The following is a 72089-nucleotide window of genomic DNA, read 5'->3' as shown; positions in this document are numbered from 1 at the left end:
AAATAAAAGCACACATAAATTTTGTACAAATAGAACTTATATATGTTTTAAATATGACTACTAACTTTGAACAATGTTTTTTTTTTATACCAGCATTCTGAAATTTTACCCTGTGCCAAATTATAGTTAAATGTCCTTCCGTTACCTTATTTTGTTGTCCTTCCGTTATCATTAAAAACCATATAAATTAAATATATTTTAAAACTATGAATGTGAGTCCTTGACAAGAGACATAATTCTACTTTGCATGAAAAACATTAGTTTCTATACTCAATGGGTTCTTGATGAACTAACTTAGATGTAGCATTTTGGTAACGGAAGGACATCAAATTATCACCTTAATAATAGAACTATTTCATGGTTGAAAAAAAAAAAAATTAAATTATTTGCCAAAAAGTTTAACTAGACATTCAAAAGATAAAAATTAACCTAAATATTATATGCTGATAACAAGCTTATTAAAATTACTGTATGTAACAAAACAGTGATTTTTTTGCTCTGTAAAAACACAGAGAGAAAACTTGATTTTACACTTGATTTTTTGAAAATCATCAAACTATTTGGAAAAATTAGGTTACGATTCAAGAAATTCGTTTATTTCTAAAGAGAATGGTATATGACAAGTGACATAATACTAATTTTTAAAATTCAAGTGTCATGCCCCCCTTTTTCCTGGAATTCATCAATTACAGAAGTAACTTTTACCAGTTATGCTTCATTTTAAAAGTGAACCAAGAAAGTAACAAAATAATAAATGATTGCACTTAAAACTATTTTTTGATATTTATATTTGAATACTATCTTACCTTTGTTCAAATACATTTAGCGATATGTACGCCTAAAATAACTGACAGAAATTTGTTACTTTTTGAATTAGAGACCATGGTCTGCTTCCGCTTTGTTTGAGATTTTTTTTGAAACCAAAGTTAATCCTTTTTTTAAGATAGCGTAGCTCCTTTTCGTTCTTCAATTAAAAAAAAAAAAAAAAAGATATTACTTCATACTGTTGATACTGCGTGCAATTCTCTTCAGTTCTTTAAGCATTTCACCATCAAATAGCTCCGTTCGATCAAAATTTTTAGAGATATAAAATTGTTAATTATCAGTTTTTGAATTAATAGTCTTTAGAATCACAAACTTAGTTTTGGACTTTATATTGGAATGAGGGGTTCAGTTTGGACGTTCTAACGGATGTTAAAACAACATTATATCTATGGATGTGCAAGCGGGACTTCATGCATTCGTCGTTGTAACCGAAGAATTGCAGTAATGAGAGGTCTTTCTGAAGACCTTTGACTGCATATTATACATATAATCTAGCGCAGCATAGCCTATCAAGGCTCTTACGCCAAAAAAACAAATAGAATGAACGAACGAATATATTGTATATAAATAATGCATAAATATAAATATATCAAGCAATAAACTTAAAACTTGTTTCAATGATTATTCATTTCCATTTCATTATTATTTTCTTTCTTAGTCAAAATTTATAAAAATGATGTTTTTATTTATTTTATTATTTATTTATTTATTTATTTATTTTTGAGGCATTTATTAAGACATAAAGCTGCTGAGTCTTCAATGGGATCACAATGCATTTCTCTGCTCCCCTCCTTGTTAATTAGTGTCCTCGTGCCCAGATAACGCCCTCTGGAGATATCTTCCGGGGGTGTCGGCCCAGATCTATTAAAATAAATAACTGCGCGCTAGCGGTACTTTTTGGATAACAAGTTTTAATGAGCATATCGCGTGACTGTCATTTTCATCGGGACAAATTGAGTTAGCGATTAATGCAAAGAAAGGAGCCAAGTGAAATGTCGTATGATGAAATGAGAGTGATGAGTAGGCTCAGAATTAAAAGAGACAAGCGCAAGATCTCCTTTCACCTCATCAAAACATCATTTATTTTCCTGTGTTATCAATAAACCTTCTTAACCAACTATTACCATAATTGAAAAACTCAGGACTTGTAAAGAATCGTATATTAAAAAGATCCAGTTTCTAGTGGTTCTGTAGAAGTTCTGTGTCACGTAATGTATTCTGATGGGAATAATGAAAACCTCTGATAGTATTGATGGAGGATCCTAGAAATATTTTTTTCATAAAGAGGAAACACTCGTTAGTACTACAGTAAACTTCCGATTATCCGCAGTTCGGTTTATCTGCATGTTATTGTCCGAACTGTAAATGAACAAATTTCGAGGTGATCCTACTCCCTACTCGTGAGCATGCAACGTATAATTGGCCGTGTGCAAAGCATGGTTCCTTTAAGTCAACGCTACAGATTTGAAATGTTTGACCCTGTGCTTTGTTGATAGTCAAGCTATAAGCCAGCTTTACTGGGAATTGTTAGCGTTTAAAAGCAAAAGGCAATCCATTCGATATTAAAGGTATCCGTGGTATAAATAGTCCTTTGTCTTTACCAGTCATTATACTGGCTTCGATGATGTTATTTTGTAGCTGTTTGATGCAAAATCTCGTACCATTACACAACTTTGGTGAATTCAGATTTCGTAATAAAATAATTGGTGAACCAACTTTTAACTTAAGGCAGTGTAATGGCATTCCTGGAACATTTAATGAATTTAAAAATTCAGTAGGGAAATTAACGCTTTCTTGTTTATCAGTCATTGTATCAATTGACGTGTAAATTTTCTCTTCTCCCGGAATCATTTCCTGGATAATGTTGATAATGCCATTAACCCCTTCAGACCTGGTGTCCGGTATACTGGACATACACTTTAAACAGCTGCTAATCATTTAATAATTGATTTAATTAGTTGATTTTTTTTGTAGTTGACTCTTCTCATTCTACTTATTATAATCTGCGAAATAATTTTTCGTTTTGGGATTGACAACACTTACATGTAAGGATTGAGAGATAGAGAGTGGCTCATTCTTCCAACCATGGATTTTCATCTGAAAAGCGATGTTTTTTTCCTGATTTTTTAAAAAATATATAATCTTTAACTAATCGTTTCAAACGCTTATATTATGTTTTATAATTGTCTGTAGAACATTTTATAATGAAGTTTGTTCGGTATTTTATCGTTTTTGTATATGAAATATTGATTTCAAAAATATGTCCGGAATATTGGACGTGCCATAACTCTTTTTTTTTTCTCCTACAAACTCAAAATTTTGTCTATAAGATACCGTTTAACATAGTACACTGTGTCCCAAATATCAACATTTTTGGCCCAATATTTCATAATTCCGACTGAAGGGGTTAACAATGTCGTTCTTCTTTGCTAAAATTATTCGTTTGCGTAACCATTCTGAATTGGTAAAATTCTCAGCAATATTTGGATATACTTCATTTATAAGTTGTTCCGGTGTTTCAACAACATTACATAACTCATTAGTTAATGTAATTTGGCCAGCACTTTTGTCTATTGGATAGGTGCCCTCTCCTATTTGTAAAAGTTTTTCAGAAAATTCTTGTGCCTTTTCATCTCCTGAAATTCGTGCTTTCATATTTGTCGTTAATTTAATTATTTTCACTTGTTCCCATATGATTGACTTCTTTAAGCAAGCGTTAATTTCATCTGCCGGTGTCGATTTCGGAATTACAGGTAACGTTTACCGAAAATCGCCTGATAGTATTAACAATACACCTCCCATTATATTCGTGTTGTCACGTAAATCTTGAAGTGTTCTATTGAATGCTTCTAGTGATTTTCTATGGGCCATTGTGCTTTCGTCCCATATAATGGCTTTACACTGTTTCAATATTTGTCCACGTGCTGATGATTTTGTGATGTCACATACCGAAAATTCATAGTCAGCTGCATTTAAAGGTAATTTTAAACCAGAATGCGCTGTTCGTCCACCATCCATAAGTGTTGCCGCTATCCCGGATGATGCTAAGGCGAGAACAATTTCTTTATTTGCACGGATTTCAGCTAGAATTAAATTGATTAAAAATGTTTTTCCAGTGCCACCAGGCTTCCTTCATTATATGAGATAGGGCTAATTCCGTTCCTGACAAAAGCGGTCGACATAGATAGGTGGTCAACTTATAAGAGTGGTCAACTTTACTGGTTTTACTGTAATCAAGTTATGTTTAGGAACATAAAACAAGGTGCCAATCTTATGTACAATGTTAAAACCAGGAGTGCCACAGGGGTAAAGAATTTCACCCTAGGGTGAAAAAACGGTGCCTCTGGATGAAACGGAGGCTATTAAGTGTCGTTAAGGTGCTTTTGGTTCCTCAGTGGGTGAACGCAGTTAACAAAAGTGCTGAAAGACCATTCAATAGAAGAGCGACTCCTTGCGCAAGCGCTCTGACTTATCGTCCAACCAACGATAACTTCAGTTTGAATTGCGAACAAAGGAAGTTGCAAAGAAATTTACTTTCACATTGAATAAAGAACAAAACTGAAAATTTCGTGGGTTAATCTTCGAAATCTCGCATAAGTAAAGGCATTTGATCATATTGTAACTCTTAGAGCTTTCGAACATATTTAAAATGATTAAAGTATTGTAACGGATCCGGCGAGACTTCCACTTTCTTGAAATGAGAACACAGTTCTTGATAAAAACACAGGAAATTTATTTACACTATGTACAGGAAAGATCTTCAACAACTGCTAAATTATTCATCAGCAATTAAGCAATTATCACACAACACCGTAAACTCAACGTTTACACACGTATTTACTTCCAAATACGAAAACAACACAGCGAAATGCCTCGCTATAAACAGAGCAAAAATCTTCTCAGTTCGAAATATCAAACGAAAACTAACTGTTTATCCATCGCTAACGGCTTAAATACACCGAAAAGAATTTTCTCAAATATTCCACACGCTTCTCGAAATGCGTTGACCGTTATCAATGAAAAGAAAGAAAATAGGGGTCGTATACTTTAGCCGAATGAAAAAGGGGTTGTATATTCATTACGGGAAACTATTTACAGGTTACGTTCCTACAATATTTACTATTTAAAGGATTTGTAACATTGCCCCCTTCCTAAGGACTGCACGTCCCGGGCAGTACAATCCCCAGAAAGGGTGCCAAACTTCTATCACAAGTTTACAAATATACACATTAATTAATAACTAACAGATACAGAAAACACAATAATAACAAGAAATATTACTAAACATTAAAAGCAAAAATTATCTACAACTTTTATGTTATCAACCATGGTTGTTTACGTAATACTCATGAACTATGGCCATAGTATGGGGCTAACCGATCATAATGTACAACCCTAGGTTTTGCATTAGGTGATTTTTGGATCCTCACTACGACGTCATTCAGTCGGTTAACGACTTTGTAGGGTCCATCCCAATGCGACTGCAATTTGGGTGAAAGACCTTTCCGTCGGATGGGATTCCATAACCAAACCTTGTCGCCTTCGTTGAATTCATGTCCAGTAGACCTTGTGTCGTATCGGGTCTTCATCTTCTCCGCCGCGATGTTGATTCGCTCTCGTGCGAAGTTATGAACGTCTTCCAACCGGGCCTGGAGATCCTGGATGTACTCCTCAGGCGATGAAGGCGCATCCGGAGGACGACCGAAGACGAGATCACAAGGTAGCCGAAGCTCTCGTCCGAAGAGCATCTGAGATGGGGCATATCCGGTAGTCTCGTGGACAGCACTGCGGTAGGCCAGCAGGAACAAAGGTAGCTTCTTGTCCCAATCCTGTTGATTTCTGGATACCATAAGTGAGAGATTATTCAGGATTGTGCGGTTAAATCTCTCCACCATGCCGTCCGATTGTGGGTGTAGTGGTGTTGTCCTAGTTTTCTCAATTCCGAAAATTTGACATAGGCCCTTAAACACAGCAGAGATGAAATTCCTCCCTTGATCGGAATGAATCTGCAAAGGTGTTCCGTATCTCGAGATCCAATGTTGGACTAGAGTCTCTGCTACGGTAGTAGCCTCTTGATCGGGAATGGGATATGCTTCCGGCCATTTGGTGAAGTAGTCGATGGAAACAAGAATGTATTTGTTCCCATCAGCAGTTCTTGGTAGAGGACCCAGGATGTCGATCCCAATTCGTTCGAAAGGAGCTCCAACGTTGTACAGATGTAGCTTCCCTCTGCTTCTCTTCTTCGGTCCTTTACGAGCAGCACAGGCGTCACAAGAATGGCACCACTTCTCCACGTCATCCTTCGCCTTGCTCCAGAAGAAGCGCTCCCGAACTTTATTGAGGGTTTTCAAGACACCAAAATGTCCTCCAGTCGCACTACTATGTATTTCTTTCAAAACATCTGAAATCCTTGATCGGGGAAGTAGTAACTGCCACCTAGATGTTTTACCGTCGTCAGATTCCCATTTCCGGTGTAGCACGCCGTTCCGTAAATGGAGTGAGTTCCATAAAGCCCAGTATCTTTTTGTTGCAGGACTGAAGATGGAAACGTCCTGCCAGCTAGGGCGTCGACTGTCACTTTCCATGAACTCCAAAATTGGTTTTATGTCGGGGTCTTCAAGTTGATCTTTTCGAACTTGGTCATCACTCCATGGATCAGGTTCTGATGATATTGGAGTCACTGTCACCTGATAGGCGGTAGGGCTAGTCGTTCCATACTGTTTCTCGATTCGGGAACAATAGTGGCAGTTCTCAGGACAGGGTCTCCTTGATAAAGCGTCAGCATTCCCGTGAGATAACCCTTTTCGATGCTTGATCTCCATGTCATATTCCTGGAGCCGCTGTATCCATCTGGCTATCTGGCCTTCTGGATTCTTGAAGTTCAAAAGCCAAGTTAACGAGGCATGATCTGTCCGAAGCAGAAATTTTCGGCCGTAGAGGTAATGATGGAAGTGTTCTACAGCTTTCACTATGGCCAGTAACTCCTTTCTGGTGACGCAGTAATTTCGCTCCGACTTTGATAAGCATTTGCTCCAGTAAGCGATGACATGTTCATTTCCGTCAATTTCTTGGGATAAAACAGCTCCAATTCCCTCGTTGCTCGCATCAGTGTCCAGGATGAAGGATTTTTCAGGCTGAGGATAGGCGAGGATAGGCGTTGATGTTAAAGCCTCCTTCAGTCGTAGAAATGCATCTTCGCATTCTTTTGACCATTCAAACTTTTGCTTGCTCTCCGTCAGCTTATGCAAAGGTCGTGCAATGTTGGAAAAACCCTTCACAAACTTCCTGTAGTACGTGCAGAGCCCCATGAAACTTCGCAACTGATGGATGTTTTCGGGACGACTCCAACTCCTGACCGCAGATACCTTCTCTGGATCGGTTTGTACACCCTCAGAAGAGATGATGTGACCAAGGTAGTTCACTTCCCGGCGGAACAAATTACATTTGGACGGGCTTAACTTCAGATTGGCTTCCTTAAGCTTTTGCAGCACCTTCCTAAGATTTGCCAGATGTTCTTCGAAGCTGCGTCCCACGATGATGATATCGTCTAAGTAGACCAGACAGGATTCGTAGGAAAGTCCTCTTAACACTGTCTCCATAAGACGCTCGAACGTAGCTGGTGCATTGCAGAGGCCGAAGGGCATCACTTTAAACTGCCATAAGCCTTGTCCAGTTGTAAACACTGTCTTCTCTCGGTCATCAGGGTGTATCTCAACCTGCCAGTAGCCGCTCTTCAAGTCCAGGGTCGAAAACCACTTGTGTCCGGAAAGAGTGTCTAAGGTGTCGTCTATCCGTGGAAGAGGGTAACTGTCTTTCTTGGTGATTTCATTCAGTCGTCGGTAATCGACACAAAATCTGGTGGAGCCATCTTTCTTTCGGACCAAGACGATGGGAGAGGCCCAAGGACTGGATGAAGGTTCGATTACATCATTCTCCTTCATTTCTTTCAGGAGGGTCTCAACCTCTTCCTTCTTGGCGAACGGTAGTCGTCTTGGATGCTGTTTAATAGGGGGGTGTTCTCCAGTGTAGATCCTATGCTGCGTTAAATTCGTCCGGCCCACATCCTCCGATGTAGATGAAAACAGATGCTTGAAGTCGTCCACCAATTGTTCCGCAGCAGTTCTTTGATCCTTCGATAAGGGTGCACTCCCAATTAATTTCGATGTCAAGGACTCAGAAGACACAGTCTCGGGGGAATTGATTCTTCTAATGATGCAGTTTACGGGAGTACAAGTTGCTAACACTTCGCCTTTCCGGATATTCCTTGGCCTTTCACTCACGTTGGCGACTCTCACAGGAATTACATCCTTGGAAAGGTCCACAAGCGTAGATGCCACCAGCACTCCTTTTGGGTTATTGCTTAAGTTGGGGTATTCAATGAGTCCAAATCTAAAACTATTGCTTTCTTCAATGGAGCCGGGTATTAATGATTCTGACCTTGAGGGAATTGATACATCTGTTTGGGCAATTATTTGATGAGCGGATTTTACATCACTTTCTGCGGGAAAGACTGCTATGTCTTCTCTCGTCGAGTGCAGCTCGTTAGTCTTGAAGTCGAGGTTGAAGTCATACTTCTTTAAAAAGTCCAATCCGAGAATGAAGGGGTCTATGATAGCAGCAACGAATGCGGTATGATGGTAAATGGCATTTCCAAACACAATTTCTAAGTTCACTTTACCTTCAATCTCGATCTTGTCACCTGTCACAGTTTGGAGGGTAACGCAGGGCGGCGTCCACAGAATGTTAAGTCCAAATTGACGAGCCACATCTGTTCTAATGATCGTAACATTGGCTCCAGTGTCAATAATCAGTTCGCAGGGAAACCCGTTTACATATGCGTAAACAAACAGTCCATTACTGCCGCCACTCGTCGATGAAATCTGGAAAACTTTAAGATGGGGCTCATTCCAATTTGGCGACCTCCGCCCCGCGAGATTGCCATGGCTTAGTTTTCCTGGACCTGCGAGGGAGAGGTGCTCTTCCCTCTGGTTTCTTGACGAGCTTCACAGTTTCTTCGTAAGTGACCCTCGCCACCACATTTCCAGCACTTAAGTGATTGTCCATTATGGTCCTTGGGAGCCGAATTCCTTTTGAGGATTCCTGCAATTTCTTTTATTTGCTTTTCCAGATCAGCAAAACGTGACGAAACCGGATCAGGCTCATCAGTTTTCACGCCGCGGATTGAATGGCGATCCTTGCGGGTTGCTTGCTGGGCGGCCTCCAACTTCATTGCATACACAACAGCAGAACTCAGGTCTTTGACATCCGCCATCCGTAGAGCTTTCTGGATTTCCGGATCTCGAACCCCGTCGATGTAGTAGTTGAGTGCCAGGTTGTCTCGAACATCCGCAGGACAGTCACAAAAAGCAAGATGAGACAATCTCTCGACGTCCGCCGCTAGCTCTTGCAGGGTTTCCCCGGTTTTCTGGAAACGGGATTTCAACTGGAGTCGGCTGAAATCTTTCTGGCACTTCTCACCGAAGCGAAGCTCCAACGCAGATGTGAGGGCGGCGAAATCCAGGCGCTGGCTGTCCGGAAGGGTCTGGAGAATGTCCGCTGCGTCACCTCTCAGGGATGCTGCAAGATGACAGGCCTTGGTAGCAGAGTCCCATCCGTTCGCTTCCGCCACTATCATGAATTGAGTTTTGTAAACCTGCCACGAAGTTTTCCCATCAAATGTGGCAAGTTTAATGGACGGTCGAGCAACCGATGTGGGAGCGCCAAACTGTACAGAGCTGCTTTCCGCGGTAGCCAATCTCCTTTCCACGTCCTTAAAGATCTCTTCTTTAAGTAGATGAAATCTTCTATCTTCATCTTCAAATTTATTTTCTACAGCATTGAATCGGCTTTCAACGGTATCAAATTTTTCTTCAATTGCATCAACTCGATGCTCTATGTCATTAAATTTATTTTCCATCACAGTCTTTACCGAAATAAGGTCGTTTTTAATTTCTTCTTGGTTAGACGTTAAGTCCTTTTTCAGCACCGTTAAATCGCTTTTTAACTGGTCTTGATTTGCCAACATACTTGCAGTCAGATCACTTTTTAATTGTTCTTGATTAGCCGCCATATCATTTTTTAATTGTTCTTGATTTGCAGTAAAACTTGCAGTCAAATCACTTTTTAATTGGTCTTGATTAGCCGCCAAACTTTCGGTCAAGTCACTTTTCACAGCATTAATTGCTTCCAGAAGTTGTTTTAATTGGTCATCCATTGCGCGAGTAATCACCATAAAAACAAAGTCTATAAATTCAAACAGTCTTTATGAAAAAAATGTCCAAAGTCACACTTACTCCAAGAAAGTCCAGAAGAAGCCCCACGTTGGGCGCCAAATTGTAACGGATCCGGCGAGACTTCCACTTTCTTGAAATGAGAACACAGTTCTTGATAAAAACACAGGAAATTTATTTACACTATGTACAGGAAAGATCTTCAACAACTGCTAAATTATTCATCAGCAATTAAGCAATTATCACACAACACCGTAAACTCAACGTTTACACACGTATTTACTTCCAAATACGAAAACAACACAGCGAAATGCCTCGCTATAAACAGAGCAAAAATCTTCTCAGTTCGAAATATCAAACGAAAACTAACTGTTTATCCATCGCTAACGGCTTAAATACACCGAAAAGAATTTTCTCAAATATTCCACACGCTTCTCGAAATGCGTTGACCGTTATCAATGAAAAGAAAGAAAATAGGGGTCGTATACTTTAGCCGAATGAAAAAGGGGTTGTATATTCATTACGGGAAACTATTTACAGGTTACGTTCCTACAATATTTACTATTTACAGGATTTGTAACAGTATGTTGACAACTGCTTATTGTTCCAGTTACCTTATTAAATATTTAATATCTTGCTATTTATATCCTGCAAAACTGTTACCTAAAACTATCTATCAGTACTATCTTGAACAACAACAACATTAAAAATAAAAACGTTTAAATCAGCTGATAATTGAATTGCTAATTCCGGAATAAAAATGCATCGACGTGAGCAGCCTATATACCAATGTCTATTTCTTCTCAATGAAATAACTACGTAGTGGAAACGAATAGGCGGAGGAAAAAAAAACGCGTGAAAAGAAATCTCTCTCACTTAGTGTTTGACTCATGAGTTTCACATCGTGTTTTGGTTAACGTATCTTTCTTAGACGTTATTGCATGAAGCGAATGTAGTTATCTATTCATTTTTATTTTTAATCTGACGGAAAACTTGACATTGGAAAGAAGGACTTTTAAATTAGTATTTATCTTGTACGCATAAGGATACTCAAATATCGAATCTTATAATAAGTATTGATATGTTACGCTCGATTAAAATTTTAAACGTTTATGAAACGCTTTTATTTTCCTATGATTCTAATCTGATGTTACCTAATATTTCTGGTTGTTCCGGCAAATGATTGATAAATACCTTCCCTGTTCATTTTCGGTACGGATTATGCAGTAAAAGTTGTCAACAACATATTAATTACTGAGCAATCCAAGTGTGAATATAAGAAAGTTAGTGCACGAACAGACAAATTAAAGTCATGTACACTTCTAAACTATGTTCGAAAGTTGAAATGTGATTAAATGCCTTCGTATATATAAATTAAAATAAATAAAACACAATTGTATTCAGAAACGCACACAACACGGGGAGGGGGGGGGAATCTCTATAGGATGCAATAAAGGTGCCATTTTTCTTACTAAGGGTACCATCTTTCACCTACGGTGCACGATGGGTGAAGGGAGCCAGTTTTTCACCCTTGCTAAGGGTGCAATTTCGGCTCTCTATCGGGTGCCGCTGGTGAACAAGCGTTTCACCCCTGACAGGTGCCAAACGCAACCTGTAGTTTTAACAGTGTAGTCTTTTAAACACATTTAATGTTAGATAATAATTCATAATTCACTAGTCATAATTAATAACTCATGATTTAATTCACTTCCATGGAAAAAAGTTTTTTTTTTTGTTTTTTGGTGCAAAATGTAGGATGTTGTACCTTGGGACAGCTTAGACTTTTACTTTAAAAGGCTGGCAGTATTTCATTTTCAAACTGTCTGAATTTTAAAATATATATTGCATAGGGCCGTGGTAGCCTGATCGGTAGGGCATTGGACTCGGGGCCGGAGGGGCTCGGGTTCGATCCCCGCTGGTCGAAGACCCACCGTCGTCATTAAAGGGGACTGGGCGACGTTAAATATGCTCGTGGTCTCAATGTCCTCCAAGTGAAACGATACCTCTGGGGGTGCTAGTACCAGGTAGCTATTAGCTCTTGGACTAGTTCTAAATTCTCATTAACTGTTCGATCCGGTGATGGTGCTGCCATCTATCGGTATATAAAATAATGGAGGCAAGGCACTTAGTATGCAGTCCTCGACATAAATACAGTTGAAGTCAGTTGTGACTCTTGAATAGAATAGAATATATTGCATAGAAGTATGTTGGGGTATTTTAATTTAACTTTTAGATTTTAAATTTGATTCAAATAATTGACGTTAAAAATTAAAATATGAAAAGTGTCCCAAGGTACAACACTCTCCCCTACATCTGGAGCAAATTTTACACAAAATTCGACGGTACAGCTTTGCACGAATAGCTTTTACCAGGGCCGTATCCAGAGGGGGGGGCCTAACGGGCCCGCCCCCCCCCCGAAACCCAAAATGTTTTGTACCGTAAAACAGAAGATTTTTTTTATTTATTTATTTATTTTTTTAAATTCCTAATGTCAGGAAAGAAAAATGACAAAGTTTTTTTTTATTCTTAATTTTGCTACTACTCAAAATTTATAATATTTTGAAGAAATACAGAAAAAGCAGTTCTAGTTCTCATTAAGCCGCAAGGCACAGGTTCGTTGTTTTTCACGTCTACCAAACTGACTTCTGTGCACTCCCTCCTCCAGGGGCGTGCACAGAAATTTTGGGGGTGTCACAGATGTCTTTTTTGGCCCCCCTCCATATTGTTTACCCATATTTTCAACCCTAGGTTTAAAAATATTAGGCCCCATTTAAGCTCGGGCCCGGGCCAACAGGTGTTCTTTCTCCCCTCTGTGCACGACCCTGCCCTCCTCCCCCTATAACTCTTAGAAAACTTATACTGTACTGATTTCAGCCAGGGACTCCCCAAAGGCTGGGCCCCTAGTCTCCGATTAGGCGAGTATCTTGTTACCAAGATGTGCCGAATTCAGCTCCTTGATACATCCTGAGTAAAAAATGCAAAAATCACGATTCTCGCGTTTTTGTAGCATAATTTTCCAGATCATTTTTGTGACTGATATGTTTCATGTCTTGCATTTATTTAATGCCGAATTCAGTATCATGGAAGATCTTTTGTTATTGCTTGTTTTTTTTTCTTACCTCTACTGCATACTGTGAATACCTTAAGTATGAGAAAAAAAATAACACTTACTCTACTCTCTTTCATTTTCTGCACTACTTGTGATTGAAAAAAAAACTTTATTTCAAGAAATATTTCGTTGCATTTATTTTTTTAATTTAAAACGGGTGTGTCTTACAAAGTTATAATCATTTTCTAAGACTGTACAATCAACTTCTGAAAAGTATAAATAAAGAGCTTCAAATAATTTCAACTGTTCGAGAGTCTTTGAAAATTATTTAAGTTTTTGAAATTCCTTGAAAAGTACTTCAATTTTGTATCTTATCAAGAAAATAAAGTATGAATTGTCCAAATGGCTAGAATATTACTCTTCTGTTATTTTCTGAATGTCTACCCCATTTCTTTCAAACTATTTTGTAGAATTTTCATACTGTAGGGCATTAAATGAAAAAAAAATGGGAGTAGGGTTAGTGATCAAAAACAAACTTCACTAAAAGCCGATATGAGCAGATGACTGGGTGCTTCTCTTTTCTCCTCTTTCGTTTTTCCTCTCTGTCCATTAATTTCCATGATTTGTCGAGCAAGCAATTTTTATTTTGTTTGATCTTGATTTGCAAAAGAATGTATAATTTTTGAAAGACTTTGTTTGCTTATTTTTTTTTTTCATATTTTTGTAGTCTCAATTACCTAATATAAGGCCTCAAAATACAGATTTTTTTTTTCAAAAATTTCTCGGGGGAAAAACTCCCGGACCCCCTGAAATTACGGATGTTCTACATCCGACTTAAAGGGACACTCTCCTGTTATCCTTACCACTACAAGGTGAATAAGAAAAATAATAAGAAATCAAAATAAAATAACAACGGTCCAAAATGTGGAATCATTAAAAATCGAGACAAAAAGTCTTCTATGTTAACATTTTTATGAGTTTGGTGTGTCTATGTGTACTATATGTGCGTGTGTTAGAGCAATGTGCTAATCCGGGCCCCTCCCGAAAAAAATTTCTGGATACGGCCTTGGCTTTTACTATACTTACATTTCTTGGCTCAATTTTTAATTTTAGTTTCATTGGCAGCCTTTGAATTAACCTTGGTAGGAAGATTTTAAGATTAACTGCAACTATTGAGTGTTATAACCAAATAATCATACTAATTTTATTTCGTACTTTTCAGTGAGAAACAAGCTTATAGTCTTTAGATTAAAAAGAAAACATTTATATTTTATCGGATCTTTTGGATTCGAGCTTTCATGCCAACCCTTATATGCATTTTCCAAGCACCTTCAGAAGTTTCCGTTCCAACGATACATACATTCCTTTTATTATTTTATAACTGAATCGAGGTAAAAAATGTATTATTATTTTTATTTGAAAGTGATTGCCTCGAAAATGTTAGGCAACAAAACTGTTTGCTGACAGTTACTGTCAGATAAATAAAGTTAAAAAACAAGCAAAGTAGGGGACGGCGTAAGTAGCTGTTACAGAAAACTTGATAAACAATCGAGAGCCACCTGGTTGCCACACTGACAGTCATTTTCTAATTAGTAGTCCTTTATACTGTTCATGTAATGAAACTAACTGGTAGTAAGTTTAAAAAAAAAATGCAAGGAGAGTCAAATTAAAGAAAAAAAAGAAACCCGGAGTCGGAGTCGGCACGTTTTCTAACGACTCCCACTCCTTTACCCCAAAATCAGTTCGACTCCGACTCCACAGCCCTGGTAAAAACACACAGCTGATCCAAAAGAAGGTTTTAACCTCTTTGAGAAGGCCAAAGAGAGTTCAAAATTGCATTTTATGCCCTTAATTTTATAAAATTTTCGAGTGAGATTCCCCAATCCCTTCCATCCATATCACTAAAGGTCTTCTAATTACATTTTCGGAATTTTGATTTCGAAAACTTACGGGAGGACACAGCTACCAATTACCCGCCCCTTATGCCGTCGTACTAAACATAATCGAAAATCATATTTCTTGGACTTCGATTACAAGCAATTTTCCTTAGGGAACCTCTTTCCCTTGTCTAATTTGCCAAAGAGAACTTTAGAGTGCATTTTACGAAGGGGAAGTTCCTAAATTTCCATCTCCTTTCCATAAACTCACCCAAAGCAAATATGTATTGGCGTTTTTAAAGTCTTATTGTCAAAAATTTGAGAACCCCCCAACAGAGCCGGCCTTAACGAAAGCGTAGCCCGATTGGAGAATCTTGGCGGGGCTCTTTATGAATAAATAGCAATAAATTTGAGACAAAAAATAAATAAATAAATAATAATCAGAATGAGAGCGAATTTTAAAAAAATTATAGACAAGTTTAACACAGAGAAATTCTTGATGCGCAATTTAGTGCTTTGACAGAAAAGTTATGTACCATTGCTGAAACTTAAAAATGAAATTCTAGACTGTCTTTGGGGACATCAGCAATAGGACAAAGGTGGGGAATCGGGCGACCTCCCCTGGAAAAGTTTATGAATTGAAGACTTAAAAACTCAGTTTTAGTCAGAAGAAGTTCTAGAAGGGAAAGGGGTTCTAATTCCACTCCCGGAAAACTTTGAAAACTAACCCCAAAATAGCAAATTTAGGCAAAGAGCAAATTAAGAGAAAGATAATAAAAATACTCGACTAAATTATTTCAAAACTGAAGTCAAATTTAAGTTAAGCTTGACAACGTTAGGGGGATCGGATGATCCTCTGGAATTTTTTCAATATTGAAGTATGAAAACACAATTTTAGTCTTTTGATAACGACAGTGAAAAAAGGAGATGGCAGCCTCAAGTATGTTTTTCGAAACTGACGTCATTTTAAGTCTATTTTAAGGAAAGTTGAGGAGAGCTGTTTCGTGGAATTATCTTAAAGCTAAATTTAAAGCTATCAGTGGTGATCGTAAAGAAAGGGATAAAAGGTTCGGGGCCGCTTCCCTGAAATTTATAGAAGTTGGAGTTTTAAAATCACAACTTGATACTATCTTTGGAGAGAGGACTCTCCCACGTTGGGAAAATCCCTTGAGAACGTTTTGAAATTGAAAACTTTTAGCATAGTTTGAGGCAATCTTCGGAGAATTGCTAACGATCATGTTAGAAGAAAGAGTAGAGTTTGGAGACGTCCCTTGACAATTTTTTGACATTGACGTTTTAAAAACCAAATTTCAGGCTAAATGTTGAGACTTTTCTTTCACACTTGCACAATAATAAGAGTTATGATGATATTTGGAGCAAATGATATTCAAGATTATATACATTGATGCAGTACATTGTTCTAAATTGTATGTGACATAAAATTTCATCGTTGTTGAATTTTTGCACTTTTTCCGCCAAAATAAATAAAACAAATATACACACTGATTTTAAAAAACAGCTTTGAGGCCCCCAAAATTTGGGTGCTTCGGGACACTTTTCGATTTGCTCATGCGATAGTTTTAGGACCTGAGATGAGGCCTTAATTTTATTACTCACCGTACTAATAGATAATAATCATTGAAAAATTGTTCTTTGAGGCCCCAGCCACATGATCTATTACATAGTTCCCTTTCTCCTGACCGGTTAGTATAGGGATAAGGTATAGTCGGTATGGCCATTGATTTCAGATGATCAATTGAACTGTTAAACTTTTTTCCGGAAATTTATTTGACGCAAGTAGTTTTGGAAATATATATTGATAACTCTTGATGCGTTTAGTGAATTTAAAATTAGCTAAAAAGCTTCACACTGCCAGATTAAGCGTCATTTAAATATTAAATTTGGCCGGTTTTTTTCCAATTCATACATTTTTTTCTTTTGTTTAACTAAAAGAAAAAAAAATCTTTTAGCGGGGCCCCTGCTAACGCGGGTCCCAATTAGACTCTTTTGCTCTAATCGACTTAAAGCCGGCTCTGCCCCCCGAGCTCGAGTTAGAGCTACTACCTCCTCCCCTAAAATGTCAACATGAATCCCAAAATTGCGTTTTCAAAACTTCAATAACAAAATTTCCCGGGGCCAGTCCCAAATACGTTTTTCAGACTGCAAAAATTTCCACTGGAACGTCCGCTAAACTAAACTCTTTCCCTAGCGTTACTACCATAGCCTACAATTGCGTTTTTTAAAATAATGTTTTTTTGAAATTGCGTCTAAACTGAGATACCGAACCCAGTGTCAGTTGGCATATGCATTTCAAAATATTAAAGATACTCCTAGTTTTGCTCCTCCCTTACAAACAATTATTTGAGCGCTCCTGGACCTCAGGGCTCATGAAAAGTGATTGGTGGTACACATTACTATTTCATGTCCAACTTAAAGGTCAATTAAAGGCCTTCATATCATTGGTATCTTTCGCAACGCAATAGCGTCATTTAGGACACCACACACCTTCAAAACTTGTACATTATTGAATTTGATTAAATGATATTTTTATAATAAATTTAAATTATCTGAGAAAACATTTGCTCATCATTTGATAAATGTAACTTTAATTTTTGGTAATTCAGTAAAACTACTGTTCAAAAGAAAAAATTAAAACAACAAGTAGTATCGCCTGCACCCTCCCCCTGGTATTTTTTCCTGAATTGTTTCATTTTTTTCTGCTTTGCCCCCCCCCCCACCCCATGGGGTAAGTTCAGAAACTCGCCGCGGTCGCACCGCGGTGCCCGTTTGGAAACGCAATCAGTTGATTTTTGGTGCCACCGACCAGCGTTCGGAAACGCTTGCGTTTGCTCTCTAGCTGTCGATCAGGTTGCAACCGCGCCTACCGCGAGATCACGTGGTATGATCCGATCGTGTATCAGTCCAATCCGATCGTGTATCAAATTTTACACTCTTTGTGATTGGAGCGTCCATGGAAGCGTCGTCTGCTACTGAACTAGAACTACCGCGCTGTAACCACGAGCGTTCGGAAACACAGCTGTTTTACCGGGGTTGTGCTGTTTCTGAACTTAGTCCATATGTCTACCAATCTTCAAAAATCATTGCAACAGTTGACGTCTCGTCGAATATTTGTGAACCCCCCTCCCTCCCAAAAACAAAATCCTAGCTATAGCCTTCGAAAAAATATCGGGAGAGGCTATCCTGGACCTCCTCTCTTCATCTTCCCTTACTTAAAATATAGTCTAAAACTGCGTTTTTATGTCTCCAATTTCAATAAAATGCCAGGAGGTAACCCTCCGACACCCCCTATTTCTGTCTGAATATTATCCTTACGGTTAAATTTATATTTCTGGTACTAAGGTCTAGTCTATCCATGCTAAACCAAAGACAGCGGCGTAGTGTAGGTTTCTGCCGCCCGGGGCAGCCACCAAATTTGCCGCCCCTCTTACTTTGTCCTGCTATATGCTCCCCCCCCCACATACACACAGCAAAAAATCAACATGCTTAATATTTTACAGAACGAAAACAAGATTTTATTATCTAAAACATGTTTTACATTTTAATATAATCTTACTTCAACAGGAAATACTGTTGATCGAAAAAATTCAAATAAATATTTTTCAAAAATTATTGCATTATGAGATGTAATATTTTATTTAGATAAAAACATTGAAAACGTGATCTAAAACTTTATACTGATAGTATTTCTTAAATCTTTTATTGAAAAGAAGAAGAAGAAAAATCTATGATTATAAAGTACCTGATCGATACATTTTTTTTAATACTTGAAAAGATTTTTTCTTCTTAACCTAAAATTTCAATTTTCTACTTTTCATCAACAGAAATTCTTTAACTGATACAATCTATCAATATCGATTGTATCAGTCGTTTCTGTAAAATGTTGTATAAAATGTGGCTTTTTAAAATGACTCCTGAATCCAAATATGCAGTCCCGGATCTGCTTACCCGCAGACCCCGCAGTGTGTGTGATGGTGGGGGCACGGTCTTAAGGGGCCCGACGGCCCAAGAAACTGAAAAAAAAAAAAACTAGCACTGAGACTAACGTTGCAAATATACCCTGCAGGCCTCTGGGGAGAGGCCCTGCAGATTTAGTTGCAGGAGGGGGGGGGGGTCGAAAATTTATAGATCCGGACCTGCAAATATAACCACTATTCCTTTCTATTACCCGCCCCGTTTTGGAGTTCTGGAGATCAACCTCCTCCCCCTCCCAATTTTTTCTAAGCCAATATTTTTATTTGGAGTGGGAGGGAGCATTATATTAATCGTTAACATTCTTCTGGGGGACTAGAGAAAAGAAAAGTTTAAAACGATGAGCATTTGTAGCAAGGAGGGATCCTCAGAGTGGTACTTCCCCTAAAATATTGAAAATCATCGAAACGAACTGTTTTTTCTTTTTTTTCCACAGTTTGTTTTCGATTGTACTTTTCGATGCAAAATCCAAGTATCGGCTTTACTTCTATGCTCCTCATGTCCGAAAAAAAGTTCAGATTGAAAAAAATAAAATAAATAAATATAAATAAATAAATAACTAAAATAGAATAAATATAAAATTTAAAAAATAATAAATCTTGAAGCACCGTATGTTGCATATAATTCGCATCACAAATCTTCAGTCACAAACCTTCCCGGATTATGTATATTTATTGAAGTTACGATCACACTGAAGATTACGAATGAAATTTAGTGTGCCTATAAATTAGCTTTAATATTTTCTTTACATAAATAAAACACAAAATCCAAATGTATGTGTACGGGGTAGATTCGGAAAATACCGGATCGATTTCGTTAACATTTTCAGTTTATTTAGGTTAGTGCTGAGAAGGTTATAGACATTTTTAGAAAAAAAAATCGATGAATAGTTCTTTTTTCATACGAAATTTACGTTTTGGACCCAAAAATGGATCTTTCTACCAGGGCCACACTAGGTAACCTAAAAGGGTGCCAACCTTGACTCGCAAAGCCCCCCCCCCAAAAAAAGGCACAAAAGCGCATAAGTTCAAAGGGCCAAATAAAAATGTAAAAAAGTCGCACAGGTTTGAGGGAGCAAAAAGAAACATGCGCAAAGGTTAGAGGGGATGGCACAAAGAAAAGAAAACGAAGGCGCAAACATTCGAGGGCACGAATGAAATACAATGAAAAAAAAAAGGTTCAAGGGCGCAAAAAGAAAAAAAAAACCACAAGACCGCATAGGTTTGAGAACGCAAAAATAAATAAATAAATAAATAAAATAAAATAAACCGAAGACGCACATGTTCAAGGACGTAAAAAGAAAGAGTGATGACGCACGACATGTTCAAGGACGCAAAAAAAAAAAAAAAAGAGAAAGAAAGCACTCAGGTTTGAGGGCGCAAAAAGAAACAGTCACACAGGTTCGAGGGAAGGTCAAAAAAAGAAAAAAAGTGAAAAAAACCGATGGCGCACACGTTTGAAGGTACAAATAAAATAAAATAAAAAAAAATCGGTTCGAGGGCGCACAAAAAAAAAGAGGGCGCATATGGTTTTTTTTAGTCCCGTCAAGGGAAACACGTGGAGGCGCAATCACGTAATCTCGTTAGTTAAGGCAGTGACTGCTTGCAGGGGCGAACTGGCCCGAGGGCCGTTGCACCCTCAAATGTCCTCCCTACTAGCAAAATTTCTTGCATCAACCTTGACAGATCTTGATATTATACTGACGGCGTCAATATTGACGTGTTTCATACTGCATAAAGCTTGCATAAAGATTAAAAAGCAATATTACAATAACAACACGTATGCAACATTGCATTCATCTTAAAATATCAATATTGATATTATCTTACAATAACAACATTGCATACATGTTGTCGCCGTCAAGATGATATTGATTTCATGCTGTCGCCGTCAAGATGATATTGATTTCATGCTGTCGCCGTCAAGGTAATTAGTACACAATAGAACAGGTGGACCTTCGTTGATACTTGCGCATGCGCACAGTTCTTTCTGCCCAGCGTCCCTCGCATTGCTAGCACATTCTTCCTGCTTCGACCTCAATCGGTTCAGAGGTGCTGCACGTGGCGTTGCATTCTTTTAGGCTTCGTTAAGTTGGTTGCTTAGTTATTAGTGTGGAATAGTATTGTTTTAGGAAAAACTTATGAATGACTGATAACTATATTTGTTTATTAATATAGTACTAAACAAGTCATATCGCAGACGATGTGCGATCAATGTTAGAAATGGCCGAAAATAACTTTTTTCGTCCCTAGACTTTGAAACAAAGGACATGAAGCCCAGAATTTCGTATTATCACTTCAATCTCACGTAAGATTAATTTTATTCAAAGGTATTTATTTTATTCTTTAAGATAAATTCATATGTTTTGTCCATGGGATATTTTCAATGCTGACATCCATTTGAAAATGTACTTTATTGTATTTATTTACTTATTTATTATCTTGCTACCTTTACTGTTAAATGTGCTATAAAAACTTCCGCAATTATTCTTAACTAGGCATTTTATGTCTTTATAATACAATTAGAAGCATGAATTTAAAAAATAAGTCAAGTATTACGCAAAACGAAGAAACTTTCATTTTTTAAATTAAATTGCGAGTACTATTAATATCTTTATATGAATTTCCGATCAGATGTCAGCTTTAAGAAAATATTCTCAGGCTAGAAAACTATCTTGAAGAATAACAGAAATAATTAAAGAATGAAATTTAATTCTCGAGTTTGAAGTGAAAATAATACAAATAAATAAATGGATAAAACACCTTGCAAACGTGCTGATTTCATACTGTCATGTCAATGTATCCTGATATTTTCCTGTAATATCAATACGTATGCAATATTACAAAAGCAAGATCATCTTGCCTAGACCTTGATTTCATGCTGTCATGACAACATCTTGATATTATCCTGTCATATCAATACGTATGCAAGATTACAAAAGCAAGATCATCTTGCCTAGACCTTGATTTCATGTTGTCATGACAACATCTTGATATTATCCTGTCATATCAATATGTATGCAATGTTACAAAAGCAGCCTACCTTGATATTTTCCTGATATTATGCTGCATACACCTTGTCAGTCAATATTGTGGCAGCCTGCTGACAGCATAAAGGGAGTAACATAACAACATTGAGGCAGTATTAATGCAAGATGATTTTTCTTGCATGTCAACCTTTATGCAATACTGAGGCAAGATATTTTGCTTACTGGGCTCTGAGTGCGTTCGTTTTTTTTCTGTTTTTTTAGCTTTATTTATTTTTAGTGCTCTTGAACTTGTGCGACTTCGTTTTTTCGCGCCCTCAATCCTGTGCGCTTTCGTTTATGTTTACACCTTTAAAACCTTTGCGCCCTTAAACCTCAGTTCTTTCCTGCCCTTTGGTAGTTAAGGCCCTCTTTGGGGACCCAGTCCGCCCCCTGCCTGCTTGTCGATCTTTGTGATTTATAATCCTCTCCAACGAGATTGTCCTCTCTCTTCTCGTCTTTTTATGTCAGCGCCAGTGATAACGGTCTCCATGCATATCAGTATCCAATATTTCGTGCTAGTGCCTCAACGAGAAAAATTTCCTGAGACAAGTTAGAACTGAAGAGTAAAAAAAAAAAACATTTTGATGTTGATTTAGTGATACATCGCTAGCAAAGCGCTGTCTTAATAATAATAATAAAAAAGCCTTTTCGATGTTAATGTAGTGTTACGTAGTTTTCCGCCCCTAGCAAAGTGCCGCCCGGGGGCATATAAGCTACCTTTACTCCTGTTCGGTCATAGGAAAATTTCATGCTCTCTCATTGGCTTATTCGAGTGTCAATCAAAGCTTCAAAGACGCTCTTTTGTAATGTTGCTAGTCGTCTTTCGCACTGTGTTTCTTGTTTGTAATCTGTTAAATACGAATAAGCATTTGCAAATGATATCCTTAATTGAATGTTGCCGGCAAAAACAGCATTATTATTTCCAATCAATTTCTTTCTTTGCAAAACAAATGAAAGTGCCTTTGAGCAACTATGCTTTGAAATAAAAATAGGTGGCGCCATCTTTGGGCAAAAAATGCATGTTTTACGACATTGTTTTGATTTAAATTGAAGTCATTTTAAAAATAATTCTCATGGTAAATAATTTTGTAGATGGAAAAGAGCGAATTCTGCAATTTTTCATATTCTTAATGACATTTAATGCAATTTAAACAGCTCTTCTTAAAGAAATGATTACCATTTATCTTAATAATAAATACTTCTAGTGAATAATTTAATACATAACAATTTCTAATATAATTTTCTCTTGTGCCAATTTATTTCTTGCTAATTTCTATTGAATATGAGTTAGCATTCAAGAATAAGACTTCCAATTGAATTTTGAGTGAGTCTAGCAAACATATCCTTCTTGTCTCCTTCTAATTTCATAACTCATAAAATAAAATAATGCTCTGCTTTAAAAAAAAAAAAAACCTGTAAAATATATAATTAAACGAATAAATAGCCTTATCTTTAAGCAAAAAATGGCGCTTTTGAAGAAGGAGCTATTGGAGTTTAATTTAACTCATTTGTCAACTAATTCTCAATTTAAGTTTTTTTAATTAAACAGCAAATTCTTTATCTTTTAATATTCTTCATAATATTTAAAGTTATGTAAAAAGGAATAGGTAATTTAGGCTCTTTTGAATGAAATAATTGAAAATAACATTCCCCTACGCTACGCCACTGACCAGAGAACTTAAATCTTCTCTCTCTCTCTGCATATTGAAATATGCATTTGAAACAATTAAGGGGCCGCCAAATGCGTACACCTCCCCCCCCCTTGATTTTTGATGACTTAACAGTAGGAAAATTAACCGAATACTCGAATACAAAGTTTCCTCCTCCCAAAAACAGTTCCCACTGAACTAAAACGATTGGGATCCGCTAGAATGTACTTGGAACACAAGGACAAAGGAAATCCCACCGATGATAATTTTTTTCATTTGGCGCGCTAATCTTTCACTAAAAAGCAGTCTGATCTTGTGAGGTTGCTTTTTTTTTTTCAGAAACGGCATGCGCAGTGAAGGGATCGAGGTGTAGTAGGAGTACTTTCCGGTTGGTTTACTGCTCTTAGAGTCCCTCGTTCCTTGCAGTGAGCACACTGGTTCTTCCTTGTTGTGTTCGTTCTTCGTCTGCTTTGATAACTTTTATTGGTGTGTCGTCGGCTCCGCCCACTTGCGGCGGTTTCCCTTTCTATTTCTCGTTGCGAAGATTCGCGCTCTATACGTCAACATCACTCGTTTTGTGTTTGTTTTTGGTGGTTGGTCTGTTGTGTTGTGTTTTCGAAAGAAATATGTTATTTTTCTGCAAGTGAAATTTTTAATTTTTTTTACTGGAAACGTATGTGAAAAAGTCATTTGTTTGCTCGAGTTCTCATTATGCAGTTTCCCTTTTAAAACATGTCGACGGTTAACGTGTTTCATTCGAGAGAAGCAATTCGAGTAAAAGTAAAGGTAATAATTTTGTGTTTTACGCATAGTGTTCTGCACGAACAATTTTCTTATCTTGTACTACCAATTTTTAAGATCTTGCTCTTACATGTGCCTGAAGCAGCAATTTTCGCAACTTAAAATGTGTTTAAGACATTTTCTTACGTTTGACAGATGATAAAAATTGTGGAAGGGGAGTTGGAACGTGTGGGTCACTTTTCTAATTTTCATTTCCGTCATCAAAAATTCTTCTATTTCGTGAGGTTTTGTTACCGAAACATGAATTACAAATTTTGCATCATCCCAGATTTTTAGAAAAATGTCCTGATCATAATTTTTTAATGTGCATTTTACAGCAGAACCTTGGAAAGTATTGGACTAAGGTGCTTCACCTATGGGTTACCTTGGTCCGTCCTGTGGGATAGTGGAAGTACCAAATACCAAAAACTTCTGTAACAAAATTGCTCATAAATGTCATTGATATATATTTTCATTTTGAAAATGGAAAACAAATTTTGCTTGCATGAAGCCTGTTAAGTTATTATGTTTGGAAAGCATCTTTGGTTACAAACTTATTTTTATAAAACAAAATTAAAAAATATATAAAATTATGAGACATGACTGCAAGATGAGATCTTTGGCAATTAACATACCATTTAAAAAGACATTCAATGTATATTTATGTAAGCAGATAATGTTTAAATGAATGTTTGTTAAATGGATAGCCTGCTAATTCCAAAGCAGGCAGGGTGTTTTGGTAGCATAAGAACTATCACCATAGGTGGCTTGTACGAAGATCTTTACTCATACACTTTTAAACTGCCCCTTACTTTTTAAAGTAAAGAGGCTTTACCCCTCTATTTTTCTAAGTTAAAATTTAACAATTTAACAAAAAATGATGAAATTGTTCAATTCACGTGTTTAATGAATGAAGAACTGGCTTAATAAGTGGGTTTCATATTTTTTTCAAGTTATTCTTTTATAAAAAGTAAAATAGAGCTTTAAATTGGACAAAAGGAGGGACAATTCATCTTGATATTTGAGGCTGTGTCCTTAATTCTTTAGAGGTTATTTAATCAATTATAACATTAAACTTCATGAGATGTTAGATCCCTACCATGGGCGGATTCAGGGGAGGGTCAAAGGGTCAGCTGACCCCTCTGTGACAAGAATTTTATTATGATTATTACCAATCTTCAAATTTTTAGATAAAAAATAGTACATGGAATCAATGTTAACCTGTTGTTTGCTTCGTTCTGTAAGGTATTTCTTCTCAGCGCGTCACAGTTCAAAGGATTGACTGGGTTCGTTTGAATGGGCTATTGCTATTTTCAGTTTTTTTTTTTTCAAAGCATTCATCTCTAATGAGATTAACCATTTAAAAATTGTAGGGAGGGGGTATTCAAATGGGTTTTCATCTCATGGGCACCTCTGCTTAAGAGCATTTTTTTTATCAAGAGATATAAAGCCAGCCATTAAAACTTGACCCCCCCCTAACAAATATTTCTGGATCCACCTCTGATCCCTACCTACTTTGACCTCCACTTTATTGGTGCACTAGTCGCCTATATATGGGGATCACTCTAGTGCATTGAGCTGTAATTCTAAAAAGGTTGCGTTCGACGAACCTCACCGGTCGACCGGTAAGTAACCAGTTACAAACTGCAGCGTTCTATGATCAACTGGTTACCTCACCGGTTACCATTCTAAGCAGTTGATTGGTTGTTTGGAGCACGTGATCATTAGTTGTCACGTGATTAACTAACCGGTCGCTCTTGGTCGTGCTCGTCGAACGCAACCAATGAGAGATCTTGGTTGTCCGTTTTCTGTCCCAGCCAATGTGGCAAATTGCGTTCTTTTCCCACTTAAAAGCAATTTTTATTCTTTTGAGCTTTTTATCGTGCATTTTTTGCCATACTCGTACGAAATGCAGATCATTACTGCTGAAGAGTTGGAAGAGTGCTCTCTCGAATTCTGTACTATATAGCTCGCTGCTCTTCTGCGCTACAGCTTCATCAAAATATTATTTGAGAGAGAGAGGGGTATTCCTGTCATTGCATAATTTTTCAAGAGAGCTGGCAAAGAACATATTTGCTGCATTTTATGTTTGAAAGGGATAAAATTTGCCCATATAGATGTAAATATATTGATTTCACAAAGCCAGGGCAGTTGCCTCTTTTTGAGCCCCTGCTCCCCCCAAATGATGGGTCTGAAGATAGAATTTTGTTCTCTTAAATTCATTTCTTAATGTAAATTTCATAGGGTGATACATTTGTACAAATTTCAGTCTGGAGCAGGGATCTCCAAACTATGGCCTGTGAGTATATAAAATCTGACCCGTGAAAACGGGCCAGCTTTAGATCGATAAATTTATGAAGTCATAATTATATAGGTATGTTTTGTTACACTGTGAGAATTCCTTATGTAGGTATTTACATTTTGTGAGTGATTTTCGCATATATTAGGATAAATGCAATGTCAATCGTTAAAATATTCAGTACCATCGAGTTATTCAATTCTTGTGTTCTGTCTTAAGGACATATTCAATTCATTTGTGTCCAAATTTTATCTACCAGTAGTGTAGCGAGAAATTTTCTTCTCGGAGGAGCAAAGGAAATTTCTAGCTGTGCTATTGGTAAATACAATGGATTGTATTTGTTTTTGATCGAAATCTGTTACGATTAAATATGTCCTTTAATATAACATTTAAAAAAAGTACATATTTTGTGCGCTTAATTTTGGTAGAGTTACAAGACCCCCAATAAAAGAAGTTAGATTGGTAGGGTAGAGTCGGGAGGAATGGTACAGTGCTGCATTAATTTCTGAATGAAATGAAAAATCTTTTCAAGCTTGGCCAATAAATGCATTGCAAGAGTTTGAAGCTGCTGCATTTGCTGAACAAGCTAGAAAAACTCACATTTTAGCTAGGCATGAATGCAGCTCAGTCTCATTTCTCCTAAAAGATGTCGGAGAAGATTCTTTAGTCAGTACGACAAGAATTACCTAGCTTTTCTGACTCGCAGTACCCTTTGAAAGTTAGAATTTTCTCACTGTACTCCACTGTATATCTAAATATATATATATATACACACACACCCAGTAAACAAAATATCTTGCCTCTGTATTGCATAAAGGTTGACAAGCAAGAAAAATCATCTTGCATTAATGCTGCCTCAGTATTGTTATGTTACTCCATTTATGCTGCCAGCAGACTGCCTCAATATTGACTGACAAGGTGTGTGCAGCATAATATCTGGAAGATATCAAGGTAGGCTGCTTTTGTAATCCTGCATACATATTGATATGACAGGATAATATCAAATGCTGTCATGACAGCATAAAAACAAGGTTTAGGCAAGATGATCTTGCTTTTGTAATCCTGCATACATACTGATATGACAGGATAATATCAAGATGTAGTTCTGACAGCATGAAATCAAGGTCTAGGCAAAAGGTCAAGGTCTTCAAACTCAAGGATTAAATTTTATTCTTTAATTTTTTCTGTTATTATTCAAGATTAATTAATTTTCTGGCCTAAGAATATTTTTTTAAAGCTGACATCTGATCAAATATTCATATAAAAATAGTAATGGTACTCGGAATTTAATTTAAAAAATGAAAATTTCTTTGTTTTGCATAATACTTGACTTATTTTTTAAATTCAAGTTTTTGTTGCACATTAAAGAGTAAAGATAACAATAAATAAATATATAACATAAAGTACATCCAAGTGGATATCAGCATTGAAAATATCCCCTGGAGAAAACATTTGAATTTATCTTAAAGAATAACACAAATAATCATTGAATAAAATTAAACTTGTGAGATTGAAGTGATAATACAAAATTCTGGGCTGCATATCCTTTGTTTCGAAGAATAGGCACAAAAAACCTTTTTTTTTTCGGCCCTTTCTATCATTGATCGCACATCGTCTGCAATATGGCTTGTCTAGTACTATATTAATAAACAAATGCAGTTATCAGTCACTCATAATCTATATAACAATAACACTCTACACTAATAACTAAGAAACCAACTTAGCGAAGCCTAAAGATTGCAATGCTACGTGCAGCGTGGAGCTTCTGGACCGACTGTGTCGAAAGAGGAAGAAAACATGCCAGCAATACAAGGGACACTGGGTATAATGAACTATGCTCATGCACAACTATCAACGAAGGTCCACCTGTTCCATTGTGTACTAATTACCTTGACGGAAACAGAATGAAATAAATACCATCTTGACTGCGACAGCTTGAAATCAACATGTATGCAATGCTGATATTGTAAGGTAATATCAATATTAGTATTTTAGGATGCATACATGTTGTTTTGCAATGTTGCTTTTTAATATTTATACAACCTTTATGCAGTATGAAACACGTCAATATTGACACCGTCAGTATAATATCAAGATCTGTCAAGGTTGATGCAAGAAATTTTGCTAGTAGGGTATATACACGTACATGTATCTTTGGCACTTATGGCCTTTAGTCAAGACGTTTGGGGACTTTCTTTTGGAAACAGTTTGTATTTTTTTATTCAGGACCATAAATTTTCCGTTTAAAATGTCTTCTGCTCAGTGTGCTGTTTTCTACAAACTCCACTATTTTAAAACCACTATTTTATAACCTCAAAAACTGCCTAATCCTGAAATTTATGCAACCTTTGAACTCGTCACTATATTTTGATGGGTTTGTGATAATGATTTTTTCTGTAAACCTAATGTGGTATGCTATTGTTTTTTTAGAAATGTGAAGGCTTGTTAGCTCCAGAATATCGCAGGTTTAGTGTTGATCCTCAAATAACATCCTTTGAAGTATTGCAAAGTTTATTAGCAAGAGCTTTTGATATAAAAGGGTATGTTCCTCTTTCTTGCTATGATCACCTTAAAGTATTTTAAATGCTATTTTCAAATTCTTGTGGTAAGTTTTGTTAAGATCTTTCTATATATACATGTATAAATATCATGAATAAAAGCATACTATATCATGCAGTAAAAAGCAAAGGGATGTAAGTGCCAATTAAAATTTTCGAGATAACCTATACGAATGATAGGAAAACCTCTTCCCCTGTTTCGAGGCAAGAGATAGAACTAGTATCCCTGATAGCTGCTGTAATTGTCCCTTGTGGTATTTGGAAAATGGGTAGGTGAGCAAAGCAAGCTGGGGCTGAGTATCCTGATTATTATAACATGTAATATTTAGGAAAAAAGGGGCACAGGTGAACAATTTATTTCATTTCTAAATTTCTCAAAAAATATTATCAATTTCTCAGAGCAAAAGTGTCCCCATGATTGAATAGTCTTTTTTTTGTGCCCTGGAATTTTTCAGATTTTTTTTTTTGAAAATGATTTCTTTACTTTATAGAATTTAAAAAAACTGTCTTCAATTGTTCGCATGTGTCTCTATAGGGGGGCACGTGTGAACAAGCCTGGGGCACAAATGAACATGATTGAAAATGCAGGGCAAGCATCATTTTTCAACAAAAAACTCTTTAATATGAAACATATACATATATGACAATTACATTGAACGGTTTGTAACTTATATAATGCGTCAGTTTCAATTGTACAGTAACTGTCAACGAGAAAATATTTTTCTGAACTATATAACTCTGCTTACTGTCAAATGTTAAAGTTTCATAGCATGTTCAATCACTGGATTGACCAGAAACAAACTTATAAAACTAAACAATGCAAATAATATTTTATTTTGTAAAATTTATTCTCGTTATATAGTACGTTTTTGTACAGAATATGATGATGAATTTTAAAATTATTTTTAACTTCAGTTTTTAGTTAAAAGAAAATATTTTGTTTTTTTTTCTTGTAAACATTATAAAACACTTAATTTCTGGTCAACTATTAAGTAACAATATAATTTAAAAAATAAAAAATTATAAAATAAATATATAATTCATTGTTCAATTACTTGAATGTTCATATAATGATTTGCAATAATTATGTCCAGCTTATTAGTTTGAAACATGTTTTCTTGAGAAGAAGACAGCTATCAAATTACATACAACACCTGCTAAAACAAAGAAATTGTCACCAAAGAAACATAAACTTGCTCATTGCTCTAAAAGTTTGGCCAAGAAGTAGAACTGGTACTGCCATTATATTTGAGAATTCTTCTAGTTTTTTGCTTGACGTTCTCCCAGTAAAATATACCCTACTCACATGTGCTCTCTTTTCATCTCTTTATGTATTTTAGAATTAATATTTTACTTTAAATATTTATTAATTTTAATTAAGTTACTTAAGCATTAGCTGCTTAACTCATTTTCGTTTTGTTAACTACTTTTACAAAATTGCATGATTCAAAACTAAAAAGGAACCATTAGTCTGTGCACAACGTTGAGACATTTTCCTTGTTTCTGATCAACTTTTAACCTTCTAACTGGGGACTTTTAATCTACAGTAGAACCTCTCAATGAGGGACACTAAGGGGACTGGACATTTAAATAGAGGTGTCCCTTTGGAAGTATTTTAGTTTATGTATGCAGTGTGTTAACTCAGTATAATTTTATAATAAACTTAAACTATTAACATATATGGTTAAATACTAAAATATTTATATTAAATAAAATGAATATTTATTCAAATTTACCCGTTAATTAGTGTTCCCCAGACCATAAAAAAGGGCTAAGGCTTCCAAATAAAAGGGCACATACATTCAATCAAAAGGCCACTTTTGAATTTAGTTTTGTAGTTAAAAGGGTGCTTTTCTCTCTTTTTGTTATACTATATGCATACAAAACTCAAATATTTTTCAATACTAATTTTTTTTTTTTAAATAATCACCATTGCTCTTTAATTATTTTTTAAAACTTTTAATGCTTCACTTAAAAGATAATGCTAAAAATCTGGAAAATTCAGATTTACACTCAAATCAATTTATGTGGGAATGCACTGTGCACTCACTCGGCCCTGAGCATGCTTGAATAAATTGTTGAGAGGGCAAATGAAGCATGTAAATTTCAGCAAGACGTTTGCTATGTATAGATGTTTCATCATCATATATTAATATCTAACTTTCATCAATTAATTTTTAGAAGAAAAATGAAACTCATATTCCAGTAAATTCACGATTTCTTACACTTTTCTACGTTACTTTTTGTAATTGATTACTCTGTGACTGTCCCTTAAATAGAAGGTTAATTAGAGGCAAATACATGGAGGTCCCTATTCAAAGGGACTGGGACCAAAAAGAATGTCCCTTATTATAAAGTTTTTGGCTATAAAGCTTGTTAAGTACTTTTGATGTGAGCCACAAGCTGTTGTGTGTGTGTGTGTGTTTTTTTTTTTTTTTATCTCTCATTCTTTGCTGTAGGTCAACTAACCTTACGTTTTTGCAACCATTTTTCAGAGAATTCTCCATCAGTTATCTTGCCAGAGATGAAGAAGGAAAAGACACATACTTATCTTTACTCTCAGACTGGGACCTGGATGCTGCATTTCTTGGATCATCTGATCCATGTTTACAGCTAAAAGTAGATTTAAAGCCGTTTGAAGAGGGTAATTTGTATTTCCTTCTCTTCTTCTTTTACATGCAAAATAATTAGTTGTTCTGGCACTAGTTCACCCATGGTGTGTATGTCTGGTTTTACAAATTGAGGCATTTTTGAAATCAAAATAGTTTAGAAAACAAAATTAAAACGAAGCATTTTTGGTAATTGGACATTAGTTCATCCTCTCAAATACCTTGCACATGTTTTCATAAAGTAAGAAATGTCAGGTCTGTTACTGGAAAATGTTTGAAGTTTTTAAATGAAGTTACCATTTTTTAAATTAGTAAATCATTTTAAGTATCAATAATTAATCTGGAATAAGAATTTGTTTCCCTGTTTTACAGGCGAAAAATATTCCATATTTTGTTTATCTTTAAAAATGTCAGATTTGTGACTTTAACTTGATATATACTTATAGTTAAACTTTTCTCTAAAATGAATGAGACCAACAATGTGTTGTATATACTAAAATAACACTATAATTAGGTTTCATATCTATTAATTACACCTTCATTTATAATTTTAGGTCAAGTATTTTATTTTTAACAAATACTTTTTTACTTGACTTTGAATAACAGATGACATTACTTTGAATAACAGATGACTACATGACAACATGATTTAAGAGAGTAGTCAAAATTCACTTCTAAATGTGTATATATTCATGTGTTTCTAAAATATACTAAAAGAAGTAACATTTTGCCCCAAGATATGAGCTAAAATATTTTGAAAGATAACCTAAAGCAGTGGTGCCCATCCTTTTTCTGTTTGAGGGCCATACCTCATGTTAGAATCATTCTTGCGGGCCAGAAACATTTTGGATGTCAAAATAATTTATTCTTTTCTGTACTTGGGGCAAACATAACCTGGCAGTATCGTAATGCTATGATTAGGATCTGCATATGCTTTACAATGCTGCCAGATTATGCTTAGCCCAACTACAATAAATAACATAGGATAATATGGAGAAGAAAAGAAACCACACATGAATAATTTTTGTTGTCATTACTGTCTGCCCAGGTTTGCTATGGAATTGGCAAACATCCTGCTAAGACAGGTCAATCTGAATGAGGGGGAAAAGAAAATTTGGTGCTTGTGATTTGTTCAAATCAATGTGACTCCCTTAATTTAAAGACTAATACATGTCTGTAATAGCTAGCATTCCTGGCACTAATATGTGTCTATTGTTGCCTATAAAGCAGATGTTTGCCTTTCCACTGCATCAGTAGTCAGACTGTACTTGATGCGGGTTTTATTAAAGTGTGTTTTTCAGAAACCAATTTCTGAATTTTTAGCTCCAAATTTGTGACATTGTCGCTAATCGTGCTTTTCGATTTGTAACATTGAACAAAGCGACGACCGAACCAGGGCCGTAGATAGAGCATGGACTGTAGGGACAAATCCTCCCCCGAAATTTTAAATTATCTCCAAAAATAAAGAAATGAAGACAATCTAATCAAAACTCTTCCTTCGATTCCTCCTTCACTATCACTTGGACTTGTTATACACAAATCTTCTTTCATTCAGACCTCTTCTTATTTTCGCCCCTCCCTCCACACCACCATACAATTTTATTTTAAAAAATTTCAAAAAGTCCTCATTTTTTCACACCTTGCTCCATTACTGATTCTTAATGACTCATGTTCCGGATAACATTTTAAAAACATTCTTTGATATGCACTTCAACAAGAGACGTAACAGATTTACATGATCAAAACTATCATTTTTAATCCTATCATATTTTTGATTACATGCTTAATTTTGTAGATTTCAATTAAGTAAGCCTTTAAGAATATTGATTTATTTTTTGAGGTGGTGAGTGTAGATTACTTTTCAACTGTGACTATTTCTACTTATTTGCGTGAAAGTTATTCTAAAAGCCCCCGACGCATGCATTTGTAATTGCAAACATATAATAAATACTTTATCAAGTGTTATAGACCGTAAAAGCGTACGCAGTCATCTTATTTTGTGAACTCCCTAATAAATAATTCCGATGGAATATAAATTAGACATCAAATATTAATGAAGTAATTAAAATAATTATTTGATACGAATTTTTTAAATATATTGTTGTTTAATTTTTTCAAACAACATAATGAACGTAATTTTTAAATGCTATTTTCCCACTTGATTACATGTCCCTCCCCGAAAAAATATCCTGGCTATGGCCTTGGACCGAACCCAGGCCCTAGGTTGGGCACTACTGACCTAAATCTAATGACCCTAATTCTAAGTTTTTATCTGGTGTATATATACATGTGACATTTTAGGATAACTTTTCTTTACATTTTTGAAGTTTTTAAACATGTTTTTAAAAATCATGTTAGATCTGTTGCCTTTACCAAGATATGACCTGACAATTTTAAACTATTTTTGTTTTTTCTCACCATGTGCACACTTTTTTGGTTTAAGGCATTGTATCTCAAATATAGTTTACGGAGTTACTTTGAATGGTACAAGCAGTTAATAAGGCTACACCAATTAACATTTAAGAATTTGGTAACAGACCTGACATCGTAAAAAAAAAAATGCTCAACATCGTAAACAATCAAAAATCCTTAAAGATATATTTCAACTCAAGATGATCACTCAAAATGGTTTTTTCTGTATACTGAATGATAAAAGTGGAATTTAAATATGGTAAAGCCATCTACTGGGTAATTTTTTAAATGATTACCCTTGGTAACAGACCTGACGTTTCTATCAGACAACATAAAATACTTAATATTAATCAAAAAAAAAAAAAAATTAAAAATTCAAAGATGTTTCTTAGATTCATCCCAAAATATTTTTTAAAAGTACATAGGTTATTTTATGTGATGTGATACTTTGGAAATAGATGATATATTAAGACGAAATTTCACTTTATCATTTGGAACATTTCGTTTTTTAGGATTGCTCCATGTTAAAATTTCATTTTGAGAACAGCATAAGATTTATTCTTATAATGTTATATGCCTGAACTTTTAACAGTATGTTTTCCTAGAAAACATGGACTTAGCTCTTTAAGTTATTTAATTTTGATATAACAAGTATTTTTTCGGACATCAAAAATGCCTCTCATTTAATATTCACCCCTGTGTATGTATTTCTTTGTACGTGTGTGTGGTAAAAAGAAAACAAAAAGTTAAATAACAAAACCAAACATTTTTGTTACATAACTTTTTTCAACAGAAAAAAAAATAATTAAAGTTGCTGGAAGACAGGATTTCTCTTACACTAAAAAAGTCGACAAAATGAGAAAGCTTCTTTGAGGCTGATCTCCTCGGCAATGGAAGTCTCAAAGTAATAAGTACCAGAAAAACAAAACATCATTAAGTGGATAATTAGGTGCTCTAAATGCGCTCTAAAATTGAAAAAATGAATACAAGAGGAGCTTAAGTAATTAAATTTTGAAAATTAAAAGCAAAAGTATTAAGCATCAAATGTCTTAAGCGAATTAAAATTTTGTTTAGCAAAAGCAAAATGACAAAAAGGGCAAACAAACTTTTTATTTGCTTAAGACATGGGAAACATTTAATACTTACTTTTTATTTTCAAAATGTAATTACTTTATCTGCTTTTTCATTGTATAATTATTATTATTTTGGCTTTCGCCTTATTATCCACTAACTGATGCTTTGTTTTTCTGGTACTTGATACTTTGAGGCTTTGATTGCTAAGGAGATCAGTCTCAAAGCAGCTTTCCCATTTCCTGCACTTATTAGTTTTAAGAGACCCTGTTGTCTAGCAACTTTTGTATTTTTAGGTAAAAGATTTTTTTAATCTATTTGTTTTGCTTTAAATTCTGTTTTATATGAATAAATGTAAAAATCTGCATTCATTTTTCATGTGTGGTTGCGTTAGCCCAATGTATTTTTGAATGCTAGCTTTTTCGGAACTGGACATCCTACATTTAGTTTTAGTATAATTTTTTTTGGCTTTTGACCACATTATAAAGTTTCTACACTGCTGAAGAGTTCCGACTTCATCTTTATTGTTTATCTGTGTTGTAACCTTGTCTACTTGCTGTTTTATTGATGTTTTTATATATATATATATATATATATATATATACACACAGTCAACTCTCGATAGCTCAAAATCCCAAGGGACCGCCAAAAACATTCGAGTTGTTGGTAATTCAAGTTATGGAGGTTATGGGAAGTTTCCACAACAGTCTCAAAAGTTTGGGACCCAATGAAAGTGATTAAATATATATACTAGGGTTGTTCAAAATAACTTTTTTCAGCTAGAGTCCAGGGCACCCCCTATTATTTTTAGATTTAATAACATTATGCTCTGAAAGTATTAGCTTACTCAAGTTCTAAGAGGGTGCTCAATGACCCCTTAATTTAACATTAGCTGTAGCATAGAAAATGCCACAAATTTAAGCAACATTTAATTTTCCTAGCCATTTTTTTTATAAATAATTATTTTATTGCAATGTATATGCATATTACTAGTGTATATTATAATATGTGTATTGTTTTTTCAGTTCAATATATTTTTTAACCCCCTTCCCCATACTTATGAAGTTTGGAGGAGAGGGTTAAGCACCCTCTTTCAGTTGAAATAGGAAGCTAAAATTAACCCACAGGTGCAAATTTCTTTCCCATTTCCATTCCATGCCATTTGTACAAACAAGAAACCCAACGTATAGTGCCCTATAGCAATTCATGATTGCAAAAAATATAATTTGAATTCAAGGTGTTAAAAATCAAATTAATTTTTTGTTTTTTGTTTTATGTTCACTGATGATAATGTTTTTGAAATCATAAGAGATACGATTTCAAAACAGTCAGTGTATTAAAGTAAGAAAAACAACGTTAAAAAAAGCACAAATTTGTCAATTACAGCAGACACGTGTTACGGCGTTACAGTGAACGCCTTTTTCAATGCAAAAAGTAATGAGCTTATGGATGCCTTTTCATCCATAACGCTGTTTTTCTTACTTTACTGTTCAGCACAAAGGTATTTATTTATCTTATCAGTCAGTAATTTATTTATTTTACTATTCAATTTGATGCCTGCTTTTATTTTGGGTAAAAGTTGTGATTTTGAGTCGATTAAAAGTCTATAGAACAGTTCAAATGTCTCAATTAAATTTTAGTATAGAGTAGTTTGATGATGACAGAGTAAACATGGAATGATCAGTAAGATGGCTGATGAAAAGAATAATTTCCTGACTTTTTTTTTTGAAAAAAAAAAAGGAATATAATTGTTTAATACATACTAGTACTTGATTTGAATAATTTTTTTTGAAAATGTTCATTTCCTTAATGATATTCACTGATTTTCACCCGTTAGAGAAAATAGAACGATGAACCACTTTGATACAACAAAATAAAAAATAAAATTTAAAAAACAAAATGCATTCAAATGATAAATAGACTTTTGAGATAAAAAAAATAGCACTTTCAAAGTCATTTCAAGTATTAAAATTGCCTCCTGATAGCAAGAGCCAAAATAAATTTAAATCTATTAACGCACTTTGTCAATTGACATACATTCTCTTGGGAGCTATCTTGCTGACGTCATTAAATCTTGTGTAAAAATCGTGATTTTTCAAAACTTCTTAGCTTGGTCAATTTTGGTCGTAAAAGAGTGATTTTGTTTTTAGTTTTTAAATGTCAGTTTGTCAGAAATATTTTACTAAACATAATTGCTAGGACTGAGGGACTGTATAAAAGGTTAAATTTTTTTGTTTTTCTCAAAATTTGATTTTTTGACCAAAATTTTGTTTTTTGATTCCTTACGTGATTCAAAGATTTTTTTTCCAGTTAAAACTCTTCGCTCATTTGTAATAGTTTAGAAATTAGCTATTGTTCCACAATTAGGGTGGACACCCTGTATATTCCTGAATGTTAGGGGGTTTTTTTTTCGGAATTAGACATCCTATATTTTGTTTTTACTGTAATTTCTTGGTCTTTTGACCCTAGGATGAAGCTTCCACTGTTGATGAATTCTGGCTTCATCTACTTGATTTAATTTATTCATTTATGCATTCTATTGTGCTTACTATTTTATTTGTGTTTATATTTTCTATATTTGCACTTTAAATAGTTCAACTATAATAATTGTATCAATATATCAATTTTTCATGTTAAGCATTTTTGTGATAAGCATATTTCACTGTTTTATAATTTTTGTTCATGATTTTTTTAAAAAATCACTTTAGGTTTGGAAGATTGGGAAGTTGTTGCACCTTTGGATGCTAATCGCAGCAATAATACAAGTTTTACAATTGACAGATCATCTATTACAGGAACTATTTTAAACCATGTAAGGTCTTTTAATCTTTCTCATATCATCTCAAAAGAAAATAAATATAAAATTGTTTCTGGTTAAAGACTAGATAGGATATTATATTAACTTTTTTTACTATGAGTATTTTTGTAACATTTATGTCAGGTAAATAATACAAATTGCTTTTTTACTATCTACATTGTTCTATATAAAAAAGAAAAGTGTATTATAAAAATTAGGCATTGAAGCTATTTTCTTTTTCTTTTTATTTTCATTAATTGTTTGATTGGATTTTTTTATGCACAAACTAATGTAAGTACATGTTTAAGTAGAAAGTTGTTTTTGCGTGATATCTTTGTATACATAAGTTAATTTTTTAAATGTTGTGAAGGGTCTAATAATGAACCCAAATTTCCTCTGCCCAGACCCCTGAGTCTTGTTTAGTTTTAAAAACTTCTTTTATGAAAAGTCCTTATTTTAAGAAATTGGTTCTGCTTGTTCGAAAATTGTGCAGCAAAAGCATTTAATTTGAGCTATGATTTAGTGTGTACTCTCATTAAAATGTCTATAAATCTTGTTGGTTTTAATTTAAAGATAATTATCATTTTCAAGTAATCTCCTTGAAAAACTCCATTATTTTACTTTATTTGCATAACGTTTTTCACTGCTATTCATTCCAAAACTCAGCTCCAAATTAGATTTAGACTTTTCTCAATTTTTAAGAAATATGGTCTGTTTTTGCACCTTTCACAAAATTCTGAACTTTAAAGATATACATTTCACAAAATTCTGAACTTTAGAATGGACTCTTTACAAAATTTTGAACTATAAAAACAGATTCTTCTCAAAATTCTGAATTCCAAATATTGATTTTGAGGATATCCATTGCTAAAAAAAATTGTTTGTAAACATATTTCCATTAAATTTGCAAGCAATTATTATTTTATTTTTATTGTAAATATTAATATTTTTTTAACTAAATTTAATAAATGGTTTCATAAATTTGGCAAAAAGGGTCCCTTACACAAATACTTGTATTAACCAGTGGCAATACTTATCCAATTTGAGCAAACCTCATTGTTGAGTTTCTATAAAGTAAGGATTATGAATGCATAACGCCTCCCACAAATTTGCTGGTCTTTCTAAGAGCAATGATGAGTAGACATGGTCCTACTGAAGATATAAATGCCCACAAAAAAGCATTGCTGCTGGAAGGAAATTTAATTCGTAAAATTAGTAAACAGTCTTATTCCAGCTTGAGACCAAGATTTGGATTATATGTTTTGCTCAGGGTGTATCACATTCAATATTAAATCCAATTTCATTGTTTCATGCTACAGCTTTATGTCATATGATGTGTTTTTTCTTTCTTTGTACTTATGTGTTTGTGTCATAATGTTATGTATCCCTCCACAAAATATCATAACATTACTGTTTACAAGTTCTGAAAAATCTATTATTTTAATGCATGGAGAGATAATTTTGGACAGGACTATATGGTTTATATATATATTTTCGCAATTCATCAACTTTTGCGTCCTAATGCTACATCTTTCAATTGAATACCTATTTTCATTATTTAATGACATATTTTGTTTGAAATACTCACAAAGAATAATTACAATGTGTACAGCCATATTTTTTATTTAAATTTTATTTCAAAAAAGATGTAGATCAAATGCCATTTCTGTCCCCTGTCCTCAACACACATTCATCAACTTTTAAATAAATTTACTGTGTTATGAAAGTGTAAGAGTAATTAATACAAATGCATTATGATATATAGTATAACTGTCTACTTGAATGTGCCATATCAATATTCTTCACATTATTTATTCATTTTGTTATTCACATCATTTTGCTTGTGTGTGCAGGTTTTGTGTAAATATTGCCCCAAGTAGAAAAAAAGGTAATTAAGTTTTATATGTGGCATGAATGGACTCTAAAATAACTTTCAGTGTGCATACAATATTCTCTGTAGAAAAGCAGCATATAAATGAAGTAGAATATCTTCTCATATCTGTGAGCCTTGTTTTATCTAAAAAAAAAATAAAAAATCCACATGTGACTTTATTCAATGTCATCTCTGTCCCCCCTGTAATCTTCCAAGAAATTGGAAGTACGTAAAATAAATTTGGTTTACAGAAAGGGTAATAAGATACTTTTGTAAAATATATTAAAGGAATGAAATTTTTTTATCCTGTTGAGAAAAAGCTATTGTTTTGTCATTTCTGTCCCTATCAGCTTTGTCCCCTATTTGAAAGATAGTTTCAGGTGAAAGTAGTTACCAAGCAATTTAGAATGCTCTTAGTGCGCTTGATTTATTTGGTTATGGTTTTTTTTTTTTTTTTTTTTTTTTTTTTTTTTTTGACTCTTTTGACAAATATCAATTTGTAATAAAGTGAGAACATTATTAAGTCTTTAGTAGGCTGAATTGAAAATGCCTGTTCTTGAAAACAATTGTGTGTCACATAAATGTGCCACCTAAGCCAAGTTCTTCTCATTTCTACACCATAGACAATTTAGATAAAATAAAGAAGATACAAATGTGAAGGTTATATGTCATATATTAAAGAGTATAATGACTTGAAATGCAGGAAAAGGATTTTTAAAACTTTTCCCTAGTTTATTGTCATGTCTGTCCATTTTTTGTAATTTCTGTTCCCATACACAAAAATTGCATTTTAAGTTAACAAATATTTTTATGTGTTTATTTAATAAACATAGTTCAACTTGAGGCAACATAAATCCTTAACATGATGAATAAATGTTTGTAATGTAGAAAATTAAGAATTCTTATAAAAACTGGAAATATTTCTTTAAAATTTTATATATCGTTCTTTTTTCTTTCTTTTTTTTTAAAAAGTATTATTAAAAATTTCATGAAATAATATTTCAAATGATATTTTTTGTTTTCCTTTGTATTCTTTCATTAAATAAAAGTTTAAAATTATCTTAATGAGTTTTCGAAGTATTTAGTTTAAGGAACAGTATTGTCATTTTTGAATGCAATTTAAATTTAAATCACATTAAATTTTAACTTTGATTTTTTTCATTGCTTTTCATTGATTTATTTACTTAAATGTCTTGTCTTCATATAAATTTGCTAACCATTAACTAATAATGTGATGAAATTTTCATAAGTGTCAGGTAACAATAACATAAAAGGTAGCATGTTGAGAAAAATCATCCATAAGTGTGTTGTGGCCAAGGCTAATCTTGAAATCGAACCCCTCCCCCCTTCATTTTCATTTTAGCATTTTAAATAGTTTACTGAAAGCAGCTGTTGCTTGCAGTAGGTTGGGTAGTTTAAAAAGATCTCTTGATCTTTATTAAGGATTGATAAATTGACTAAGACCACCATGTCTGAGTCAATTATAAAAATCAAATAGTGTTATTTTTCTTCCACATCTAAGTTTGTATTCCATCTTTCATAAAATGTTTGCTACATTTCTTTATGCCAAGCATGCAAGATTTTTTTTTTTTTAATAAAAAAGAAGGATTTGCTTGATAAAAGATTGCATTTGGGCAGTAAGTTCATTTTTTTTTATGGACATCAATTTCTTTTGTTACAGGTGGAAAAAACTTTTAATATGGTTCAAAGAGCCCTGAACTTGTCTGAAAGTGAACATGATTATGATAGTTATAAGCCAGTAAAACAGCCTATGGTGGATTCAGAGTTTCATTTATACTTGGATTCTGAAGGACGATTAATTAAGCCTCGGGAATTAAGGCTCTCTGTGTACCAGAGGGGGATTGATCCATCTTTACGTAAAGTTGTATGGAAACATATCTTGAATGTGTACCCTCATGGGCTTACGGCTAAAGAAAGAATTGCCTATATGAAGCAAAGGTCTGCTGAATATCAGAAGTTGAGACAAACTTGGCAAGACATGATTTCTTCTGGTAATTTAACCGATGAAATTCAGTATGTCACTAACATGGTGAGGAAAGATGTCCTTAGAACAGACCGTACACATAAGTTTTATGCTGGCTCAGATGATAATAAAAATGTTGTTTCTCTTTTTAATATCCTTACAACATATGCCTTAAATCATCCTAGTGTGTCTTATTGCCAAGGAATGAGTGATTTAGCATCACCTATTTTGGTTACAATGAAAGATGAAGCTCATGCTTATGTATGTTTCTGTGCTTTAATGCAGAGACTAAAGCCTAATTTTCATCTTGATGGGAAAGCTATGACAACTAATTTTCAACAACTTACAGAACTTCTTGAACACTATGATTCACCATTCTTTGAATACCTAAAAACTCAAAATGCAGATGATCTTTTATTTTGTTATCGCTGGTTGTTATTAGAACTAAAAAGAGAATTTGCTTTTGATGAAGCTTTGTCAATGTTAGAAGTACTTTGGAGTTCAATTCCTCCATCACCTCCAGAAAAAGAACTTTCTTTGTTTGAAGAGCTTTTTTCTGCTAACTCTTTTCGTCCTCAGTCTCCTAGAATCCATAGTCGAGAAAATCCGTATACCAAAGTTAGAGCTATTAGAAAGCAAAATTCTGCTTCTTCAATTAGAGGCTTAATGAAAAGTAGTAGCAAAGAAACTGAAGAGCCTGAAGCTGAAAAATTGACTGGTTCACAAATAGATTCTCCTATTCCCAAAGAAAATGCATCTGGTTGCTCTCATAAAGAAAAGCCTGTTTCTATCAGTAGAAGGAATAGTAATTCAGAGATTACTAATGATGATTCACAAGATTATCTTCCAATGACAACATCAATGACTAGGGAATTGCGAATGGAGTTGGAGAATTTAAACAGACAACTTCCCGGTTCCTTTCTGCAACGTTCTATTACTATTGACTCTGAAGATTTAGATTCCCCCCGTTCTCCTGATTGCTGCGAGTCTACACGAGAAAGTCTGCGTTACTGTCAGCATCTTCAAAGCATTGATCAATCAGTAGAAGATGAAGCTCTTGAAAGTTGGACTAGTGATGATTTGTCTGGTATGGATCAAATTTGTAGACTTGGTTCCACAAAAAAATCTCATAAACATCCTGAGTATTTACATTTAAATGGTAATGATACTGTAGGAGATGCCAATTACTGTTGCACTCCTGATGAGCAATTTGAAATTGATTTTGATGTGCAGTTAAAATCTTCTTCGGATATTCCTTGTAATGGTGAAATTTTAGAAAATGAAGAGTCAGAAGATACAAATGGCTGTGCTTGCCACCTTAAATCTGTTATTCCAATAAGATTAGTTCATAGTCCTGGAATTGATAATCGATTTCAGCGACATGGGAGTGATAGCTCTGATTCTCTTTCTGAAAGCTGTCCTGGGAGGATTGAAACTGATCCTGAAATCAGTCCTTCAAACTTCCAAAATGCAATTTTTAGCTCTGAAAATGCTACAAAAGTTGGATCTACACAAGATGAAAAATTAATTCGCAAGAAAAGTGGAAGCTCTCTTTTAGATTCTGGTGTACCTAATAATTCTATTACAAATTCATGTGTTGAAGCTCTAGAATATAGCGGAAAATATCAAAAGTCAGCTCTCCCTCCTCCTCAGGAATTAGGTGGTGGAAATCCATTTATGCTGTTTTTGTGCCTAACTCTTTTACTTCAGCACAGAGATACGATAATGAAAAATCGTATGGATTACAATGAACTAGCTATGCATTTTGATAAAATGGTACGTAAACATAATGTTCATCGTGTTCTTCATCAAGCTCGTGCAATGTTCCGGGAATATTTGCAAATGAGCTGCCAAGACCAAGATTCTGATCCCCATGTATGATACTGACATAAAAATTTTATTCTATCATTGCCTTTAAGATGTAACGGACCAGAGCTGCAAAAGTTTTGAACTTTCTTTACAATAACTATTTGGAGTATTTCATTTTTTCTTTGAAATGCTTAAAAGTTTGCATTTACTCTCTCTTATTTTATTACATAGTTTTTAATTCCATTTCCACAATTGGAAGGATTTGGATCTTAGTTTTTTGTTTTTAAACTGCCAAAAAAAGGAATGCATTAAAAGAAAAGAAGCCGATATTCTTAAAATAGGGTACAAATTACCAACATTTCCCTCTTAACACTGGTTAATTGCTATAATGATTCTATAAAATCACTAATAGTTCCATACTCAAACTAATTTAACTCAAATAGTGTCAACTATTGGCAAAGCAGATAATGTTTTCTTATTAAGAATTGTGCACTTGTGTAATCAAAAGTGCTGTGATTGATTATGTGTTGCTTATTTGAATTTGTCGAATTGGGGATTTTTTTTCTCCTATTTTTTTCTTTTTATGTTTTCAAAATTTGCTCGCAGCAATTGTTATCTCTACTAATGTAAAAAGAGGTTCTATTTATTAGAGTATTGTCAAGTTATACTCTGATTTTGTTTATTTATTTATTTTTTTTTAAATCATAAAATAAAAATGCAAGTTTTTAATTATAAAAACTCAGTGTGTTTAACTGCAACATACTTCAGAATTCAAAAAACATAACTGTTTTAAAATTTCTTCATAACTACTCTTACTATTCCGTCTGTCAGCAATTAACAAAAGTAAAGAGCCTAGTCAGATTGTACATATGTAAGCCTGTCTTTTAAATGCCTTATTTGTCTATTTTCCTGTGTGTTTATCTTCTCAACAATGGGAAAGTGAATAATATTGTTGATAAATATTACACTGGTTGTAATTGTGATAATGTAACGACTGTAAAAGCATATGATTCAATTTTATTAAAAGAGTCTTTACATATAAGTGTTCTTGGATTGTAAAATGTTAATTCTATTGTTCTTTTTTCAATTGAGAGGAATAATTTTTGCTCAATAAACTCTGCAATCCTAGTTTTAAAGTCAAATTTCAAAAAGTCTACTTTTCTGTAATTGTACAAGTACTGATGTAATCAGTGGCGTAGCTAGGGAGGGGCAGAGGGAGCGGTCCGCCCCGGGCGGCAGCAATTTCTCTCTTTTGATGCGAAAAATTTAACTCGTTTTTCCAATAAGTAAATCATGCTTTTGATTTTTTTCTGGAGTCGAAAAAAAAGGTCTTCGAATTCTAAGGTTGTGGTACGACTATGATAATTACTCAAATACAAGACATTTGTTGTTCTTATGGACACCTCAGCATTATATTGTTTGTTTTTTTCTCTTCCTTCGTCTGAAGCTACAGACTGAAGGCGGTGTCACATTTTTCAGGATGAGCAACCGAACCTCCTATCCCTTAACGTCACCAAACTGCCTAAAAGTGAAGTTTTAGGCCTTGAGTCTCGAAACATTTCCAAGGGATAATGCCCACCCTATCCTTTACATCTCATCTTTTAGCCTAATATTGAGTTTTTAAAATTTCTGAGGGCGGTCCAACAAATTCCTGAGAGCGGTCAAGCCCTGAACCCTTCCTGTAACGTGATTAAAGATAGTCTAATATGTGTATTAAGTCTAATATGTGTATTAAAGATTTCAACTTTGAACTTTAAAATTCCTATTGCATCCAATGTCTTCAAAAATAGCTTAAAGTTGGGTTTTTCAAACTTAAATTTCAGAAAAATTCTAAGGTAGGGACCACAAATGTGCACAAAATCACCAAACGTCATCACAGTTGGCTCCAAATTTCGTTCTTAGAAATTTCTGAGGGAAGACCGCAAAGCCTTCTTTTCTCAGTGATGAAGAGCTTAAAATGAGCAAGTTTCGAAAAAGATTTTGGGTGGGAAACCCCCCTCCCAGCTCTGTCTCATAACGTTGTCCGTCAAACAACTGTGCTAAAGTAGCGTCATTTTCAAAAAGTTTTATAGGGAGGCGAAAAAACCATCTGACTTCTCGATATTTTTGGAAATAGTTGGAAACTTGGGCCGTCAAAGATAGCCTACTATTGCGTTTTCGAATTTTTGCCGTCAGGAAAATTTCTAGAGAGCTCCCGAACGTTCCCTATTCCCTTTAAAGTCATCAAAGATAGACTAAATTGCGAGGCACTCGCGTTCAATCTTCGAAGCGTTCAACTCGCGTTCAACTCGAAGATTGAACGCGAGTGCCTCGCGTTCAATCTTCGAGTTGAACCGAACCATTGCTTCGGTCACTCGTCTGGTCTGCTAATTCTATATTAGCTACCAGTTTGTTTCACACTCTTGGCTTCCTTTGAGGTTTTCCATCTCCAGCTCAGTCACTTTCCTATGCCGGGCTGATGAGTGCTAATAAGGACGAAATTGCAGTCCTCGGCTGGAAATGACTGAGCTGGCGGTGTATTTCACGTATTTCTGCTTTAGCCCTGGCTAATGGGCGGTAATTTAATGAAAAATAGATTAGTTTCGTTTTCCGCTGAAATGGGGAGTCACGTGACTCTCGGAGAATTGACGTGCGATTTCAAAAGCTTAAGAGAAAAGAAGAATTACAATTTTAAGAATTTCAGAGGGTGAACCCTCGAATTCTCACTTTCCAAAGATAGTTTAACTTTGACTAAGTTTCGAAAACGCTTTGGGAGGGAATCTCGAGTCTCCTCCCTGCGCCCCCCTCCCTCCACCTTACCAAACAAACCCTCATGCTGCATTTCTAAACCTTCAAAGCCAAACAACAACCGAAACCAAGACATCGAATCCCAAGCCTCAACAAAGATTGTGCAAAAAAAAAAAAAAATTACGTCTTAAATACTTATATTCAATATAATTTGCAGCGAAAATCATTGAATCCTATTTCTTTCCCTGCCCAACGTCACCAAAAATAGAGTTCAAAATCGGACATTTTCTTGAAAAAACCCCCGAATTTTCCGCATTCTCTTAACGACATAAAATTGCGTTTTTAAAAGTTTTATTTTGGAAAATGTTTTGGAAGGGTGCCCGAATGCCAAACGTCACCAAGCTTATCTCACAGTAACTTCAGTTTTGAAGAATAATAGGAGGGAAACCTCAAACCTTCATTTGCTGAAATTAGCTGTGTTTGACATCAATGAAGAAAAATTCTCTGGGAGAAAATCCAGATCGTTAATTTTTTTTCCGCTAAAGATTGACTTAAACAAAGTTTAAAAAATTCTGGAAGTTCGTTCGATCTGCGATTTCTCCTCCGTTCCCTACCCCTTTTCTCTCCTTTCTCTGACATTCCACAGGCAGCCTAAAATTGGCCTTTTAGTATGTGTGACTTTTGAAATCTGTCTTGCGTTCAAAGCAAGAAATTGCACAAAAAGGAATTTTTCCGTTTCAAATTTATCAAAGGTTTTATAAATTGACTCTAATTCTTTTTTTTTCTCAAGTTAGTTAAACGTTGCTAGTTATTTAAATAAAGGTGGTTAAGGGAGGCAGCTTCAAGTCAGGATATTCCCAAGAGTAATACGCCCCTCTCTTCCAAAAAATTCCTACAGAGACAAGTGTCCCTTGCCCTCCTTCCACCCTTAAAATTCAAACCGTATGATCAGATCTGAAACAGAAATGGATCTACGAGGGGAGATTAGGGAAGAAAAAAAATCCGAGAGAGAGCCACCGAAACCTCTCATTCCATAACAACACAAAACATCGTCTGCAACGGCCTTTTCACGGCCTAAAAATTTCTAAAATTTTCCGAGGAAGTGAACCCTCGAGACCTTCAGCCCATGCCACCGAAATAGTTCAAAATTTTGCGTTCTGGAGCTTCTGTTTCTAAACACGGCCGAGAAAGATAAAACTTGAATCTCATATTTTTCCCTGCATTACCAAAGAAGGTCTAAAATCGCGTTTTTAAAACTCCGATATCGAAAAACTTCCAGGGGAAGAAAGATCACAAAAACTCTCCTCTCCCTAACATTACTTTTTTTTTTTCCTTAAACTGCGTTTTTGAACTTGAATATGAAACATTTCTGGCGGTGCTGAACCCCATGCCTTCGCCTAAAGCCACCAAAGATGACCTAAAGTTGCGATTTTAGGATTTAGAGCGAACAAGATCCCCTCTATCGAAAACCGAAGATCGTTCGAAATTGAGTTTTGAGAACTTCAATAACAAAAAGTGACTGAGGGGAGCTCTCGAATTTGATTATTTCTCATGAAACTACTGAAAACGGTTAATTTCTGCATGTTTAAAATTGTAACTTCGAAAAATTCTGGGGTAAGGCCCCAAACCTCCAAAGATTGCGTTTTTGGAACTTAAATTATGAAAGCTTTCCGGGGGAAGTTCCAAACAACGTCTCTTCCCAACGTCGAAAGATGGCTGGCGATTCCGTTTTTATGACTTCAATTTCAAAAAATTCCGAATAGCTCTTAAATTTATAATCCCCTTTTCCCTAACATCATCGAAGGTCGTCTAACAAAGCTACGTTTTTGAAAGTTTTGTTTTGAAAAACTAGTGAGAGCATACCTAAACTCCATCTCTTCCCCTAACGCCATGGCCCATAAAAATCCCATTTTTAGACCTCAACATTGAAACAATTTCAGGTAAAGGTTTCAGAAACTTTCATTTCTTTAAAAATCATTGGAAAAAATTTGTCTAAAATTGTGTTTCTAGAGCTAAGATATCAAACTATGTGGGGGAGAGTTCTGAGGCCAATAGTACCTTCTTCTAACGTCATCAAAGATGGCTCAGAACTTCGTTTTTTGCACTTCAATTCCGAAAATTTTGCGGGAGAAATCCCCCGAAGCCCCCTTTTCATTGTTACTACTGAAAGTGGTAAAAAGAGATGCCATCCTGATATTACTACTTTTCATCTGTAAAAAAACAGTACCATTAAGGATTTAATTGATTATCAATTTTAACTTCCGAGTTCTCAAACGAATCTATGGTTGAACGATTTGAGAAAAGTTGATAGATCCAGAATACAGCTGAAACTTTTTTGTTTCATTCTTGTCTCTCGAAACACTTAATTTTCATTTTAACCCTTTTAATCACATACGTATATTGTTTTATGAAAAAAAAAAAGACATGCTTAATTTTTAAACTTTTTTTAAATTTCATTTTTATTCGTCACTCCCTCCCCTTATAATGAATTAGGTATACCTCCCCCCCCCCTCTATTATTGTAGGGATACACCCCTGCCTTGAAAAATCAGGCGCCCCCAAGCTGGTCTTTCCACCGCCCTCTTTGGGTGCCCAGCACGGGCCTGCGGGGGTCTAAGCTGGTTTCCCCCATTAAATATTGGAAACAATCATCCAACTAATGGTATATGTATTCAATTACTGAAAAAAAACTTTTTTTTTCTAGCTCCGGTTTGACAACGCATTGAATGAATAAAAAAAGATATAGAGAGATATTTGTGTCTCAAATATATATATATATATACTTGTGTAAAGTACAATCTCGTCCCCCCCCCCCCCCCCACTGTTTGGAGAACAAAAGGAGGCAGCAGATTAGCCTAAAATAAGAAATAATGGATGATAATACCCAGCTTCGGTCCAGTCACGTAGCTAGAACTTTCTTAAGGGGAGGGGGGTCCAAGGTTGCACGAACTGCAAAAGAGGAGGCATGCGAAAGCAGAATTAGTAGCTCATATTTACGTTAAAAAAATCCAATTAAAATTATGAAAATATGATAATTAACTAAAATTAATTAAATAATTGAAATTGATAGAGCAATTATTTAGAATTAGTTAACAAAAATTTTATATTAAGTGGCAAAGAAATTATTGTCAGTTTATAAAATTAACATTAAACTAAAAGTCACCCCATACTAAGTTTCCAAACATGGATAGAAAAATTCCATCACATAAGCTTCCTCTGTTATGATGCTTTGAAAATGAGTGATATAATTCCTATTAATAAAAAGTTCACAAAAAAAGAAAATCGGAATGCGAAAACTGTTCTAGGGATTACTTGGAAAATGCAGGTGATAATTTAATAAAATATTAAAGCTTTGTAATATACTTCAACAAAATATGTATAAGTCATTTTATTTGAAAAAATAAAGAAATCTGTATCTATCGAGTCGAACATATATAACTGTATGAATGCTATATAACGTAATTCCGCCACTCGGTTCGATTTGAACAAGATTTCTGGCAAAATTCAACCACCCTCTCGACGAAAATATTAGCAAGGTTTCATTTAAAAGACTTGAACTAGTTCTTTATTTATTTACGTTTATAACATTCTCTTGATAATACGAAGTTGAATGAAATTTCTAATTTTATCCGTTTTCTAATTATCATTTCTAACTATCATTTAAAAGTTTGAACTAACTATTGACTCTTTGAAGGACGAAGACTTACTTTTCTGCAATCATTTTTTTAAAAAAAGGCGCATTGCCGGGGTTTTTTTTTTATTGTTATTATTTTTTTGCAACGAATTGGTAAAATAAGCTATCTTAGGATCCGTTATGGTATTTTTTTTCTTTCTAATGGGGCTTCGTTAAGGGCTTTAGCCTTTTCGGACTTAGTGCAAACCACCGATATGGCATTTAGCCTTTCATATGCTACCATTAAGGCGTGGATGTGATTGGCACAGGAAATTTTGACGCCGTGTTTCCACCAGATGGAGACATTTGAGCTCTCTGTGATGCGAAACTGCACTAGGGGTTTAATTTCGTCAAGCCAAACGAATACCTGAGAGATCTTTTACCTGGCGAATAATGGAATGTATAATGACTGAAATTAAGCATCTATGTATTTTTATTTTAACAACATTTTGAAAAGAATGTAAATGATCGCTTTTTATAAATGTTTTTTTTTTATATATAAGGTCATGAATGATTTGAACATTATTGGCAATTTTCCTCTGATGTTTTCAGTTTAATGCTTCATTTAAAAGATCAAGAGGAGGCATTGCACCCACCTATCTCACCACCAAACACGAGTTCTGTTTATTCTGCTGATACAAAACAACTTCTGTACAAATCAGTCTTTTTCAAATTAAAAAAATAATTGTAAACAACTACAGGGGAAATTGCAGTATGCTCTGTTACTAATAATCGTGACAATATTTGATTATAACCAGGTTAGTTTACTGTCTTTATTAGCAGTAAGCAAGTGTCAGACTCGAAAATTTCATAATTTAGAGTCAAACGTCAAATTTTGATCATTAAGGTAGTCTTCGTCCCGTTTGCGATAATACAGCAGCATCAAATTAGATACATTTTCAACAATATGTATCCATAAAGCTAGCCAATTTTTGGAAACAAAACTTATAGGTTTTTTATAGCCACAATTTGCAAATTGTTTGCTCCTTATTCATCTAATGTTCCAGAGTCTAAAGACAATCTTTTGTAAAAACTCTTAGAATAATTGTGGTTAAAAATTCAGTAATGATTTAAATCAATCTTCCAAAATTAATATAAAAATAATAACACTTCTGATTCTTCCATTTTCAAATTGGTATAACTTTCATTCTAGGAGCAAAGTTTGTAATCATCCTGTTTTCTCGTTTGCATATCATATTTTATAACGTAGGTATTGATTTTTTTTTTTTTTTGTTTTTGTTTTATGTGATGTTAGTAAAATTTATTCTATTGCAAGAAATAGCAAGTAATTTTAACTTGAAGAAATTAAGAGTTAAAAAAAAACTAATATAGAAGTGAAAAACACAAGAAAATATACCTCGCATTCACCTTTTTTTAATTATTTGCTTGTAACGCAGTAAATAGCAGAAATTTTCACCTGGTAATGCATAGTTAAATGCACACGTTCGTTTTTGTTACGTTTAATGCTACCTTCGCAATTTACTAATGATGGATGCATAAATGCTTACTAAATAATTAATCAGTACAAAGACGGTAAATAACAATCAGAAAATTTATTCCAATGAAGCAAATACAAATATGATTTACTTGGAAAACGGAACAACATCGAAGAAAGATTTTTTTCTTCAGTTAAAAATGACTAGCGGCTCTTCTCTTGGAACTATAGACTCACATTTCAGTAAGAGTTAAAAACACGAATTTCAAATAATTACTTTTAAATTACATGTGTTAATATGGCCGAACTTTCAATTTCATAAACTGATCACAGTAAAATATTCGAGTAATTTTCAATTTCATTCTTCGCTTTATAAAATTTTGATACAGCGAAAAGTAATTTCGTTGCATCAACTTCAAATTTTATTTATTCACTTATTTTATCTTCAAACACAAATTCTTTTTGGGCATTTAATATGTTTCATGGTCATGTTTAAATATTGGGTGGAAAAACATCCATAAAAAATCTAGTTTCTTTCTCAGACAGGAGAGAGAAGTTTCTCAATGTTATCTTAAGCTAAAAATAAGACACAAATGTTCAAAAAAAAAAAAAAAAACGAATCTTTCAGGATTACAGTTCAAAAATTGTAAGCTTCTGGGGACATAAGTAATCTCTTATTGTTAAAAATAAACTAAAAGTTTAAATAAGATTATTAATCAAAATATAAAATGAATCATCCAAAAAATATAAAGAGCAAAAATAAATAAATTAATAATCAATGTTCATTTTTTCTCACCCTCAAACACACGAAATGTGTAGAATTTCTATTTCGTCGCTGTCGGAACTTAATTTTTAAATGAGAAAACACATTAACACATAAAATTGCTCGTACTGCTAAGAAAACTTTAAAAAGGGACTACAACTTACCTAGATTGTGTAAACTTAATTTTCTTCTGATTACAAATTTGTTCTAAATATGTTTCCTATAAATGTGTAGTAGAAAATACTGTGTGTTAAAACAGAAAATAATAGGAATTTCAATTACTGATTCACCAGGGATGCACCTCACTCTGGCTGTCCTTCGTGCAGCATGTGTCTATAGAAAATCAAGTCCAAATCGGAAAAGAGTCGAAACAAAAAAAAAGAAAGAAAGAAAACCACGCCAATGAGACTGGGGTACGGCGAAAGTGACAGTGAATGTTTGTTTTCAATTACTTTGCCAATGGCAATCTGGTGGATCAAGGGAAAGGAACCGAATTTCAAGGTCACAACCCAGCTGAGTTGAAAGAAGAAACGGAAATTCGTCATTTTGGGACGGAGTACGCGACGCATCAAAAGACAGGCGGCAAGAGGGAACTGCAGTTGCACAAGGTTCTCGTGTTCTGAATTGACTCGGACGCGGGAAAATTGCCGATTAATTAATTTTTTAATAACAAATAATAATATTTAAGGGGGAAATACCGGGTTTTATAAAAAATTTCTCGTTTGAAAAGTTTTTGTTGACGTGAGGTGCAACAACTGACAAAAAGCAGACAGTGGTCTTTCGGGAAGGGGGGGGGGGTCCGGACCCCATGGACACCCTCCCCCCTGGCTACGTCCTTGCTCGGTCGGAGAGAGGAGGAGGGGAGGGACAGAGCGAACGAGAGGTGTAAACCCTGGTTGGCCCACAATACTATGAGGGGGTCATTTCAAAGTGACAAACTGGACATGAAGTGCTATTATTTCTCTTGCAAAGACTTAGACCATTGAGAGGGTAAGTGAAAGAGTAGAGAGCAGGTAGTAGAAGGAATAATCGAAAGAATTCCCTGAAGTTTTCCTGAAAATTGCTGTACCTCGTGCCTGTTCTTGGAAGGTGACCAGCTCTTGAATGTGAAATTTTTTATTTAATTAATTAATTCGTGTTGTATTTTGTATATTATATTTTTATTTAGTTCACTGACAGTGTACGTATTGCTTGAACGACTCATAGACGCGAGATTTGAATGCAAAAATCAAAACCTCTATATTTCGAAACCTGTGAGCCCTTTCTGAACCCTTGACATTCGAGATAGACAGGTTCAACTCGACACTGTCGGCCAGCGCCCTCTGGATGAGTGAATTCATAGAACTAAACTTACCCCGCCATCGCTTTTCAGAATTTATAGAAGTAAACATTAATGAAACATCTAATTTGCAAATACAAATATTTCGGTCAATCTGATTTTTTAAAAGAATAACCTATAGCCTTCCTAAATAAATGGACTATTCAACACAGAAAGAATTATTCAATTCGAATGAGTAGTTCCTGAGATTAATGCGTTCAAACAAACACTCTTCAGCTTTATAATATTTTAATATAGATACACTATTTGACCAAAAGTATTGGGACACTTTCAAAAATTCACATTTTTATGGATTTCTCGAGAAATAAACGATCAATTGCTCTGTAATTTTTTTCACATAAAACGCATACTCCAGCTGTCATTTTCCAATAGAAAATTAAGTCTACTATTCATTTTGAGAACCAGCAACAAATTGAGGAAACAAAAAAAAAAGTTTTTGTTCATTTTTCAGTGTTTTATAGCTATAAATTTCAGAAATATGTTAAAAAACTATCAAAAATTTATTTTTATATTTTCGTGAAAGTATCTCTTATACACATGGAAATATAAGCATTTCTTTCAAAAGTGCATTTTTTTTTTTTTTTTTGAAGGTAAGGTTTTCGGCTTATATCACGGTCAAACGTTACTAAACTTTCAGAATATTTGACAGCATATTAGAGAAACATAATAATAAAATTTAGTTAAAAGATTGAAATTTAATGAAATATGAACGTTTAAAGCAATTAATTTTTCTCTGCGCATGAGCGAAATATAGAATTAATAACTTTCATAATCCAAAGCTCAGATATATCCTACAACTCATAAAATAATTCCATCTCAATATCTTTAAAAATTTTCAAAAGTTATCAGCGATCTAATGAGCGGAATTTCTATAATTCTTGGAGAGGCGACGAATGGTAACGGGTCATTCACAAACTGGCAATACTTTCCTGCTATCGTTGCAGAGTGATTCATGATAATAACTCTGGGGGTGCTAGCACCAGGTAGCTATTAGCTCTTGGACTAGTTCTAAATTCTCATTAACTGTTCGATCCGGTGATGGTGCTGCCATCTATCGGTATATAAAATAATGGAGGCAAGGCACTTAGTATGCAGTCCTCGACATAAATACAGTTGTAGTCAGTTGTGACTCTTGAATAGAATAGAATTGATTCATGATAAGAACGTATTATTTGCGAACGATCCCTCACGATTCGTCGTCTTGCCAAGAATCATTAAAATTCGGCTCATTAAAACGCTGATAATTTTTTACATGTTAAAGATATCAAGATGGAATTTTTTATCAGTTCTAGGATATATCTGTGCTTCCGATTATAAAAGTTATAAATTGATATCTTTCGCGCATGCTCAGTGAAAAATTAATTGCTTTAAACGTTCATATTTCACTAATTTTTCGGTATTTTAACTTCAAATTTTATTATTAGGTTTCTCTAATAGTCAAATCTGAAAGTTTAGTAACGTTTGATGGAAAACTCTACCTGATATGAGCCGAAAACCTCCAAAAAAAAAAAAACATTTTTGAAAGAAATGCTTATATCTCCGTGGATATAAAAGATACTTTCACGAAAATATAAGAATAAGTTCTAAATAGGTTTTGAGCTTATTTCTGAAATTTGTAGCTGATTCCCAGCTATTTACAATGAAAAATCATCAAAAACCGTTCTTTTGTGTCCTCAATTTGTTGCTCGTTCTCTAAATGAATAGTAGACTTAATTTTTGTTGGAAAATGGCAGCTGGAGTATGCCTTTTATGTGAAAAAAAATTACAGAGCAGTTGGTCTTTTACTTCTCGAGAAATCTGTTAAAATGCGCATTTTTGAAAGTGTCCCAATACTTCGGTCAGTGGCGTATATATGTTTTTGTTTTGGAGGGGGCCCATATAACCAAGATTAGCTCCACTCCCTACGCTTTTTTTTTTTTTTAAATTTCAATTCTTTTATTTTTTATTTATTTATTTTTTTTTAAGGATTAGGAGGGGGGAGTAACAGTGCCCTCAGTTTTTTTGAGTTGGGGGAAAGGACTCTTCATACTGTCTCTCAGTTGTGCAACCAAAATATAATTTTAGGAGAGCACTGTTAAAATATTCTCACTTCTGGTGGGTGGAGGTGAAGGGGGGTTCGGGGTTTTCTCGCCCAGAAATTTTTTGTAATTGTAGTCCTAAGAACGCAGTTTTAGACGGTCTTAGGTGATGCTACGGGGAGGGAAAATTTCGAAAGTTGCTTCTGCGGAAATTTTTAGAAATTGAAATCTTAAAAACGCCATTAAAGGCTATTTTTGTTGACGTTATTATAATGAAAGAATGGAACTTTTTGAAGTTGCCCCCGATTGGTTTTTTTTTTGAAAAAAAGAGTGAAATTCATCACCCTTCCGCCCAATTTTTCGAAATTGAAGTTCTAAAAACACAGTTTCACACTAACTTCGATCATGTTACGGGCAAGGCGGTTCTGGGGTCCTAAAAAACGAAGCTTTAAAGAGATATTCAATGATACTAGGTGGAGGGATTTATACACTCTCCACCTTAAATTTTTCGAAATTGTAGTTTTTTCATTTTTAGATTTCATATGGTAGCGTCGGACCCTCGTCCGAAAAACTATTTTGATGCTTTCAGAAGGCAAGGCGTTTTGTAACTGTCCCCTGGAAACCCTGAAAACGAGGTTTGAGAATAGCTTTTTGATGGTGGAGGGGTCTGCGAAGTTAGCATTTTGAAGACTTTCTTATTTTTAGACCGACTGGGAAGAAGGGGGGAAAATGGTGCAGGGGAGGGGGAAAAAGAGATAGGAGGTGTTGGACGTAATTACCTGATAAACAGTCAGTAACTTTTGAAAATTTTTATTTTAAAGTTCTTTTCAAAAGCGATTCAGATTTTTTGCTAACATTAGGCAATCTTTGGAAAGTAAAAGAGTTAGAGAAAACTCCCCTGAAAGGTAGAACGCAATTTTAGGTCATCTTTGGAGACGTTTTTAGAGGTGAGGAGCGGGTTTAGGGATCTCTTCCTCCGAAACTTTTCAAAATTGAAATCTTAAAGGCTTCAGACTATTTTTGGTAGTAACCTTAGTGAAAGAGTATTGGTTCGGGGACCACCCCCATAAATGTTTTAAAACTGATGTCCGAAAAACGTCTAAATAAATGCGTTTTTAGGACACCAATTTCCATTATTACTCCAATCGAACAACTGAAACTTATTTTAAATTTCTTGCAGGGGACTAAAGTTAAGGGGAGAAATATTTTGACGACCCTTCTTTTCAGACTAGCCTAGGAAAAAAAAAGGGAGGGGGGGTGAAAGAAAGATATGGGAACTTTAAATTGCTAAGCAATAAGCTGCATATGTTAAAAAATTTAAAGTTTTCTCTTGAAAGAATTGAGATTTTTTCGCAACATTATTTGATTTTCTTTTTGTTAAAGTAACTTCGCTTTCTCAAGACACGCTCTTTTCTTGAGTAAAGGGTACGGATCCTCTGACTCTTTCTGAACACAATGTCTCCTGATGGTGCCATTTAACGCAGGGTTCCCAAACTTTAACGATTCGCGGCATCCTTTGAAGAATTAGATTTTTCTCACGGCATCCTAGTCTAGTTTTATATACATACATTTTTGTTACCACGCACACTTTGCGACACCCCTCACCTCTTTTTGCGGCACCCAGTTAAGAAACCTATGATCTATCGAATTATAATTATTATTATCACTATTATATATATATATATATATATATATATATATATATATATATATATATATATATATATATATATATATATATATATATATATATATATATATATATATATATATATATATATATATATATATATATATATATATATATATATATATTGTGCCTAACAGCTTGGAAATTATTTGTGAGCAACTAAAACCAAAAATAACTACCTTTATTTAAATTTTTTTCCAGATTTTGGAGGGGGCCCGGGCCCCCTCAGCCCCTCTCATATATACGCCTTTATTTGACTTCGGTCTTATAGTGTAAGAAAAATCGAAGGCACACAGGCTCGAGGACGGGGGGAAAAAAAACGAAGCCGCACTCGTTTAAGAGCTCAATTAAATAAAATTAGTTTTAAGGACATAAAAATAAAAGAAGGCACATAGTTTCGAGAAAAAAAAAAAAAAAAACGAAAGCGCTTAGGTGTTAATGTAGCAGAAGGAAACAAAATGAAGGAGTTGAGGTTGAAGGGTGCAAAAAACCGAGGCACACAGGTTCTAAAAGGGCAAAAAAAAAAAAAAAAAAAAGAAATTTAAAAAATTAATTTGAATTCTGAAATTTTGAATTCAAATTATGTTTTTCGCGATCACAAGTTGCGACAAGACCCTACCCATTGGGTTACTACCCTACTCACTTGTTTCTAATCACGGCTCCTGTCCCTCCAAGTCTACCTCTCCTCTTGAACGGAGACGTGTGTATTAGTTGTGTATGTGTAGGTTTTTGTGTGTGCGTAGACCTGTGTGTATGCACTTTGGCGTGTGTGTATGTGTGTGTGTGTGAGTGCGTAGTGTATGAGCGTGCATGTGTGTAGGACGCCACCGACCAGGAGCGGCTACCGGGGCACCGGGGGACGGAGTCGCACCTGCAGGTGGGGGCTGAAAAGGCACGGACACCAAAGACGGTCAAATGAGAACAATAAGCAATCGTGATTGCTCAAAAAAAAAAAAAAAAAAAGCCCGAAGACTCACAGGGGCAAGGGCGTAAGAAACTGAAAGAAAGGGGGAAAAAAACGATGGCGCACTCGTTAGAGGGTGCAAATAAGATAAAACGAAGGAAAAAATGTTCGATGACGGAAAAAAAATAAAATAAAAACAAAAGGCGCACTGATTCGAGGGTGTCAAAAAAATCAAAGGCTCACAGGCGCAAGGCCGCAAAAAGAAAAATGAAAGAAAGAAAGAAACAAACGAAGTGTGTCGCACAGGTTTGAGGGCGTAAAAAAATAAAGGACGAAGGTGTACAGCGCCCAATCTTCCTAACCGTTACTTGTTACCACCTCCCTAAACTTCGAAAGCGTATTTGAAATAGTGGCTCCATCTCCATCTAGTGCACATTATAAATATGCGCTTATTATGAAACAATTGGCTTCAGAGATTCCTGTTTGGGATTGGAATACCTATCTGGGCTTGTATGGAATCGCCGTCAAAACATTTGCCAAAATGAGCGATAGGCAGAGCAATCTAGTTACACTACACCAAGATAGCGGAAGGATTTTGCTACATTTAACGGCACCTACGGGGGCAGGATGGGAAGCAGATAGTGCTCCAAGGGAAAAAGGCGGTCACCGTGTATTTATTGACAAGACATTTGTTTGTTTGTGGGAAATTTTACCTGTTACACGATTGTCAATTAGAAATTTTCAATCGTAAGTACAAATACATGCTTTCTGGTTTCTAGTAAAGCCGTGACATACCCGTAAATTTATATTCATTACTGCGCTTCGAGTAACGGAAAATTATCTTGTGGATTTCCCCTAACTTTAGGCTTAGTTGAAACTCATTCTCCATTATTGGTTGGTCCACCGTTAAGTTCGCGCCTCGGAATTTTTTTCCGAATGCAATGTTTGGTAATGCTATGTGAGAGTGATTTTGTTTCTTTTATAATCCTTTATATGCTGCATTTTTGCGGTAAGTTTGATTTATTTACTACGACTGTTTGTACGTTTTTGATAGCAACGCTAATCATGTCATTTTTTAATGTTTATATACTTAAAGAAGGGGGGACTTGTTAGTTCGATGACATATCAAATTTGTGACTGTTTTGATTTTTATGAGTTCTTTTCCAGCACGACTTGTCATGGCTATTACAACATTAATTCCAGCTAGCGCTATGAATTTTACGGAAAACCAGCAAGCATGTATTGTACTTGAAAAATTATGGAGCCAACGGGAAGCGGCCCGCTTCTGCGACGTTGTGCTCCACGTTCAGGGTCAAAAATTTCAAGCCCATCGAAATGTTCTAGCTGCATGCAGCCCGTATTTTGATTCTGTTTTAAAAACACACAAAGTAATCAAAGAACAACTCACAATTACCTGTCAAAATTTAGATGCATTCCAGTTACTTTTAAATTATATGTATACTGGTGCTGTTGTTATTGATAAAAATAACGTTTCTGAGTTATTGCGATTAGCAAATCATTTCCTTGTTATCAAATTGAAAAATTACTGTGCGGAATATCTAGATAGGTACCTAGATCCCTCAAACTGCTTGACTGTAAAAGATATGGCAGAGAAATATAATTTGCCTGTCTTGCAAAAAAATGCATCTGCATTTATCCATAATCACATAGTTGAGGTTTTTGAGCAAAGCGAAATATTAGAATTCAATCTTAATAAATTGGAAGCTTTTCTCAAAGAGAAGCAGGGCCTTATCCCACAGCACATTTTGCTTAGTTTTATTTGTAAATGGGTAGAACATGATATTAGTAAAAGAGAGAGTGACATGAGGACTTTATTAACATTCATGAGTTGGGAATCCATCGAACTTCAGTACTTGGAAGATCATCTGAAATCGAGTTCGTTGTTGCGGAATAATCCCAAATGTATGTATCTTGTATTAGTCTGTTTAGAAGAAAACAAAATAAATCATCCTGAATTCCAAGGTTTATATTCATCTTTGAAAGGTCAGTATGGCCCTGGGGGTACCAATGTTGATAGTGATAGTTTTATGAACATTGCTATTTCTGCTGCCATACAGGGCCTTCAGAAATATCCTATGGCCTCTGGAGTAGATGAAAATACTCCTATCACAGTTGCACCCTTAGAAAAGGAGCAAGTGAAGGAGAGAAATACCATAGTGCCTCTACCTGAGGTGCCTGCCAGTAAAGAATCTTCTGACAATGAAACCAGCAATAGTAGTTTTGATGACGCTGCTGGTGATTGTGGTGGTGCTGATGATTTTGACGATGATAGTGAAAGCTCTGATGAAAAGCCGCTAGCAGAACTTCCGACTGCTACGACCAATCAAAAGGCTGCACCCAAGAAAGGAAAGCAAAAAGCTAGTAAGTGTTTTGATTTGTTTTATTTTTATGAGAAAGTGCACTTTACTAATGACTCTCTGGGTGGGGGGGGGTCGCAACTTTTACTCATTGTTTCAGATTACATATACATTTGTTTCAAACCTTAGATTAGGAGTGCACAACCTTTTTTAGTGAGAGGCCACAAGTACGCCTGTCATTTAGGGGGGGGGGAGGAGTCAGGAGAGTGCAATTGCTCTCCCCGCCCACCTTTGAGTCATTATATGTATTTGTGCATAAGTGGACACTATTTTTAATATGTTTTCATACAATTGGCATTGAGTGCATACCATTTGCCTTCCTGGAAAAACTCGAAATTCATTCTAGTCGCAAGCCCCTGTATTTTGTATAAATTGATGCTTGAAAGTTTATATAGATCAATTGAAACCAGTGTTTGGAAGTAACGACGCTACTGTAGTAGCTACATTTTTTTAGTTTGTAGTGTAGCTCACTACCATTTTAAAAAAGTAGTGTAGTGCGTAGTTCGATACACAAAAATAAAAGGTAATAGCGATTTTTAGAAACGACTTTTATAATGAAAAATAATCTAAGTTCAAGGGAATTTAACTGATGTAAATTTTACACAAGTACATCATCGGATGCAATGAGAAATATGACTCGTAAAAATACAAATTAACCTCTGGCGTATCATTTTGACACCATACATTCTATCTGTTTGACGCCATTAGTTTACCATTGTAATTTTCATATTTCGCCAGTTTAGTCGGACCTCTCTATATCGAAGTAGCAAATTGCCGTAAAAAAAATTCGATATATAGAATTTTCGATGTATGGAAATTATCTTATTTTAATAAAAATCTCCTAAAACATTAAAATTGAAGCTAATTTTTGTGTATAAAACCCTATTTCTAATTCATACAAGCATCAGATTAAATGAAAATTAATAATTAAAAAATTAACAGAAATTACACATTTTTGCACTTTCATACATCTTTATTCTTCAGCAATTCAACTTGATCTGCAACATAGGGGATTTTCGTTTTGACAATGTAATCGAGAGAAAAGTAAAAAATCATTCTACCTAACTTGAATGATTTTTACTGAAGCTAAAGAGACTAGGAATGATAATCAACAGAGAAAAAGGATAACTTGAAACTGATTTTACAGTGCTACTGGTTCGAACTAAGATTTGAAATAAACTTGAGCAAATTTAAGAACTCCAGAACAGGGTTTAAGCTGGGTTCAAAAGTTCTTTAGCATAAAAGCTAAAATGTTACATCGCATATCTTTCTAAATGCCTCAGTGCGTTTCATCTCCAGTTCAATATAAAATTCTTATTTCATCTCTATGGCATCTTTAAAAAAATAAGTACAGCAGCTATTTTTTTTAACGTAAAATGAAAAAAAAACTACATATTTAGTTTTTAGAACGTTGCACTCTCTTCTTCCTAATAATGCAGTTATTTAGGGTTAGTTACTATTTATGCTATTGAGAAGGGCATAATGCTGGAAGACTTAAGTATTGGTGACTTCATAGTAATTTTAAAATCTTGGTTTAAGACTTAAAAAAGATTAAATTGACTATCGTCATGCTGCTTCCTCTCTTGGATTATATATTGTCTCTCTCTCTCTCTTTTTTTTTTTTTTTGATAATTTATTTTTTGTTTGAGCAAAAAAGCGAAAATGCTTTACTTTGTTTGTGCAATTGAGATAGTGTTTTCGCATTTTGCGAAAAATGCAACCATAGGGGAAACCCTGCTCCAGAATGAAACAACGACCTATCTACACACCCCTCAAACCCAGATTCCTTATGAGTTTCGTAGTAACCTTTAGTGAACATAATTTTCTCCTGTAACCTTCAGTTTTCATGAGACAAACAGTTAAAAGTGGAAAAAAAAAATCTACGAATGTCTCGAAATTTTTTTCGATGTATAGAGATTTTTTCGATATATAGGAACAATTTTTCTGTATAATGAACATAGAAATTTGCTAGGATTTCGATAAATAGAAAATTTTGATATGTGGAAGTTCGATATGTGGAGGTTCGACTGTATTTATTGAATAGAGCTTGATTTAAAAAGAAAATTAATTAAGAGATAACCACCAATTTAGTGTTTTTCTGGCTGCCGAGAATGTCCTGGCGCGCTTTAGATTTCAAAGAAATTCTTGTTCTAATTCTATAAAACCACTTATTTTCACGAAAATGAAGGTATCTGATTTCACAAGTTGAAAATTTCGTGAATTTTATATGAAAATCGAAAGTTGAAAAACAAAAATATTTACCGAGGCTTAAATTTTAGTGATTACGACGGCCATGAGAAAATTGGGCTCTCCTCTGATATGCCCCCCTCTTGGCGAGATTTTAATTTTTCGCTCGATACGAAAATCGCCAATAAGGCGATAACTTGGCAACCCTGGTTTTGCAACTTGAACGCTGGAAAGTAGTTTCTCGAAGTCTGTCTTTTTGCACATGTCTGTGTGGTAGGAGGTAGGTGCTCATATGTTCCGCTCTTAGGGAGATTTTAAGTTGAATACTCTAAAATAAAGTTTCAATTCAAACTTTATTTTAGAGTATTCTTTTTCTTGTTGTTTTTTAATGTTAATTTAGTTGAATTTTCTATTTTAATTATGAGTTCGGTTTGTGATGTTGTCCAAATGTATCAATTGAAATTTTTGAATGAATCTTTTTTTTCTTTTTCGTCAGGTCGTCCAACGTTTGGACGTACCGGAGTCCTAAATAGATTTTTTATATTTAAACTAATTGAAAATAAAGAGGTTTTTTTAGAATTTTTAAGGGAAATTGGTTTACTTAAGAATGAAATGTTATGTTCTAGATGTAATTCTGTTATGAAAATTAAAAAAACTAAAAAATGTTCAGATGGGTTAATTTTTTTTTGTAGAAAGGTTATTGGGGGTGTTGTTTGTGGAAAAGAAGCAACGATCAGGAGTGGGTCATGGTTTAGTTCTAGCAAGTTGAAAATAGAGGAGATTTTTTTGATAACATATGAGATTTTAATTGGGACCAAAACTGCTGATATTGAAAGTCAATATTTTTTTTCATCACAAACTTTAGCCGATTGGCGAAATTATATTAATGAAGAAATATTAAATTACATTGAATTAAAATCCGAACAAATAGGGGGGGTTGGGAAAGTTATTGAAGTTGATGAATCTAAATTTGGGAAAAGAAAATATAATCGGGGACATGCAGTTGAGGGACAATGGGTTTTTGGGGGGGTTGAACGGGGTTCGGGGAAAACTTTTTTGGTTGCTGTTGGGGATAGGGGTAGGGAAACTCTATTTTTGGCAATTAAGCAGTGGATACTACCAGGCACGACGGTGCACTCTGATTGTTGGAGGGCATATGATACATTGGGGGAGGAGGGGTATGAGCATTTAACAGTCGACCATAAACTTAATTTTGTAGATCCAGAAACTAAATGTCACACTAACACAATTGAATCCACATGGAGACACGTTAAAAGTACTCTACCAACATATAATAGATTAGGGGATTTTAAATTTTATTTAGCTTATTATTTATACAAAAAAAATTGTGAATGCAAAAATGAGGATATGTTTGTAAAGTTTTTGGAAATAATTCGCGAAATTAATTGGGTGGAGTACAAAATACAAGTAAAATAAGGTTGTTTTTTTTTGGAATTTTTTTTGTCAAAACAAACATAATTTAAATATTTTTGTAAAGTAATGATAATAAAAAATGGGATAATTTCCCTAAGAGCGGAACATATGTGCACTGCCTCACGTGAGGAAGTAAAAGAAAAGTAAAAAAGGTAAGTGAACATATTTTGAATTATTGTGTTTTTAGTGTGTTTCTGGTAGTTTGTATTTTGGTCTGGTTGGCATTTTTGTAGCACAAAAATGGTGTTAATTTCACATAAATTCTGTGACTTTATTGTATACTGAACAGAGGAGATCTGTGACTTATATCCGACTGTGATGTATATTAAAAGTCGGAGGAATAACGGACCGAGGGCTCGTATCCCGGAGAAACAATGGAAAAAAATTAATGCATTAATTTCATTAAATAATTAATGACATAATTTGAATTTTTCCTGTTGGCGCTAAAAAAGCATCGCTAAGAACGATGTATGACATATGACGTCATACATAGTTTTCTTGGCGACGCTTTTTTGGCGCCAACAGGAAAAAGTCGCCAAGAGGGGGGTATATCAGATTTGTTCCGAAAATTGAAGTCTTGCAAAAATTAGTACTTTTACAGTATTCACCAAATAAACAAGCTATTGTAAATAAATTTATAATTTTCTTCAAAAAAAATGTTTTTTTTTTTTTAATTCATATTTTTTAAAATGTAAGGTAAATTTTACAAAATTATCAAGCTGAAATATATAAATAGTAAAGTAAGTAATTAGCGTTAAATATGAATTTTTGCTCTCCTGCAATATTTTAAGTCTTTAAACATAGTACTCGGAGATACGGATTTTTTTCAAGGTTAAATTAAATTTTTCATTTTAAACACATTATTTTTTTGTTATTTGTTTGCAAATATTGATTTGAAAATGTGTTTGCTTATAATTTTTGGTTTTGATATTTTATTTAAATTTGTATGTAATTTTTTAAAAGATAAATAGGAGAAAAATCAATTTTTTGAAGACAGTTTTTAAGTTTTAGGCCAAGTGTGTGACATCTAAATATTTTTTAATTTGAATGAATGTTTTTATGGAACATGTGGCATGTAGGCAGTGGCATAGCTACGTGCCCCAGCGTTGCGTTTTATTGAAACGATACTTCACATAGAGTTCCGGACGAAAATTTTTAAAGCAGTGAGGCTTTTTCGCTTTACCGATGACTTCTAAAAGTCGTTTGTCACTACCATCAGCATTTGTGCAGTGCACAGTTGTTATCCTGGTTTTCTTCTTCACACCTTTTTCGGCTTTATTTGAAATCGTTTTGGAGGGCATCATCGCAAAGAACAATCCAGATTCGTCCATATTGTAAACATCTTTCAAGTTGTACTCTGCAATAATTTCAGCTAGCTTTGTTTTCCCAGCATTAAGTTTTGCGACATGAACTGTAGCAGTCTCACCGTGACGAGTGTGCAAGCACAGGCCATTCCTTTTTTTAAATCGGGCGAGCCAACCGTTACTGTACGAAAAGTTTTCAACGTTCAGTTCTTTGCCAAAAATTTTTGCTTGTTCCTTTATAACTTCATCAGTCACAGCACCGTGATTTTCGTTCACTTGGGTTATCCACATGAGTAGAGCATTTTCCAAATTTTCGTGCTTCCCAGTTTTTATCTTCTTGACTGTATGTAATGATTTCTCTAATCCTAACCACTTTTGTTTCTCCTGCAGAATATCTCCAACGGTTCTTCGACTAACTTTTTTTTCCAGAATATCGGAGAAATGATTGGCAATAGATTGCTGGCTTGCGGCTTGATTTTTTTCCTTAAACTCACAAATTAGAATTTTTTCGTGCACGCTTAAGATAGTTTTCGACATTTTTACACTGCGAAATGAGAGAGCAGGACGTTATAGAACGCTGATACCTAAACAAGAAACAACAGTCGTTTGCAAAACCTGCATAAGATGTCAAAGGTTTAGCCTCACCCCCTCCCTCCCCCAAGCCCCAAACCAGATCCAAGAAGGGGTGGAGAACAGCTGAGTAAAGGCGAAATGTTAAAATGAAGAGTAGAAACGTGGAAGAGCTGATAAGCTCAGGTCAAGAATTCTTGGAGACGTTGAAAACAATGCTCCTTGGGGAACTGAGCTTCGCAGGGGACGGATTAATGGTTAAATGGCCAGAAAGTAAAGGTGGAGAAGAATGTTGACAGAGAGCGAAAGAAAGCTGGACAATTACTTGGTGACTAATCTAGGGAAATTTGTAAAGGGCAACACATTGTGGGCAACAAGAAGAGGCAGGTGCAAGTGATGGCACATGCATGATTTCTGTGTACGTAGTCACGCTCTAGTAAATGGTTTATCTCCTACTTTGAACTGTCTGACATTCTTTGAATAGAGGGCATTGAAAAGTATCCATTGTATAGTCTATCTTCTCTAGTCCTGCTTTCAATATGGCGGTTTAAACAGTTATTTTAACATGCTGAATGTATAGTTTCCGTGGAAAAACAATGGCGGTTGGCGGACAGTGAGGTGGCGGTTTAATGAGGGAATTTGTACTACATTCCAATACGGAATGGGTTTTTTTCAGTCTTTCTTGGCGAACTAAGAGGGTGGCAGTTTTTCGGGGGGCGGTTTAACGAGGTTCGACTGTATTTCTAATTTATAAAATATTTGAATTTTTGTGCAATTATATGATTTTTCAAACTTAATTGATCTTTCACAATAAACAAACCCTTAGAAAAATCCTGGACAGACCCCTGAAACAAATTTAGCTGCAAAAATGCTAAAGTGGAATTTCGTGACAATTGAGAACATCAATCTTTTAAATAAAGTGCACCATGACTTCACTGAATGGCATAATTTTACATATTTGGTGCAAGGAAGGATCAATTGCCATTTCAGTAAAAGAGCCGTACCTTAGAGTTGACATAATTGAAGGCCGTACATTGAGAAAAACTTGACTTTTTAATCCACTATTGGTATTTTTTGTAGTTTCTTAGAACCCTTGAGTGACTTAATTGGGACCCTACAGTGAGTTTCTGCAAAACAATTTAAGAAACGTTGGTCTAACATAATCGAAAACCAGCTAAAATTGCTTTCTGGAACTTATGTTATGAAAAATATCTATGGGTGAAACCTGAACCCAATCCCTCCATGTAAAGCCGTCAAAGATGGTCTAAAATTATGTATTTCGGACTATAATTTCAAAAAGTACTTTTTGAACATAATTTCAAGGAGAGATTCCTCATCCTCTCACATTGCTGGCAAATTTCTCGAAATATCCATGGGTGGGCTTTTGATCCCCCCCCCCCCCCGTTCATATAAAGTTACCCTTATAGGGCTTATAGTTTGGAAAAATGTTCAGTTTAAAATTGTGTTTTTAGAATTATAAATTTAAAATTTTTCTGGAAGGCTCTTCTTGAACCCCTTTCTCCATCAATATCATTAAAAAACATCTACAACTTCAATCAGGACTTCAGTTTTGAAACATTACTTGGAGAAAGTCGTTGTGAACAAGATTTCTTCCTTTGGGATACAATCACTTTTTTTGAATTCAGTTTCGAAAAATCTCCGAATAAGCCCCCCCAAACCGTCTCTCCGAATGTGGTCAGAGGTCGTTAAAATTGCAATTTTAGAACTGAGATATTGAAAATATTCCGTGGTAAATCTCTGGTCCCCTTCCTTTTAGGTCGTCAAAAATTGACATTTTGGAATTAAAAGAAAAAACTTGTAGTGACGGGAGACGAGGGATAATATAAGGGGGATCATAAAGCTCTGAGGTTATATCCATATGCATGTATGTATTATAAGTGCACCCTCGTCTCCATGAAGAAGTCCACTATTGTTTATCATCATACAAAAACAAGGGCCCATTGGTGACATTTGCTACAGGCCCCGCGATGGCTTAATCCAGCACTGCACAAATGTGTTTGCAGATGTATGTGCTGGCAAGCACAGTGGGACAAGAAGCTGTATGCTAAGAGGCAAGTTTTTCTGGCAGCAAATAAATAAAGGGGCCAATCCAATATTTATGTCTCACTGATAATTTTTTGTGAAAATTAAATATATTCAAATTTTATTTTTGTGAATTTTCTTTAAAAATCAATATTATAATATTAAAAGAAAATTCCATGCCAAATTTCAAACAAAATGGTATGTTTCCCTTTCAAACATTTTTTTTTTGGAGGGGAGGGGGGGGACTGAAAATAATCCAAGATAAGAAAAAAAATATGATTGTATTTCAGCTCAGTAGGCATTGTACTATGAATTACTTAAGAAACAATCAGAAAATTAACTAACCAGAAACATGCTAAAGATTGCTACACATTCAATATCATTGCTCAAGAATTAGCTAAGCCTATAATAATTAAAGTGCGACCAATCTCTTTTAAAAAGTATTTTCATCTGCTTAACATCATCGAGTCAATGGACACCCCCACCCCGCCCTTTTTTTGTCAATCCTTTTACTTACCAAGTAAGCAAATGTAACTGCATCAACATACATTACAGAGCTTGTTGAAGTCCAAAGTATAGCTGTTAATAAAATCTTTTTATCTTCAAAAGGACATTGTACTAAAACTAATTGCATCAGTTGAGAGGTTTTAGAATGTAAAAAATCTAATTAAATTTCCATTCTTGAAAAGTGCAGCACATAAAATGAAATAGGTCCATCATTTCAAAGTTTTCGGGGGAGGGGGCACAGGGTATGACGCCAATGCATTTTATAAGAAAAATCATAAAATGAAACCAAAAGTTCTCAGGTTTACATAACAAACACCGATTTCCAGCAGTGTAACGGAAGATTTGCAGCCCTGATTTATAGTTACTGAATATGCAGCAAAATCCTGTTACAACGAACTTCTAGGGACTGGAATTTTTTTGTTGTAATGGGAATTTCATTGTAATGAAAATTAAATCGGGACTGAAAATTTATTTATTTCAAACGGATATTTTGTTGTAACAGAATTTCTCTGTATTTCTTGGCTGCTATCAAAACTGTATAAAATATCAATTTTACAAAGCCATCAATTTTTGTTACTAGAAATAACAATCACATTTGAATCGTTTATTTCAGAAACCCGTCAGCTGAATTTTTTTTTCAAAAATGACATTATTATAGATTATGAATGGCCAGCTTTAGGCACACCTCCTGATGCAAAAACATATCAACTATAAAGTCTTTTGGGGGGCTTTAATGGGTTCATTTTGTCTTGAAATCTCTGTTTATTGCAGTAGCCCATCAAGTGAAATCACATGGCGACTTTCTGCAGCAAATTTTTTTATTGTTTTTATAACGATGAAACTTCTGGGAGGGGAATTCGAAAGGTAAATAGGATTCCTTTTCAAGTATTCACTTGCAAAGAGTTTTATTACAACAGCATTGAACATGGAAAAGTGGTTACTAACTGTTTATTGTCTGTTGAACCTCCTCAACATTCACACTCAAAAAATTATTCTACACTTCGGGAGCTCCCAACAGTGATAGCACGTCCATCTGGAAAGATAGATCAACGGAAAAAAAAACTCAATGACCTGAAGAAGTTGGCAAAATATACTACAGGCTATATGAATATTTTTTGATGAAATCTTCTAGTGACCCACGATCCAAGCCGCCTGCAGGATCGATATAGTGTAGGAAGATGAGTAGAACACCAACTCAAACATTAGGCTTGGCCAATATGCATCTACACAATATGTTTTATATTCAGTAAATTATCGCCCAATAGCCAATGACTGAGCTGGTGGTGTATTGCATGAATATGTTTTATGTTGTCTCGTTTGTCTTCGATTATGTCTTTATTTTGCATCTCTCATTTAACTGATATTTCTACTTTTTCTTTGATGTTTAACAAATTTAAACATAAAGTTAACATCCTTTTTATTTACAACCTACAACAGCTTTTCAAACTCACTATTATGGTCAAAAACTTTTTTTTTTTCAAGTAAAAAGTTTTTAATGCAGATACCCGTCAAGAATAAAAATTAAAAAATTTTATTGCAAAACAAGTAAAATTTTTAGAAGTAACCCCAAGCATAAGAAACACCTTAAATTTTTTCTGCACCAAAACCTTTACCTATTTTTAAATTAGGGAGGTTTTTTTAGCTTTCAGAAAATTTAAAAAAAGTGCACTTGACGGGTTTCTGAAATAAACTATTCATTCGTGATTAGTTTAGTCCTCTTTTAATGCACTCTCTTTGAAAATGATACACACTTTGTCTACTTTGAGATACCTTTAAATATGTTCAAATTTTGTCTTGATTTATTTTTTCTAATCTGCATTGGAATCAAACAGAAGGGGATGACCAAACTAAAAATGTTTTCCTTCAAAATTTTGGACTAACCTAATGTACATCTGATAGGTTTAAAATCAAATTATAAAAATGTTTCTGGAATTTGCAGATTTTATTTCATAACAATATACCAGCTATCTGCAATTTGTCGATCTTGAGCTCATTTTCAATTGATTGCGGCTTGTTTTTTGGACGTTATTTTTTCTCGGTTTTTATTCTTGGAAAAAAAAAGTATGCAAAATGGAATTATAAATTCACAAATAAACATTTTCCAAGTTTCTTATGCAAGAAAACATTGTTTTGAATTGACTTTTAGTTTATCCTCTGTTTTAAGTCAGAGGTCTCATTAACTAGATTATTGATCTAGAAAATGAAAACGAGTCAACGGCACCTCAAATGCAAGTTTAAATAATTAAAGTATGAAATTCAAAATGATATATTAGTCTAAAACTTTTTTTTTTTTTGATGAGAGTTACTGTTGGTCACATAACATTATTTTAGAAATTCAAAGGAATTATTTAATCCTCAAGAAAGCCTATCTTGATAAGAGTAAACACGCACATTAATGTCCAGTCTTGCATAATATAGACGAACGCGCGAACGGCGTTTGCAGAAAATTTTTGGCTCAGCAGATTTTTTTTTTTAACTGCTAACGTTGATTTAATTTTTTTTTTTTTAAAGGGAATTTTTAAGAAAAATCCCAGAGTTAATTTCTGTTAAAGCCTTTCTCCAAAAGCCTTTTCAAGCACAAGTGTAAAAAGAAAATAATGGTTTCGGCAGTTTTCTTCAGTTGGTGAAAAATAAGCAAACTATATGTTATTGTAAAAAAAAAATTAAATGATTTAAAGCACTTTTTTTTTGTCTCTTTCATATTTGAATATAAATTTAATTTTTTATTCAAGGGTGAGTTAGGCAAAATAATTATTTGCAGAAAATTTACCAGTTAGGATTTGTGTTTGCAGAAAGCTTTTCATTTTATCTAAGTCTGTTGATGTCAAACACAGTCTCAATACAATTGTTGCCCAGCTCAATCATGCGTGCACCTAGAAACCCCCTCTCCTTTAAAAAAGGCAATCTTAGTGATCTTTGAAATTAGAAAGTAGATTGACAAATAATTTAGTTTGCTGACCACTGCATTACATAAACTTAACAATGCAATTTTTAAAATTATAGCATTGCATCTTACAAACGAGTCTATGATAATTTAAATGAAAGAGAATAGTCAAGTAGAGTCCTTAGATGAAGATACAGACAGACTCAGTAAAGTAAAATTTTTAACATTTTACTCTGGTTTGCTATTTTGTATTTCATCCTCAGAGTGGAAAGTTGTGAAAGTGTTGAGTTGAACAGAAATCTGAAAGTAAATTATGTACCACCTGAGAAAATTGATACTGAAATTTGATCAGTAAAACTTATTTCTGTATGCCCGTAAGTTTTGCTTACTTTTA

General features: G+C 34.5%; 2 protein-coding genes across 2 annotated transcripts in view; both read left to right on the top strand.

Moving 5' to 3' along the window:
- Positions 1-24254: 24254 nt before the first annotated feature.
- Positions 24255-44884, top strand: LOC129219357 (TBC1 domain family member 25-like). The gene is made up of 5 exons (XM_054853729.1): positions 24255-24434; positions 29158-29267; positions 31781-31929; positions 38086-38189; positions 41729-44884. The coding sequence occupies exons 1-5, from the start codon at positions 24381-24383 to the stop codon at positions 43910-43912; spliced, it is 2601 nt and encodes an 866-aa protein (XP_054709704.1). The 5' UTR covers positions 24255-24380; the 3' UTR covers positions 43913-44884.
- A 14682-nt stretch (positions 44885-59566) lies between these two features.
- The window catches only part of LOC129219356 (GDNF-inducible zinc finger protein 1-like), a 14123-nt gene continuing 1600 nt past the window's right edge, over positions 59567-72089 (top strand). The window contains exons 1-2 of the mRNA XM_054853728.1: positions 59567-60770; positions 71689-71720. Coding sequence (XP_054709703.1) covers positions 59567-60770; positions 71689-71720 — 1236 coding nt within the window. The remainder of the gene's footprint in view (positions 60771-71688; positions 71721-72089) is intronic.

This window comes from Uloborus diversus, chromosome 3, assembly GCF_026930045.1.
Source record: "Uloborus diversus isolate 005 chromosome 3, Udiv.v.3.1, whole genome shotgun sequence".
NCBI lineage: Eukaryota > Metazoa > Arthropoda > Arachnida > Araneae > Uloboridae > Uloborus > Uloborus diversus.
Note: the sequence above shows the minus strand (reverse complement) of the source record. Positions and strands in the feature narration are given on the sequence as shown.

What these genes read in the sequence shown, in the direction of transcription:
- LOC129219357 (XM_054853729.1), top strand. Translation starts at nt 24,381, where the DNA reads ATGTCGACGGTTAACGTGTTTCATTCGAGAGAAGCAATTCGAGTAAAA. An exon ending in AGAGCTTTTGATATAAAAGG is followed by an intron (nt 29,268 to 31,780) that starts GTATGTTCCTCT and finishes ACCATTTTTCAG; the next exon opens with AGAATTCTCCATCAGTTATC. An exon ending in TTTAAAGCCGTTTGAAGAGG is followed by an intron (nt 31,930 to 38,085) that starts GTAATTTGTATT and finishes AAATCACTTTAG; the next exon opens with GTTTGGAAGATTGGGAAGTT.